The sequence below is a fragment of the Talpa europaea genome, assembly GCF_964194135.1.
Source record: "Talpa europaea genome assembly, chromosome: 8".
Classification (NCBI taxonomy): Eukaryota; Metazoa; Chordata; class Mammalia; order Eulipotyphla; family Talpidae; genus Talpa; species Talpa europaea.
This window is the reverse complement of record NC_140075.1, coordinates 115,151,073-115,222,715: the sequence shown is the minus strand read 5'-3', so window position 1 is coordinate 115,222,715 and position 71,643 is coordinate 115,151,073. Positions and strand designations below refer to the sequence as shown.

Here is a 71,643-nt window from a genome sequence, read left to right as displayed (position 1 = left end):
GTACCCAGTGCTTGTATAAATAAATAAATAAATCTTAAAAAAAAAAAAAGAAAGAAATTATTTGTTCTAGTTTTCCTCCCACTCCTCTCTCCCCCAAATATCTGTAAGGATTCTGACTGGAATTGTATTAAATGTATATTTAATTTCAAATTATTGGCTTTTTAATGATAAATTTTCTTATTATCCAGGAACACTGTCTCTTTGCATTCATCAGTTTATACATTATATATTTCAAAATAGTTTATTCCTATTGTCAATGTGATCATTTTTATTCCATTTTTGTTTATTGTTACTGTCAAGAAAATCTGTTTTGTTGTTGCTTATTTATCCAGTATCCATCCCTCTTAGCTTTTTTGCTGAATTGCCTGAGTTTTCTAGATAATTATATAATCTGCAAACAGAGATAATTGCATCACTTTTTCCACATATTTGGATTGTTTTCATTCTTTTTCTTTTCCAATTATATTAACTAGAACAGCACTGAATGATATTGGTGGTAACAGTCATCCCATTATCGTCCTGGTTTTAATGACAGTGGCTTTGGACTTTTTGTTTGCTGTTCAGTTTGGGTAAAAGGTTTTCACATGTTTAAGTACTTTTCTTATATTTCATTTCACTTAGAGTATAATAATTTAAGGTGTGTTACCTGGAGTCAGACGGTGAAGCCTGAATCACACGTTACATATTAGATCTGTACTGTTATAAAACGTACCCAACCACTCCCTTTTCTCACCTGTGAGGTGAAACTAAAATAAACGTACTGACCTTACAGGGATGTGTGGTGATTACATTATTTCTCTGTCTTCTAGATGGCAAATGAGATGTCTGGTTTTAGTCCAGATTATCTTAGAAAGTTAATTTTTACCTCTTTCTGGAATTTCGAAAAGTTTAAAAAAAAAACTTTCCCTGGAATTTGGGAATTTTGCCAGGCTTATCTCTCCTGAAATGTGACATGCCCTTTGGATCTGAAAATATTGGAGCGTCTGCTGAGGGGGGAAAGGCAGTGACATCAGACTCCAATACTTAGTCATGAGCGTCAAAAATTAATTTTTTTTGAATTCTAGATATGACAATATCAATGACTGACCACGATGTGAAACAATAGGATCTCCATACTGGTGGGATCTAAAAATCACCTAAGTAACTTATTACATTGTATGATAAAGTTGAAGACATGACTAGCTCGTGGCCTAGCAGTTCACCCCAGGGTGTATGCCTTAGAGGATTCTGGCTCAAGAGGACTGGCCTTATTAAAGCAACACTCTTGTGATTTAAAAACAACAACAACAACACCTGGAAACCACCCAAATTTGGCCAACAGAAGAATGAATCCATAAACTTTGGTCTAGTTACAAGACAGAATACTATACAACAATGAAAAAGAATGAACTCCCGTATGCGCAGTGTGGGCAATCTTAGAAAGATAGTGTTGGGCAAAAACAGCATAGAGCAGAAGAACACACACAAATTTCTTCTGCTCTTGAGGTTCAGAACCATGCAAAAATAAGCAGTGTTACATTAGGACCATGTGACTATTGTGAAATAATAAAGACCAGCAAAAGATGTTGATGAATGGGCAAAAATTAGTTAGCGTGCATGATTGACTTTGTAGGAAATTCAACCCTGGGAGTATCTATAGAGGTCTTCAGAGTTGATCTGTTGTCCTGTTTCTTAAGCTGGGTGCTGTGTACATGAGTTTCTATATTGTTACACTTCATGTGTTAGGCGTTTTCACAGACTCTTGCCGGCATCACTATTTAACTAAGCAAGCTTTTATAAAGAATGAGGTTTATTGTTAAAAATAGATCTACCATATATTATCCAGCAATTTCTCTCCTAGTTGTCTATCCAAAGAATACATAAACACTAATTCAAAGGGACACATGCACTCCTATGTTCATTGCAACATTATTTACAATAGCTAAGCTTTGGAAACAACCTAAGTACCCAATGACAGAGGTGTGAAATCAGGAAATGTGGTATGTATAATAGAGTACAACTCAGCAATAAAAAATGATGAATTATTGCCATCTGCAACAACATGGATGGAACTGGAAGGGATTATGTTAAGTGAAATAAATCAGGAGAAAAAAAATACCGGATTATTTCACTTATATGTGGAATATAACAAAGCAAAGGAACAGATAAAAACAAAACTAGTAGCAAAACAGAGGCTACCAGAAGAGGTAGATGGTGGGGTGAGATCAAAGTGGGGAGGTGGTTCAGTGGACTGTAGTGGAAGATTTTTGGTGCTTTGTTGGTAGGCACAGTATGAGAGCCTGCTTGAAGAGCCTGCTTGGTATATATATACAGCAGAGTACTACTCAGCAATAAAAAATGATGAGTTATTGCCATTTGCAACAACATGAATGTACCCCTGATATGTATGCAGTGTTGGAAACCAATGTCCCCTTAGTAAACATAAAAAGATGTGGCCTATGGGCCTCCCCTGATGGCGCAGGCAGTTGAGCAAGCGCTGTGAAGCCGTCTGTAGCCTCTGCAGCACCGGTTCAATCCCAGACGGCCAGCGAGGGTCCACATGGCTTGGCAGACCTCTCCTGTCTCGCCCGCTGCTCCCCTCAGCAGTGTATTTCATCAGCCTGCCTGTTCTGTTCCCCGCTCTGTCTCTGGTGAATCCTCTTACCCTCCTGCACATCTGGCCTGTACCCTGGTTCTTGTATAAATAAATTAATTAATTAAAAAAAAAAGAGATGTGGCCTATATGCACAACAGAATACTACTCAGCATTAAAAAATGATGACCTCTTGCCATTTGTAAAAACACGGATAGAACTGGAGGGGTGATGCTAAGTGAAATAATTCAGACAGAGAAAGACAAAGACCAGATAATCTCACTCGTACGTGGAATATAAAAAACAAAGCAACAGATGAAAAGAAACCAAAGCGAGCCCTTAAAATCTGACTGCAGAGCCGAAGCTACTAGCAGGGCAGGCTGGGAGCAAAGGGGAAGGGGCAGCACAGTGGACTGTGGTGGAGGACCCTGGGTGCCTGCTGCTGACTGTGGTGTGGTCACATACAACTGCCCACAGTTGAACCTGTACCCCCAAAACATCTACAGTGTTGTAAACCAGTGCTACCTGAACACGGAGTTTTTCTTAAAAATGGTGTTTGTGGGGGGGTCTCTCCTAGTGGCACAGGCAGTTGAGCGCTGCACTGTGAAGCTGTCTGCAGCCTCCACAGCGCCGGTTCATTCCTGGCCGGCCGGCGAGGGTCCCACATGGCACGACAGACCTCTCCTGCCGTGCCCGCTGCTCCCATCAGCAGTGTATTTCGTCAGTCTGCCTGTTCTGCTCCCCACTCTGTCTCTGGTGAATCCTCTCACCCTCTGTACCCCGGTTCTTGTATAAATAAATAAATAAATCTTTAAAAAATGGTGTTTGTGGGGAAACAGGGTTTGCTGTGAAAGAAAGGAGGAAGAAGCCGATGGGCATGTGTGGTCAGCGTGATGGGCCACCCCAAGTGTGCCCTTCGTAGAGAACTTCAGACATCATAAAATCAACTGAGAGTCTATGTCTTACCACCACGTGCTGCAATTCTATACAATGTCAGTGATAAATATCCCTCCCTGGGGGAAAAAAAAAAAATCTGCTGCTGCTCTAAGCTAAACAACTGCTGTTAAGTTTTAATGATATACATCCATATGCATAGAAGCTTCCAGGCAGCTTATCTTTTAATACACATTGACCCCGCATAAATCCCATTGGCCCTGGAAGCGCAGTCTCAAATGCCTGTGGTCGGGCTGGCCCACAGGTGTCCTCCAGGTTCCCACCCTCAGGGACACACCCAAGGCCTCCTGCCCCCTGGCACCTATCTGCCCCTCACACAGTGCCCCCTGCCTGGCACACCCCAGCCCAGACAGGCCCTAAGGGGGCCACCTCTCACCTGCCCCTCTCCCCGACTCAGGCCACCCTATCCTCCCACTCCCTGTCCACACCACCTCATCATCCCCATCCTAGCCCCGCAGAGCCACTTCCTGGCGCTGCTGAAATAACCAGCTGTCCCATAAGGCCCCATGGAGCTGACCCCCAAGTAGCAGATCTCATACCCTGCCCCAGAGACAGGTGCCCCTGCCAGGCCCTAGGTCACACCCACACATGGCACCCACTCCCCTACCACAGGGGACCCAGCAGATACTCAGTGGGCATTTGATGAGAGCGAGGGGGCACGGGTGTGCAATCCTTCCTTCTGGGCCAGGGGCCTCCCTTCGGGGGAAGACCTGGCATCCTGCAGACAAGGGCAGGACCCACATGCCACACACGGGGTGCCTGGACCCCCACACAGAGCCAGCCTCAGTGGCCCAGCCGGCCGGCGACCCACCTTCTCACAGTCACAGACACAGCCACTGTTTCCGACACTCAAGATTGCGCCCCCCCTCGGGCCACAGCGCAGGGCCAAGAGTGAGTGTTTCGTTCCATTTGAATCCCTCTGATAAATCTATAAATTCAGCACAATCCCAATCAAAACCTGATCAAGAGTTTAATGGGATTTGACAAGCTGATTCTAGTATTCAGATGGAAGAGTAAATGTTCAAGAATAACCAAGACAGCTTGAGAAAAGAAAAACAAAGAGGGGAATTTTGCCCGACAAGATGTCAAAGCATATTATAAAGTAATTTTAATAAATATAATGTGATATTAGCACATGAATAGATAAATAGATCCTTGGAACAAAAATAGAAGATAAAAAAAACCCAGACCATGGCCACACTAGAATTTAGCGTGTGAATAAAGGTGGCGTTTCAAATCAGCAGGGAAAGTAGGTTATTCAATAAATATTGGGGCAATTCACTACCCAGAAAAAGTAAAAATTAAATTCTCTCTTCATACCATTAATACAAATTAAAGGAATAAAGACATACATTGTTTTACACAGCAAGAGTAATAGAAGAAAACAAAGAGAATATATTTATGAACTTAAGGAATCTTCAACCAGATTTAAAGAAAAGCAAAATTCACCAATTTCGTTATTGAGTTTCAAAGTCTGTATGAAGAACGATAAAAGGCAAGTGGCAGATCAAGAGAAGCTACTGACAACATATACGGCAAACTAAAGATTCGTGTGCAAAACATATAAAGAATTCCTTCAGTAAGAAAACAGGAAGTGATTATGAATAGGCTGGGTGTGGAACAGAAATGATCATCAGGGGTTAACACATGGATGCAAAGATGCTCCTTTATTAGTAAAAAAATTGGGAAATGCACATTAACTGGACATATTTTTCCTATCAGATTGGCAAAAAAGTAAATGTGCCAACCCTGAGTGTTGGGGAGCATTGAGGGAAGTAGGTGTCCCGGGCACTGCTGAAGAAGTTACAGATGGGGAAAGGCGCTTTGGAGGAGAGTTTGGCCATGTCTTTTAAAACGCCATCAGCAGCCTGCCTGCCTTCTTTTCTTCTCGAAAAATCGGTCCAGAAGCCATTAATGAGGGCTGCACAGGTAGATGCCCACACAGGCCAAAGTCAGTTGCTAGGTAGCCTTCCTCTGTGCCAAGCGTTTGCTGTAGTCTGTAAAACAACCCTTGCAGCTGATTCCACTGCTGCCCCACTTTACAGATGAGGAGTCTGAGGCTTGGAGAGGCCAGCTCAGCTGCCCGGGCAGTTGGCTCATTCTGCCCTTGGGGATGGGGTGAGCCCCGCATGGCACTGCAGGGGAACCCCGGCTGCGGCCAGCCTGTCCTCCGGGAGCACAGCTCCGCACTGAGGTGCCAGAGCACCAAGGAGGCCCTGGTGATGGCCCAGAGGCTCTGCTCCCCAGGAGGATTTTCGTTTTTTTATTAGAAATGTCACAGGAAGTCCGCTGGAACATTTGAAGCCACTGCCAAATGCGTTCACATTTGATATTAATTAAAGCGAAAGATGACAGCCCCCAGGAAAAGGAATAATTTCCTTCTCCCGGATAAATGACCTTTCTGGAGAGCGTGTTCTGCAGTTCTGGTTGGTCATTACCAGAACTGAGTATTTCCAATGAAGCCAGGGTGGCCATTTCTGTTTGCAGCTTTCCATTCCTGGCAAGGGGTCCCGGGACCCCGCCTCCGGCTTCCCCCACCGAGCCACGATAGTGTCCTCGGCTCCCAAATGACGAGCATTCACAAGGGTCACGGTCGTTGCCCCCAAGCCCCAGCCACGCCTGACCTTGGTCTCCCCTCCGAAGCGCACCTCCACTGTCCCTCTCTGGCCATCCCTCCTGTGCCCCCAGCATCCTCGTCCTGCAGTTCTGGGCTTCAGAAGCCCCCAGCCCGAAACCCCCTCCTCCCTCCCGCAGGCGCTCCCCAGGCTGGGCACTAAGGGCCGGCCCAGCTAGGTTGGGGCCAGGAGTCCCTGGTTCCAGCCCAGATCACTCTGAGCCTGTTTCCTTGTCCACACAATGGACGTCGGTCTCCACGGCCCCCCGCCGGCCTCGGGGCTGTGCTGAAGGTGGGCTGCCCAGGACGCGCGATGAGGCTCAGGTATGAGCCACAGAGCCCTGGCCCGACCCGTGTACGCCCCTCGCTGCCCCAGCCCGTGCCCACCCGCCGGCCTCATGGGTATGACCCACGAGGGTGCACAGGCTCTGCAGGCGCCCCCTGCACCCCCTCTGCCCAGCTGCTCCCGGGGACCGGAAACTGCTGCGTTGCCCTGGGTCGTCCGGAGGGGCACACTCGCGGGCCCAACTTTCTCGCCTTAAATTTCAGCCTCCTGGACTCACTCGGGCTAACAAGCGCGCGCTGCTTTACTGCAACGAGAGTCAGCGTCTTCGGAATTGCGATTTCTCTTTGCAAGATGAATAGCTGGTGGAATATCACCAAGATGAAAATGCATACATTGTGCAAAAATGAAAAATGATGTAAGAAATATATATTAAAAAAAAAAAAGCTGGTGGAAGGTACTACCGCGTGCCGAGGAAGGGAGCGCTTCAGCCTAGCTGCGTGCAGCGTGCAGGCGGCGACATTAGTCTGGCTTGTTTTTAAATGAGAGCAAAGAGAGGTGAGAGGTCTCTGCACCAGACACGGACACAGCCCTGGAAGAAATTCCCCGCGGGTGGCAGAGGGGGTCAGAGTCCCGGGCTGCCTTCAGATCGAAGCCTCATCATCCTTTCAGATGGGAGGGAAGGACTCTAATCCCTGTGGGCCTCCGTGGCCCTCCTCCAGCAAGTGGGGATCTTGGGCAGGCGGAGAGGGTGTGCAGTCAGAAGGAGGGGTTGTCAAGCGGATGGCAGCAGGAAGGGTGTTCCAGAACATGGCTGGGGCCGTGGGCAAGGCAGGGAGCTGGAGAGGGCCACCAGCCAGGTATCCCAGCATGCCCCGGGTTGCTCAGGGATGCTCGCTGCTCTGAGCTAGGCCCCGGGCACCCCTCCCTGCAGATGAAGCCTCCTGTGGCCAGGAGCTGTGTTTCTGAGATTGCTTGGGAAAGCGTGTCCTTTTTCCATCCTGCGGTCTGCCAGGCTCAGCATTTTATCTGAAAGTCAAAAAGTACCACATGGACCTATGTGCTGCAACAGAGTTGCCTGTGGTTCTCCCTGCACTTTTATTTTTTTTTGTTTTTTTTTTGTTTTTTTTTTTTTTTTTTTTTTTTTGTTTTTTATAGGCATGTTTTATTTTTTTTTATTTATTTATTTGTTTGTTTTTGTTTATACATGCACTGGGTACAGTGAGAAGCTTGGGAGGGTGAGAGAATTCACCAGAGCCAGAGCGGGGAGCAGAGCAGGCAGAAGGACCGAAGTACACTGCTGAGGGGAGCAGCGGGCGGCAGGAGAGGTCTGCGCGCCATGTGGGACCCTCCTCCGGTGGCCGGGGCGCAGCCGGGGATCGAACCGGCGTTGCAGAGGCTGCGGGCAGCTTCGCAACCCAACGCTCAACCGCTGCGCCACCGGGGAGGCCCCTCCCTGCACTTTTAAAAGGAAGATTTTTTAATCTTCAGTCTCTTGGTGCAGCCCGGACGCTGGTGTCCCCTCAGCCCCGGCCCCAGCTGTCCTGGAGCTTCCCCCGGGGCTCTGGCCCACACCCAGTGGGGAGGGCAGGGCGGCCCCAGAACCATGATGAGTGCGAATGGACTGGCGCCCAGATCACTGAGTGCACACAGTGTGTTCCTCTTGGAACTCCTGAGCCTCACAGGAAAGCGATGCTAGTGTGAGATCCCTGCGTCCTTTGGCAGTGTTGCCTCAGGTTAGCACCTCGCGCGACCAAGGGCGGTCAGCAAGCCCGCGGCAATACAAAGTTTCTGAGGTCACCTTCTCCCTCCCATAAAGAGCAGCATAGTATAAAACTCTCTTGCCCTTTGTTTTCTTTTCTTTTTTTTTTTAACTAAACAGTCTTTCTTGGAAATCACTCCTATCAGGTCCAAGAGCTCGACCTCCCTCTTTGTGACAGCTGCGTAGTATTCCCTGGTGGGATGGGCCTGGGTTTATTCCATCCCTCTCCTATTTAGGAACTTTGGGGTGGTTTCCAATATTTTGCAATTACAATTCTGTAATGACTAACCTCGGATCTGTCTATTTTTGTTCTGCTGCAACTGTGTCTTCAAGATGGATTCCTAGAAGTGGGTTGCTGTATTGAAAGGTAAGTACATATGTAGTTTTGCTTGGTATTGCCACACTTGGGTGGCACTAATTTGCATTCCCACCAGTGGTACACGAGAGTGCCTCTTTCCCCACAGCCTCACCCACAGAATATGTGGTCACATTGTAATTTCTGCTAATCTGATAGGGGAGAAATGGTATCTCCGTGTTGCTTGAAATTGCATTTCTCAGTGATGAGTAAGCTTATCTTTCTGCACGTGTGAATTATCTGTTCACGTCGTTTTCCCTTTTTTGCTTTCAAGTTTTTGGTCCTTTGTCCCTCAGTTTTTAAGAGTTCTTTATAGATAACCCTTATCTTTATACAATAGAGATATTAGGCCTTTGTCCTTGGCAGATATCATAAATATTTTCCTCCAGATTATTGGGGGGAAAGTCTTTTGACTTTGTTGATGGTGGGAGTTTTTTCCACACAATTACAAATTTTTTGTGTAGTCAAACCTATCCATCTTTGCTTGCCTTGGGAGAGTGCAAAAGACTTTTCCTGCCCAGGTGCCATTCTTGAGCACAAACCCAGGGGTGAAGAGGCTGGCAGGAGATTGTGGAGTCTCTGCTGGGACAGAGACCCATGTGGTCACTGCAGGTGGCTCCCCAGTTTAGGTCCGGTGCATTTGCCAAAACTGAGCTGAACACCCGTGTTCTGTGAAGACACGGGTTGGCCTCACGGCGAGGTACAGCTGAGCTGAGCGGGGGGGTGGGGGTGCATGGGCAGGGGCAGCCCTGTCTGGGCCGTCCGCGTTGGTGCTGGTACGTCCGTTGATTTGCTCCCACTGCACAGATGGGAGGATGGGCGTTTGGTTAAAGGCCCTGCCAAGGTCAAAGAGACATGGTAGAGCTGCCTGAGTCCACCTTCCCACCAGCTCACACTTGTCCCTGCAGCCTGCAGGCTTTGCAGAGGTGGGGCGGGGTGGGGGCTATTTCTCTCCCAGGAAATCTGCTCCTCATCCTCAGAGCTGCTCCAGATAACAGCATCCCCAGCCCCCAAGATGCAGCCCATATGGTCCTGGACTGGCTCTCCCGCCTGGCACCTCTTTCAAGACCTAACCTTTCTCCTAGAGCTCCCCACATCCCCCAGACACCTGAGTGGCTCCCCAGTGCACTGCGGAAGTGCCCACAGGGATCTCAGAGAAATTCAGAGAGCCCCTCCCTGAGGGAAGCCACGCTTCCCTTGCTGGGTATGGGGAGCTCTGTGACAGGCACTGTCCACTTCTGGGGCAACCCTCCCATTTACCTCCCAGCCCCAGAACAGCCAGGCACTGCCCACCTGCCAGGCCTTAGGGAAACTGCTGCCCTGTGTTGGCCCAGGCCTTTAGGCTGCCCTGCCTCCTGGGGCAGCACTCTCTCTCTGATGTGCCCAGACCGGCCCTGACCCCATCCACTTGGGGAGTCTGCTCTCTACCCCTAGGAACTGGGGTGATGGATACAGCAAATGGTGGCTACAGTAAACTCTGAGAAGCTGTCTAGGGTGGAAAAGGATAGCAGGGTAGCAAAGGGTGACATTGGTGTTGGTGGGAGGGAGGAAGGGCAGGTGAGGAGGAGGGACATGAAGGTGCAGGGAGGACAGGCGCTGGGGGAGGGCGCCGAGGGTGGCAGGTCCTGCAGGAACGGAGGCGGTCACAGGAAGAAACCAGCAAGGTCACTGTCACCTTTTCCAGCTTCCCGGCTAAGACATGACAGCCTATTTTAGCACCACGCCCCGCCAAGGGCTCAAAGCATCCGGTGTGCTCGGAATTAACACAGGTTTTAACACAGGTTTGCAGCCTGCAGGGATATTTCGGGATTGGCAGATGCTGCGCCTCTCCTGCTTTTCCCTCTCTGTGGCGTCCTCGGGCAGGTGGCACTCCCGGCACACGGCGCAGGCTCCGGGGGCTCACTGCGAACAGTTCTGCGATCCGGGTCACATCTAGTCTCCTGCAGATCTTTGGGAAAGTGACGTATGCTTCTGGAAAGCTTGTGAGTTGCTGCCGATAGATAGAGGCATCTGCCCGCACTGTGCACAGGCGTCGTGTGGGCTGGATGGTTGGAACAGAACGTGTGGTCAGAGCCGCCGTCCCAACGCCTTTCCAAATTATATACGTTTCTAGAAGGTTTTTCACTGTGGTTGTTAGTCCCAGTGTCCAGCCCTCAGGCTGAGCTAAATGGCTTGGGCTTCATTTTTTCCAGCATTTTCTGGGACCCTACTATGTGCAAGGAACCGTAGGCACACGTTGCTGGGTAGACACAACCCTGGCTGGAGACAGGATCCGGTGCCATCTGCAAAGATGAACATGGTGAGGGTGCTGGGGTGCAGGGCAGCAACAGGCCTGGCTGCAGAGTTTAAGCAGAGAGGAGTTGGGCGGGAGGATCCCTAGGGCCAGGGGGCCAGAGGCTGGATGCTGGGTGCTGGCTCCCGCACGGGTGGGCACTTGGACAGATGCCATGTGAGCATAATGTTTATATACCGGCCCCTTAAAGGGAGCACATCTGTGCTGAGAAGTCTTCATTTATATGACACAGCAGCAGCAGCCAGCAACCCCAACACCCCAGTGCAAACAAACCCCACTTCTCTGATCAGGTTCTTGGCTGGGTCTGGGAAGGTGCCTGCCCGGGCAGTGGGATGCGGGACCTCGGCTGCATTTCCCTGGGACGGCACTGGCTGGTGTCTTGTCCCGGGGGGCACAAGTGGAGCAGGGAAATAAATGCTCCCATAAAGACAGGGGGCAGGGGAGGGGGGCAGTTGGGACCCCAGGGAAGAGAGAGGCATGTGGTTTATTGGATTTCGATGAGGCTGGGGAGGGAGGTCTGACCCAGCTTGTTCCGGTGGCAGAGGACGTTCTCTGCTGTTTGCTCGCCATGAACAGGTGAGAAAGTCCCTTCCTCACCTGTTCTTGCCCTGGTGCAACCTGGGGGGCGGCTCGTGTGGCAGGGTGGGGAAAGGGCAGCCCAGCGGTGAGTCTCTGCCCTTGTCCTCCGCTCACGGCCACTTAGCCACCTGGATTCTGGATTTTTCTCTCTGTTGGAGGGATGCAGCCGAGTGGGCAACAAGTTTGGTTCTTGACCCACGTTGTACTTTCCTGCAAGTTTGCAGAAATTACTTACTTAAAAATGTGCAGATTCCACAGTTGAAGCCTGAAGTCTACATAATTGAATGACTTGAATTCTGAGATGATTTAACAAGCGCCTATACTCATATTATTCTAACTGTGCACATTATTTGGGCTTAATTTTTCTATTTCCTCTGCTTGTAATCTACTTTCCTTCCCATCAGATACACAGCAATTCTATTCTTCCAGTATCAGCTGTTTTATAATCATCACCCAGACAGCAGAACTACATCCTTGTATTCATTTAATAACTATTTATCATCCTCTATCTTCCCATTTTCAAAAAGGAATAAGTTAAGTGCTCCAGAAATTGGAAAAAATTGAAATTTGACCTTTATTAACTGGGTTAATTGTCAAAATCTCTGCTTGTAAAAAAAAATTAATGACCAAAAAGTGTAACTTTTAGAGTTTCAAAGACTAGGTTAATGTCCAAGGAAGTGTAAACTTTGACCTTTTTGACACATGTCATACGTAACATCTACCCTCATAAATTGCTACCTGTGAGCAATTATAAAATTTCCCCTGCATCCAATCATGCAATTTAATTGCTGCTGGAAATTCTGGCTTCCCTACAGATAGCCTGGAGAGTTATTTGCTGCCTGTGGGGAGTCATTTTCTATTTGTTTCAGGGGATGTCATGTTCACCTGGATCTCTGAGATGCTCGTGGGCAGAGAGCCATAATCAATGAGACTTGTCCCAGGAAGGAAGTGGGACCCAAAACAGGCTTCCAGACCCAGAGGGGCCGCCCCCAGCCGGAACCCCATCATTTCCTTGTCAATTGTCCATTTAAGAAAGACCGAGGTGGGTGTGGCCTGACGTTCCCTGTTACCTGTAGACAGTCCAGCCAGCACCCAATGGGGTGAGCAGGTGTTTTTCCTAATGCTGCCCCGTGGAGATGGACACCTGCAGGCTAGGAATGGGACTGACACTCCCACTCACACCCATCAGCCCGGCTTGAAGACAGATCTCATTGCACTTAAGTCACCCCAAGCTAGGATCCCAGGGCCCCCTGTAATTCTACCATGTATCTGGAAGATCCCAGAATGTTGGAGAATCTGCAATGTAATGTCTATAAACAGGAGGATGATCCTAATTTCCTAGGGCATGTTTTCAAAGCAGTTAAGTGATGGTGTGCAAAGAACGAAATCAGACACTTAAATCCCATATTAGTTGGTAACAATTGAACGTCGGGCGAGTAAAGATTAGACGGGAGCAAACATACAGGTGAGTTATGGTTTTGTATATTGTGGGGCTAGGAGCCCTGCAGTGTGTGGGGGGCGGCATGATGACCCAGTGGGGGACATGGCTGCCCAGGAGGCCTCTAGCCTCCAAGTGGCACTTCTGAGTGGCAGTCCCCACCCCCCGGAAGCTCCAAGCTCTTGGCACCCTGCACCGTGTGAACCGAGTCCTCAGATACTTGATGACCATGGGTGAACCAATGGGGTCACTGATTCAAAGCATCTAAGGAAGAAGACTGACTTGAGGCGCTGTGGCCTAGCGGGTCTCACTTTCCCATCCGCTCCACACGGCAGCAACCAGCCTGCAACGGGTCACCTGTGAAATGGGGTTTTGCCATCGGCCTCTGCCACCTGGGTGGAGTGGAGCCAGGTGCCCAAGTCTGTTATCCTTATGGGAAGACCCGCAAGCTTGAGGGCCTTAACTCCCTGTAGTCACCAGCCTCCAGAAGACAGACTTGGGATAACTGCTGTGTGCAAATAACCTTCGGGGGAACCGGGTCTTGTGTGGATGCCCAGCTCACCCCTCGCCCCACCTGGCCAGGTGATGGTGAATGCCTTTGCCACCCCCGCAAAGAGCTGAGAGTCATCAGTGTTACTTGGTTCCTGACTGTCTCATCAGTTCTCCTAGGCTGCTCAGTCTCGTCAGTTCACGCGGAAGGGCCCTGCCCTTGCACACTCGCACACTCGGCTGAACAGCATGAGTCACCTGCTCACACAGCTTCCTGAGATGGGGAGATGGCGACCTGGCTGCTCTCCACCTTGGCTCCTCCCAGCCTGACTCTGTCGGAAAATAGTGTTGGAAAGGCCCTTCTGTCAAACCCCACCTCTGTGGGAGGAGCTGAGAGTTGGGGTTTTCTAGGATAGCACCTCTTAGGGGAGGCGGCAAGAAGGGAGGGAGCTGGAGCTGGGACAGGAAGGAGAGAGCTGGGAGAAAACCCATTTTCCTGGATGGAACTGTTCAAAGTCCGCCCCCATTCTAGTCCTTTGAAAATGAACCCCGGACCTGAAACGAAGGAGTATCCCGGCTGAATTTACTCATTGTAATTGCACGTGCGTCTAGGCCACCCAGGCTCCGGGCTGGGTATTTTGACAATTGCTGAGGCCCAAGTCAAACAAGTCCTTTCTCATAAATAACCTGTGCATGAAAAAGCAGTAACGTTCTCCAGGTGCATTTCAGCATCGTCTCCAATGGGAGGATCAATCCCAAAAGGAGGTCCGTCCAGGGGGTGCCCGATCAAGGGGGGCACTCCATCTAGGGGAACTGCGGCCTTGTCCTTCCATCACTTCTCTAGTAAACTTAAAGCCAAGAAATTGGTACCACCCAGCATTACCTGGACAGTTCAAGTTTATATGTATAAACCCATATATATAACCCATATATATATATATTTAAAATAAATAAATGAAAGGTTTTCTGCTTGAGCCAGCTGCAAAGACAGCAAAGATATGACCAGCCTCACTGAACGGAGGTCCAGACTGAAGGCAGAGTCTGGTGGGCAGATCCCGCCACCCCAGCAAGGCTGCCCCAGGGTCTTCCTGGGTTCTGTGTCAGTGGAGCATTGAGGCTGGGTTATCCACTCACCAAGGCGGGGGCCTCACCCGCTGTCCCGGCCTCAGGCCAGACTGACAGGCATCCTCACAGCCTCCTCGCCTCCTTATTCCCTTTTGCGGAGAGGAAAACTGAGGCCGGCGCATTAAGGCACCTGCTCTGGGGCACAGCTACAGTGGGACGGCCTGGGTCGGGGCCACAGGTCTTTGGCCGCCCATAGGTTTGGGATGATGTTCCCCTCCCCGAGTATAGGCTCCAAGGCGGTACACCGGGAGGCCCCGAGCTGAGCGAGCGGGTCACCCTCACCGCGGCAGGGGCTGGCCACCAGGTCCTTTTCAGAAAAGTAAGTTTTGCAGGATGGAAAGTGGGGTAGTGCGAGGATGGGGGGGTCTCCTTGGTGGGGGGGGGGCAGGCATACTCTGCAGAAGGAGATGGGCATGTCTCTGCCCCACTCCACTGCCCACAAATGAACCCCATTCCAGTGCCACCTTCTGCGGCGCTTCTCCCCCAGCTCCTCCCCAGGCCAAAGCACAGCACCCCTCTCAGGAGACAGGACGACTCCGCCGGGTGCCTGTCATTTGAAATGTGTGACAGGTCACTACCTGCGGGGCAGCGGGCTGGCTCAGGAACATTACCCTCCGCAGGGACATGGCGGCGGGACAGGCACTGGAGTCTCCGCCTGGGCGGACAAGGGCAGCCTCCTGCTTGCAGGATCGTTTGCCCACCAGCCCCACTAATGCTGTCCGCCTCCCACCCCCCAGTAGTGGCTCGGATGGAAGAAGTAACCAGCACCTGTGAATGCTCAGCACCAGGTGACACTTTATCTCACTGGGGCCTTCAGAAACACCCCAGGGATGGGAAGCACAGGTTGCCCTAAAGGAGGACACGGAAACAGCCAGGCCTGTGCCCTCTCCAGCTAGCAGAGAAGCAGGGCTCTGTGCTCAACTTACATTCTCAGCCGCCATCCTGCCTCCCAGTCCTCTGTAAAATGATGATAAAACCAAAGAGCCCCCGACCTTGACAACACCCTGCTCGTGTCAGTCACCCCTTCTGATGGCAGGTGGCCTGTGCAATCCGGGGAAGCAATGAGGGACCCCTCCCCCCACCCACCACGGGCTCCCAGCTGTTGGAGCAGCTCCTTGGGCTGGGTCTGGCCTGCGCCCCCCTTGCTGTGCCACTGCAGACTGAGCAGGCCCCACCCTCCTTCCCAGCACAGCTCTTCAAACACAGGGCGACAATGACCCGTCCCTCCTGTCCCTGTCACCCAGGACCTGCCCCTCAGCGGCATTTCAATAACAAATTTGCAAGTGCATTTAAATACAATTCAAGTTACTCAAATTCAATTTACATGCAGAAGTTTAGGAATACATTACATAAGGCGCTGCTGATTAAAACAGTGGGGTGACCCTCAGTGAGGTTATTGGATTCTACTCCACCCCCACCTGCGACTGACATTTAAATAAAAGGAGCCAACTTCCTGGGTCAGATTATCAGTTATACCCTATTAAACAGGCTTGTTTTGCCAGATCGATAATAATGCAAACATAACACCAAGATCACATGAAAAATGTCTCACCGTAGTCATGGTTACAGTCAAGTTTAAGATCTAGGCTTTCTCGGAGACTCCCCCCAGACAGTAACGTCAGCTCCCTCATCACAGTCTTGCTATTTGAGTTCTGAGTTCACGTTGCAGGTACTGTCTGGGTTGGTTTTATCTTCTTTAATTTTTGTTTCCACAGGTAGCCACTGGCCACCACCAGAGAGTGAGGATTTGCCAAAGTGAATTCCCTCCTTTCTAAGTGAAGGTTTAATGCAGCATCCCCCTGTTGATGAGGGAATATTGTTGATGTCTTCCCCGATCTCTCTCAAAAAATCAAATACATCTTCTAGTGCACCTGTTCTGATAGCGCCTCGGCGCCCCGTGGGGACGGGCACTGGGACCCACGCCAGCCCGGCCTGGGTGCCATCGGGCTGCAGTCCCCTAGGTCTGAACTGTGCATAGAGAACATATTTTTCTGAAAGACGTAGTTAATACTAGAGAACTTTTAATCCATCAAGAAAACACATCTACAAATTAGCCACGAAAGTTCAAGTATCTGGGGCTTTTACACCAGAGAGGCCCAAGTTTCCCGAGTGGGTGCACCTCCTGGAAGTGCGCGCAGTCACAGACTGGTGATACGCGAGGGGCGGCCTCAGGCTGACATGAGCCAGGTGTCCTCTCAGCGCTGCGTTCCAGGTGTTCTCACGGACAGTCAGGCACAACCGCTGGGGCACTAAGGTAAAGCTGAGACCCCAACCTGTGCGGCGGCACACCCCTGGGCTCCCTGGAGCCAGGCGCGAGCGCATCAGCTCTGCAGGGCCGGGCCTTCCCGGGGCTTCCTGAAGAGGACTCACCTCGGCCACAGGCCTGGCAGAGTGGGTGAGCCCGTTCATGGCAGTTTTCAAAATAAGTGACGTGCTTAGCAGCCAGGACACACCAGAGACGGCGCAAACGTGTGCAGTGAGGAGTGACCCGAGCACTTCTGGGGGGGCCCCCAACCCGGCTCCATCCCGAGCTCGCCCACTGCCGGCAGGCCCCGGCCCGCCCTGGCTCCCACCAGGCTAAGGTTCAAAAAAACACCTGCAAGTCAGGAAGGGGCTGTCTCACACCAAAGAAAAGGATTAGACAAAAAAATTAATCACGTTTTCCTTTTAATAAGGCTTTTACTCAAAAGTGTAGCTTTGAAAATCTCTAGCTTGGCGTGGACTGGAGGGCCCCGCGCCAGCCCCACGGCACCCCCGGCCGGCGCCCCAACAGGGTGGCACACGCCCCTCTCTGATTCACGGGACAGGGAGGTTCTTAGTACAGTAAAACAAACACAAAAGTAAATAAGTCTTTAGAAATCACTAGCTGTGTGTGCGCGGGCGCGCGCGCGCTCGCGCTTATATAATTAGGATTATCAACATTCAAAACTATTAAAAATAAGGTTGCCAGCCTGCCTCTTCTCTTAGTATTGGTATTTTTTTAGGGAAAAAAAAAAGATTTTGCCCAGACTCTTCAGCTCCCCGGACTCTTCAGCTTCGGCTCTGCATCCGCCCCGGCCTGGCCCGTGTGCCCTCGGGTAGGCAGGGGCAGGCAGCCTCGCGGGGCGCCGGAGAGGGGGAATCTCCCCCAGAAGAAAGCGTGTCTGATCGGGGGCCTCTCTAGGCGGCTGCGCTCCTGCTGGGGACGCGCCTGCTCTGCCGGGAAGCAAGGTGGCAACCTTAATCACCAAGGGGAGCTAGATTTCTTAAATAACTTAAAAAAATCATTTCATATAAAGCAGCAAAAACATATCTTCCTCCCGCAGGAGGAGGCGCGGGGCAGGAACTCAGCGGAGTGAAGGGCTGTTCTGGGCTCGGGGCTGCACCCCGCCCGCTCAGAGCCGCCCCATGGCTCCGGCCACGCCGTCGGGAGCAGTTTCTTTGGCGTCCTCAGTCGCTCTTTTTCTTTCTTCTGGACTTAAGTTCTCCTTTTCCGACCTGGGCCCATTGGGGACAGAGTTCTGGCCGTTGACCAGCCGGCTGTCAGCCTCCGTGAGGGCCAGGGCCTCCTGCACGCCGGCCTCCTCCTCCAGGCCGCGCAGCACCAGCGGGAGCCTCGAGTCCGCCCCGCCGCCCTCCAGCAGCCCCAGGCTGCTCTCCTCATACTTGGGGAGCGGCGCCGCGGCATCCATCTGCCGGCGGTAGTGCTCCCGGTTGGCGGCCGCGCTCCGCACGGCCCTCTCCAGGATCTCCTTCTCGCCCAGGCGCAGCTTGACGGCCATGGTCGCGCGCACGGACAGGTCCTGGTTTTTCAGGAAGGCCCTGTCCTCCTGAGGATGAAAAAAGAGCAAAATCAATTCCAGGAAGTTATCTAAAGCAGCAAAACGGGAGTGACAGAAGGCAGATCAGTTGGTGCTGGGGATGGGGGCATGAGGGAGATTGGAGGGGTGACAGAAGGTTCTAGAACTTGGCTGTGTAGGTGGCTGCCTGACTGTATACACTTACATCAAAACGTACACTTGAGAAGTGTGAATTCCTTGTCTGTGAAGCACACCTCGCTAGAACTGTTACGAAACACAAAGACTGAGGGAGGCGGTGCTCCCTGGCTGGCGGGCCGGCGGGCAGGCGCCTGGAACAAACCAGAGACCCCCAGGTGGGACGGGGTGCGAGGCGGACTTTGAAGGCACGAATGGAAACTTACATGTGTTGTGTCATCTGAATCAGAAATGACAGAAACGTATTAAAGTGTCTTCTAGTAAAAGTACCTTCTAATCAACAACAGTGCCTCACTGGGCTGCCCTGGGCCAGTGTAAACGTGTCAAATAGAAAACTATTAATCAGTTGGATGAAATATGTCAAATACATGGTGATTTTGCTGAAGAACAATAGAAATTTGCATTTGGAAATATTTTTTTAAAACATCTTTGGAATAAATCAACTCTAATTACCTCAATGGTGGTTTTGTATGTCTTTAAAAGAAGTGAGGCTCGGTCTTCGAGAAAGGTCCACAGTTTGACCTCATTGTCCCAGCTGACGGGATACTCGGAGTTACCCAGGGTGAAGACTCTGTCGATGGCATTGTCTCCGAGCAAGTGTTCCTTCAGTTCTTCTACGAGGAACACAGAATCATCCCTTAGCGAAACCCCGCCACTTCCCCCGGAGCTGCGAGTCACTTAGGAATCTCTTTTCCAGCAAAGTCATCTTCCTGCCCCCGAAGCCCCCCTCCCCATGCATCGGGCAGGTCATTTCCAGACTCTCCAAAGTGGTGAGAACTCAGCTTCTGGGCAGGCAAAGGGCTGCAGGTTCTTATTTGGAATCAGGCCCAAGCCAGACTCAGTGTGCGGGGCACTTAGTGCCACCAGGTTCGTTTTAAAGGCCTGCCCCTCCTGACTACTCCCTCAAAGGCCCCACGCTCCCCAGCTCAGCCACACCAACTGGGTCAAAAAGACACTCCCAAGGGGCCTCCCCGGTGGCGCAGCGGTTGAGCGCTGGGTTGCGAAGCTGCCTGCAGCCTCTGCAGCGCCGGTTCGATCCCCGGCTGCTCCCCAGCCACTGGAGGAGGGTCCCACATGGCGCGCAGACCTCTCCTGCCGCCCGCTGCTCCCCTCAGCAGTGTACTTCGGTCCTTCTGCCTACTCTGCTCCCCGCTCTGGCTCTGGTGAATTCTCTCACCCTCCCGCGCTTCTGACTGTACCCAGTGCATGTATAAACAAATCAAACAAACAAACAAATAAATAAATAAAACATGCCTCTAAAAAAAAAAAAAAAAAAAAAAAAAAAAAGACACTCCCAAGAACATCACAAACAGGGGGCGCCACCCAGCCCCGCCCAGGGACTGACTGGGGCTTTTTGCAAGGGCCGACCTGACAAAGCTGTGATCTCATCACAAGTCAGCCCCCAACTGAAAGGAACAAGAAAATGGACTATAAAAATCTTACTTAATGAAAAATGTGCCCACAGCCCTCACTTGTCAGGAATTTAAATAAGACTTCAAGTAAACACGAGTGAACATCTCAATTCCCTTCAAATATCCTGAAGAAGAGGGAAGAATTCAGCAACTGCTCTGAGCTTTTTATCTCCTGGCACATTATCTCCCGGAGACCCTATTCACACTCCGAGGCAGGCCTGGCTTCTTATGTAATTACGAGACAGTATCTCTTTCAGAGCAAAATGCCCACAGCTGTCACTATTTACAATTCAAATCGAAGAACTTCTGCTGCCAGCAAACCAAACTTTTATTAGTATTAGTTAGAGTAATTCAGAGAATACATCAAGTGTCTTGCATGACAAATTGCCTCTCTATGACTAAAGAGAAGCCAAAGAGGAGCCATGGACCCAAAATGATTCAAGCAGGGTTTTTTTTTTTAAATAAGAAAACAGAAGTCAATCTAATGTTCAAAAAAAGAAATCTAGTAAGTTATTTGCTAGCAAGAGACCAAGACAAAAATCGGGGCTCTCGGCCACCCGAGCCTCGGGCTGCACGCTGCGCATGAGTGACGCAGACGTGAGCGTGTCACTTCCTTGGCGGCGGGGCCGCCGCTTCTGTTTTCTTCCTCAGCCCACCAAGCTTTACCCTTCCGTGTTGGATGGGTACACAGGACTGGAACACTAGAACCTACACCAGAGAATGAAGACCCGTCCAGAAGGTTCTGGAAACCAGCCAAAGGTTCCGGGAGCAGGACGCTTCCTCCCAGGCTTCCCGCGGGCTGATGAATCCAGGACACGGGCCCTGCACTTGGGAGTCCTCCAGTCACCATGGGGGTCGCTCGGCTCCACCAACCACCCTGGAGTCCCTTCCCCATCGCCTCGGACTGGCCGAGTGGATGGTGCCCATCCTCTGTGGGCTGAGCTCCCGCACCAGCGCAGGCAGGATCCCACCTCCCCAAGGTTACCCCAGAGCCAGCACTGCATTTCGTGTGGTGCCAGGCACCCGTGGGGGCCGCACAGCAGCAAGGTCCGTCCTCACTGTCATACTTAGTTATAAATTCCTTCCGGATGGGGACCGTGACATTCACAGTGTCCCTATGCTACACGCAAGGAAAGCCCACTGTTAACCCTTAATGCATGTTCGCTGAATTGATGACGCCACCAAGGTTACCAGCTGCCCAGAGCCCTCCCTGGAGGGGCAGGGATGTAGCCACTGGTCAGGGACCACAGCCACCCTGCCTTTCATCGGGTGCTGGGCTCAGATAGCGACCGCTCTGTGTTGGAGGCTAAGTTTCTCCTACGTCCATCCTGACGTCAAGCGCTGACCTGGGGCATTTCTGGATTCCAATATGGAGACAGGGAGCCGGGGCCAGGCAAGGTCCCATAGCCTTTCCAGGATGGCAGCCACCCATGCCCTCACCTGATCCTACCCAGGCTGTTAGGCACAGGGTTTGAGGCAGCTTCCAACAGCCATGCATAGGTGTGTGCACATACACACATACACACACACACACACACACACACAGGCCCAGGGAAGCTGGAGAAGCACATCTGCAGGTGAAAGATGGAAAGATGAAAGCAGCCAGGACAGGTAAAATCTCAGGGTAGGAAACCCTACACAACTCAACACAAGCAAAGCTGGAAGGGGGCGGGGCCTCGCCCTATGCAGTTAACACTTTCTGTGCCTGACTTCAGAGGCAAGAACGCTGTGTCCTGAACAGACTGTCACCGGCTGTTGGGGACACCCAGCACCACATGGCCTGCGGGCGGTCACTTCAGGCACCCACGTGACTTGAGTGTCAGGATCATTAGCCTCTGTGGAGCACGGGGTGATAGGTCACCATCAACCCAGCACTCAGCACACCTGCACCTGCCACTTCCTGGGGACATCTGATGCGGTGGACAGTCCCGGATGTGCTAAGTGCCCCTCTAAAGCCGAGAGGCTGCTTCTCACCAGTGCACACTGACCACACACTAGGGTTTGATGAAACATTTGAGGGTAGACAGGTCACTGGCCTCTTCCTCCAGCATCACCCCTGTAGCCCCGCCCTCAGAGCGCTTTGCTTTTAAAGCGATTTTTATGTTTATGCCCCAGGCTTGACATTTGTGTGAACTGAAAGGAAAGACAAAGTCAGCATCTCTTTTTCCCTCGAGCAAGTTACCTTCGGTCATGCAGAATACTCGGAGGAAAGCCAGGAGCTGGGCAGAGATAGGAGGCTCCGTAAAGTGCAAGGCGAAGACGCTGGACCTGACAGGGCAGGAGGCAAGATCAGCAGGGCGGCCGTTCCCCAAGTGAGCGCCCCTCAATCCACAATCTGCAGTGGGTTTTGGGAGCTGAGCCGGCATGTGCCGGTCCAGGTCCCCTTCCAGCCCCGGGGGAACTATCAGCCCAATTTCCAGTCCCTGCCAAATGCGGGGGGCAAGGCCAGCTGGCAGGGCACCGGTCACCACCTCTGCTGGCTTTTCTGAGTCAAAGAGCCTCTTCTGGGGTCGCAAACAACCCGCCCAGGAAATGAAGCTCACCCAGGGTCCTTCAAAAATGTTACCAGTAATTTAGGTTGAGTTCACATTTTAATCATTAATCAAATATTGACAAGTTCAATAAAGAAAGGTCTGGATAATCCATTTTCATTAAGAAGGGTTCCTCCTTTCCCTGGAGAACTAATAAATCATAATTCTTGTCTTCTTTATCATTTTGCCCCTCAGAAGCAAGAAAATCTCACAGAATTTCACCAGAAATTCTTGAAATCACCCAGGATTGTGACTTCATTATGGATACTAATGGTGGCAAAGAATTAAATGCAACAAATTGATCCAGACCATTAACCTTTGCAAGGTGAAAGACATGAATGATACCAAAGTGCGTCCTGGACTTAATGAGGAGCCAGGATATTGCCCCAGAGCTGAGAACGCCCCAGCTACAGATTACGTTGATCTGCAAACACTTAACACACCCATAACACGCTGGGCCCCGGAGGGGCCCCGGAGGGGCCCCGGAGGAGCACCGGGCTGCGCTCACTCACGTGGGGATGCCGGCGCGTGCCAGGACCTCGGCCTTCATGGCGTAGAGCCTGTCGCTTTTGCTCACTCCCAGCTTTATTTTCACTCTGTCGTGTGAATTATTGTCAAAGAAAAAACCACTGTGGATCACAAACTCTGCATTTGACCGGGTGCCATAAAAAATGTAAATCTGAGAGAGGCAGTAGAGAAAAAAACAAAGGGACATGAAGGAAATTTAACATCCGCTCTTGCTCAGAGCCGGCAAGGGTTAGCGCCCGCCTACTTTACATGGATTAGCTGTGAGGGCGACCCCTGTTCTGGAGATGGCATGTACCTGGGGAGCTCAGCAAGGCCTGCGTCTCCCAGTTCCCCAGCTGCCAGGCTGAGGATCGAAGGCCCATTGACAGCTGGGGGCTCGGGCCGCCCTCTGCTCTGTCCAGGGATGGCGAGACTATCACTTTACTGCACTGTAACATCCACCATCGTGTTCCTCTCCTTTTACGACCAGAAAGTCTCTCCCAGGACAAGCTGCCAGCACAGCCTTCCTCCTAGAGCCTGCCCAGCTCAGGGCGGACAGGCTATCCCGCACTAAGGGCAGGGCCTGACGTTGGGGCATGCTCCCTTCATTCCTCTGCAACTGTGGGCCCCTCGCCTGGGTTTCTTTGTGCTGGGCCAGGGGCTGGCAGGGAGGACGGGGCACTCCTAGCTGCCTGTTCTCCAGATCACTGAAAGGCTCAGCCCCCCCCAACAGTTAAACACTCAGGTGAACATCAAAGTACAAGCCTGATTCCTAGTAAAAGGAGATTCCCGCTTAAATAAACTCCCCCGATGGGGAAGGACAGTAAGGGAATGCCAGGCCTTATATCCACCTCGCTCCCTGCAGGCACCAGGGCCTGCGCCAGCCGCTCACTCCCCACCCCCCATCGCTCTGGGCCCAAGCACAGAATGTTTGGGGCCCTCTGGGTGTGAAGCGGGCACCAGAGAACAGTGGACCCCGCGTGACCCCTGTGCTTCACCCGCCTGCCTGAAGCACCTGTCTAGTCCCTGCGACGGGCACCACCCCAGCCACGGCCCAGCCACCCACCTGCTCTCCGGCTCGGAAGTCCCGCAGGGCCACGCACTCGCAGCGGTCGTCCTCCAGGTTGTAGCCGGTGGTGATCTGGACATGGAGAAAGGGCGGGACACAGCCAGCGCGGTCAGTCTCCCCCGCAGCTAGCGGACAGCGCTCTCCCGCGGAGCCTGAGAGGAGGCGTGCTGGGTGCTCCATCAACAGACAGAGAACTGCTCGGCCACCTTCATTCCTCCCATGCACGCCGGGAGTTCTTACGGAAAATTCTACAGCGAGCTAGATCATCACAGGCGGCGCTCACCAAACAGAAGCACCGCACGGTTCAGGGACGCCACCCGCTGCCCCCACGGGGACGCAGGGCGAGCAGCCCCTGCAGGCCGAAGGAAGAGGCGGGGGCTGCGTGGGTCTCCCAATGGCTAAAGCATCAGGGGCCGAGGGCCTCCCTGGTGGCGCAGCAGGTTGAGCGCACTATGAAGCAATCTGCAGCCTCCACGGCACCGGTTCGATTCCGAGTCAGGGAGATTCCCACATGGCGCGGCAGACCTCTCCTGCTGCGCCCGCAGCTCCCCTCAGCAGTGCCTTCCATCTGTCTGCATGTTCTGTGCCCTGCTCTGTCTCTGGTGGATTCTCCCACCCTCCCGTGCCTCTGGCCTGTACCCCGGTGCTTGTATAAATACATAAATCTTAAAAAAAAAAAAAAAAATCAGGGGCCAAGAGAAGCTCTGACTCTGAAATCATGTACACATTTCACCCTGAAACTAGAGAATTAAAACTGTCAGGTAAGCAAAGGACACTAAAATAACTGGGTTACATCCTGTTCACTTTCTTTCTGCAGAGACACTGTGAGTCTCCAAGTCCATCAGAAGGACAGAAGCCCCAGCCCCCATCTGCTGTCCTGGTGGGCAGGCAAGCTCAAGGCCTCCCCACAAGTCACAAAGGTACCCCTGGCGCCCCCAGTGGTCAGCATTTGTCCCTACATGTCCTTGGGGTGACTTCCCTTGGGGCTGAGGCCCTGTGCTTTCTTGCCTAACTAAGCATCTGCAAACCCAGCAGAGGGTCCCACCCAGCGTGCCCCCTGCCAGGGGAGCCTTACAAGGTCTCTCCTGCTTAAAGTCACGCAGGGTGCTGCCGGCACTCAGCAAAGGCCTGGACCAAGGAGCTGCAGCAGAACCACACTGTGGAGCCCTGCTCAGCCCGAGGAAGGTGAAAGGCTGCTGTTTACAGCAAGATGCAGGGAGCTCGAGGGAATGATGGGAGGAAAGCCAGGCAGACGGACAGATTAATGCTGGACATGTGCCTAGCAGACAACTCCCAAAACCCAGTGAGCACTCAGGGGAGGGAGAAAGGGACAAGGCGGGGAAAACACAGTTAGGAAATTACCATTAAAATCACAAAAAAGTTTTTTAAAAAAAGATAATGACATTTTCAAATAAAGACAGTTTTACTTCCAAAAAATAAAATTAAAAAAGGCAGTTCTTTACATTAAATAAAAGTAGGTTTATTAAAAAAAAATAACTTGATGTCTTTGAGAAGAGTGCCTTTTTTTTGAGAGAGCAGAAAAGGTGCCATGGTTTGGGGTGTGGGGGAAGGGACAGCAAGGGTGGCCATTTTTCCCAAGTGTAACTTCTGGCACAATAGTAGGCATCCCCTGCCCCCTGCTCCCCTACCCTTAGGTGCTTAGTAACTGATTGCTATGAATTCTCGTATGCAATTTGCCATTTTTAAAAACAAACAAACAAAAACCTCTCAGTGGTGCTTGCTTTCCGCCTCCAGAAGGAAATCCAAATTCCTGAGCACATTGCAAGGAGAATCAGGCCCCCCCACCTCTTGTCCCTCCAGGGGGCTGCCACTGGGGCCACCATGGTGCTAGCTCCCGTCACCTCAAACCTCTTCTGCTCCCAGTTGGCCTAAGTCTGGCTTTATCAGTGCTGCCTCCCTGTATCCCACCCTCTGGCACTTCCTAAACTCCTCTGGCCAATGTGGGTGACCTGTGTCCTCCTCCTGAGTCAGACCTGGATCCTCCTCCCCCGTGTCCCTGGGTGACAGTACACAGTAGTTGACATGGACAGCCTTCAAGAGTGTCTACTTGATGCCTGAACCCCCAGGGAAAAGAACAGCCCCACCCATATCTCTCACATTCTCCGTAAATGTTTATTAATTGTTTTGACCAGCCCAGCTTATCTCAAAGAATGAAAATTTAAGATGGCCAAGTGCTACTGGCTAATAAAGCCATCAAGCACTTGGAGCCAAAGGATGATTTCTGAGCTCAGGGAATGGACTCTGGGGACAGAAGGCCATGGATGGGGTGCTAATCTTTACACCCAGTGTCCCCAGGACAGTGACTTATGAACCCAGCAGCTAGAAATCCTTCATACTTGTGATCTACAAAGACTAAGGAGGAGGAAGAAAGCAACATGAAATGAGTAAAGCCAAGTCCTGGCACATTTTCATTCACAGAGCTGTTGAACCACTTTTCTAACTCCCAGATGTGACCTTGGTAAGAAAGTGTAGAGAAGGAATTGTGAATCCCAGCCCTAAAAGTCTGGCTCCCAGGTGTTGACACCCAGGGTGCTGCAGGACAGAGGCAGGAGGGAAGTCAGGGGCAGGAGAGAGAACGGGAAGAAAAGGCAGCCAAGCCAACCCTGAACAAGTAACTAGGTAGAAAGACAGGCTATAGACCAGGGTGGGACGCAGGAAGGCAGGAGGGAGCTGAGTGTAGAAGGTGTGGTGCTTTTATATCTGGTGTTTTACAGCTGGTGCTCAAGTGGCTACAGGGTATTTTCATGTCTCAGAGGGAAAAGCAGGTGCAAAGGCCCTGGGGCGACCAAGCACCAGTGTCTGGGGAGCAGCAGAGGGAGTGTCGTGGAGACAGGCTGTCTGCTACTGTAAACCTGCTTTGAGACTGGAAGCCTCAGTGTAAATGTCTTGGATTTCTCCACTCAAACAGAAAGACCCTCACAAAACCCCTCCCTCAGTTCTGCCTGAGCTCTCCAGCAGCCTTTCATCCTGGCCGGTAGAGCCACATATCCAAATGCAAGGGCCGGTTATTCCAACAAGGTTTATCTGCTGGCAGAACAGGGGTCTGCCTCTGCACCCCTGGACGACCTCAAGAGAGGAAGCCTGCTGCTTGTTTCTATTTTGACAGTCATGCAAAATTTAAAAATGTATCATTTCTTCCTATGCTTAACCCATGCATACAAGTTTGGAAGCACTCGGGACTAGGAAATTAGCGACAGCATCTCTGGCTATTGCTCTAGCTCTTTTCTCCTGGCTGCTCTTGGTTTGGAATCACCGCTACAGAATTGATTCATTTCTATTCCCAGACCAGATATGGGGGACACTGTTTGAAGCACACAGCTTGCTGGGTCACAAATTTCTACCTGCTCCCTAAGCAACAGTCATGAGAAACAGTGATCGTCAGGACACACACACACACACACACACACACACACACATGCGTGCCTGCGCCTCCTGCCTAGAAGCCCAGCATGCATCTCTAGGACTTCAGGTTCTAACAGAGGGGTGAACTGCTGGCGCACGCCCTGTACAATTTCACCATGTTTGAGCAGATTCTCAAATCCTAGCAGATAGAATCTCCCATGAAGTCTCACAATTACAACAGGAAACAGTTCAATGCGGGTGTGGGGTGACTGGAGCTGGGAAAGGCCCCCATAAGGAAGCACTCCGGCTGGTACAGACCCTCTCAGGGCCGGGACACTTCTGCCAGGCCCCGGTGGGTCAGGTGCTGGGTGCCATGTTAGGAAAAGCACAGCATAAATGGCTGGCAGTGGTTATTTTTATTTTGAGACAAACTCACTGACTTTTTACTCGAGGGGGAGGTGAGTGGCTTAAACCCACTGACATGCATGCAGCCCACTAGTCAGGCGTCTGCGAGGGCGCGAGGTAGACGTGCAGGCACCGGGGTGTGCGGAGCCCTGGCCAGGCCTGGCATTGTGGGCCGTCCCATCTTACTGCAGGGGCTACCAGCTGCGTAGTGGCCCTGTGGTTTACAGTAAAGCACGCATTTGCTCAAGTTTACACACAGAAAATAAACTCTGATAATCAACCAGGTTTTGGGAACCAATGAGCTAATACGGAAAAAAAAAGCTGAAAAGTATCATCGTCATAGTCATACGGTAAATGCTATTTGAAAAAAATTAACACTGCAATCTTATCAGTTTAAAACAGCTCAGGAGGGGGGGGAAAGGAATGCAAAATTTTATTCATTAATGAAAATAAATGATAGACTGTGCAACTCTTCCTTAACATGGTTAATCAAAATCAAGCATATCTGAATGAAGCCAACGCCACAGTGAGCACGGAGCCGCGCCATCCCCCTCCGAGGGCGCGCGCTGCGAGGCCTCCCCAGTTAGCACCAGGGCTATCTTAAGTGTCGGCACACATGACATGTGTTCTGGCCATTTTGTAGAATTAGATGTGAAATACTCATTCACAGCCTTTTTTCAGTCTATTTATAACACTGCTAATAATAACAAACAAAGCCGAGGGTGAGAAGAGAAACAGAAACCTAAGCAGACCAGTGCACGAATCTCATGCTTGAAAACTCAAAACATTCTGAAGTTGATCATCTTCTACAGTTACTATCAGGAAACCTTTCCCAGGCATCAGCTCAGCACAGAGCGAGGCCCTCGCTGCTGCCTGGGACGCGGAGGGGGGCCGGGGCCGCACCTCCTTCTCTCTCACCGGAATTAACAGCCGTAATAAAATCCCCTATTTTCTTCACATCTCCTGCCCGGTGCTTCTGTGCCTGATGATGCCAATGGACTCCCACGTGCAGGGGCTGGAGCCAAGCGCTCAATGCCAGGGGGCAAAGCCGGGCCGGGCCAAGCCCACGTCAGCCCTGGGGCGGGCGGGAGTGAGGCGAGTGCTTGGCTGCAGAGTCGGCAAAGAAAGCAGAAAGGACCCTAGCGGGGAAAACGAGCACGAAGAAAGGTTTTTCCTAATCAACCGGTATTTTCAAAAGATGAAGAAAAGAAACTTTGGTTCACTCTGTGGCACAATAAGATAAAATGAATGTTTAGGCTGGAATGACAGCTTAGCAAATAAATCCAATTCCCTGTGGTTTCTAAAGGTGGTTTAAGATTCAAGTTCCCGTGTTGATCACTGAGTAAACGCCTCAGGAGAATGGGCGCTGCTGGCGTCTCCTCCTGAGAGAGGCTGGGGCCCCAGCGGGATCTGCAGGGAAGGCCCAGCCGCACCCCACACCCACCTCCGACACTTCGAGTTGGTCCTTACCAGGCCGCTGGTGTGGTTGCACATGTCCCACAGAGGGATCAGCGCCAGGGTCACCCGGGAACCGTCCTCCGTAGGAATCTGGTTTTGCCGAGTCATCACGGAGGAAACAGCCCACCTGCAAGAGCAGGAGAGGTAGCCTGAGCAGGCGGCAGCGTGGCCCACTCCATCCCATGCGTGCGCCTGACACTGCCTCTTCCAAACCTCATTGTCCTAAGACCCCCGGCCATGGCTGGCCTCCTGAGCTGGCATTCAAAATTAAGTCTTGGGGCTAAGGGGAGGAAGGGGGGGCTGGAAGGAAATGGGAGCCTGAAGAACGAGGAGTTAAAGGAGGCGCTCCCTAGAACAAAGGGGACCCCCGGAGGAAGGACGCAGTAAGGGGGGCTTCAGCCTCTCAGGCCTCTGGGGTCTAACACAGAAGTGCAGACCCCTCCATCAGAAGCCCCTCCCCACCCTCAAATGAGGGCTCCACACCTGCAGTCAGCCCCAGGGTCAAGAACACCCCTCCTTTCTAACTGGGAATCTGCTAAGAACGCAGCAAAACGGGGACCGCTCTCTGTTATGATGTTGTGCCAGGAATAAAATCTTTCTGCTCAAAAAAGTTTCATATTCACTTTACACTAAAATCATCTATTTAAAAAGGAAAAAAATCCTGATGACCACCTCACTAATGTTAACCTGGTCGCCTCAATTAGTCACCGGCTCATCTCTCTCAACTTTGGAAAGATGGCCTTGGTTCCCGTGCTCTAAATGGCCACAGCATTTAATCCTGAAGCAATGCTCTCATTTTCAATATCCCAAATGCACTTAGAAACCACCCCCCCAAACCTTACACACAAACAGACACACCCCTAAACCCCACCGCATATCCCGCCACCCCCTACACACACACACACACACACACACACGCACACACGCACGCACGCACGCACGCACCAACCTGTAGTCCTCATAAGTGAAAGAATCCTTCAAGGGCAGTTTGTTGGCATGAGGATGGGTCTGGGAATTAGAAGTTTTAGAAAGCAGAGGTGAAAAGAGAAAAAGGGAAAACAGAAATCAGTCAGCAGAATTTCATTATTTAGCTGCCTAACAGATCCTAACAAGAGCCAAATGAAGCGGGAGGCGTCCAGCCGAGCTACTGAGGGATCATCGTGCTATTATGCTCTCATACATCACTGTCAACTTAATTTGTTGTGCCCAGCAGCCGCCATAAATCTGCTTCTTCATATTTCGATACTAGAACCCACAGACATGGCGCAAAAATAAAATTTAAGGTGGACCGCGTTTGCGAGCAGCGAGCACCCGCCGGCCCCTGCTCGGGCTCGGGGCCAGGGGTCTGCGGCCCGCCTGCCTGCCTTCCTGAGCGACAGGCCTGTCGGGCAGAGGCCTCAGACTCGTCCTTTCTCAATACAAGGAACAATTAAAGGACTCTCAGAAACGGGAGTTTCTTTCCCTGCTTCTGACTTCACGCGCTGGGGTAGGAGCAGCCTGCGAGGAGCAGAGCAATCACGGGCGGCACGGCACAGAAAAATCGAGAAAAATACAGGCCTGGGGATTACAAAGTCAACCCTGCAAATAAACATGCTGAAGATATGTAGAGATCAGCATACTTAAATTCTTTTTTTTTTCCTGGACAGAAAAACAGTTGGTAAAAATATCCAAAACTTCACACTTATGAGAAAATTTTATATATTTCATCCTCTCTCTTCACTACCCCCTCAGCCCCCACCATGACCTTCCAAGCACTTAAAAGCTTGGTCTCTGTTAGGAAATGAAAATCTCTAACAGTCTAATTTGAAGCTTCAGTGTCCATGACAGTCTGACGGCAGACTGCACAAGCGGCCGCGGGAACACAAGGTGGCTCTGAGACTCAGGAAGGGCCGGCCTCTGCATGAGCGGGGCCCCAGCGCCGGCCCGCACAGTTTTTACTCGTGACGCATTAGCATCTCGAGTGCACGGTAATTTATCATCGCTCACTGTAATGTACTCTCTGGCACCGTGTGCTGGACGGTAGGAGATGAGGTAAAAGTGGCTCAGACCGTAAATCAATTAGAAAACAAAAGCTGTGCTCAGTGCAGTTTTAGGCAAATTACATGTTACAAAAGGCTGCCAATCAGTGGGTGTTAGCGCCCAGGTGCCTGGGCCTCCCCTCTCCAAGGCCCAGTTTTAACCCTTTAGAAGAAAAGTCAAGATATAAAAAGATAGCCACATAACTTGCAAATGTTGCAATAATAAAAATGAAATTACAGGTGTAGTTTAACATATAAAAATAACATGCTGCCCAAAGGTATTCATGTACACAGGAAATCCTATTTCTGGGTTTAAAAAAATCCATATTGTGGTCACCCCCAGGGAAGATTCCAGGGTCCCAGAATGAAGTGTCTTCCCCTCTTCTCTGTGACAAATGAAAAGCTGGGTCGCACCCTAGGGTCTGAAGATGCGGCCCATCTCACTACAAAATGTAACCACAACATTGTTTAAGGTTTCCTCAAAAAAAAAAAAAAAAAAAGTGCAAATTCAGCAAATAAGAACTGTCCCTCCACCCCAGAACTAACTGCATCCAAAAAAATACCATACAAAAATTTCAAGAACCTTCAAGAAAGCGAACCCTGTCGCTAAGCTTTCCCCTCTCCGGTAATAGAAGGAAACTTCACTGACCCCGGGAGGCTGCACACCCATCTCCCTTCAAGCCCCAGGAGGGGAAAGCTCTGCTGTTTCTGTTATTTTAAAACACTTTACTTCATTTAAACTGTGGAATACATGCACCATGGTACTTGGGAAACCAAGTAAATACCAATGCAGAGCCCCTAATTATTACAGATCTGACACCCCCACCCCCAAGGCTGATTTTTTTGACCAGGAGAAAAGAGACAATTCCACACCGGGCTGCAGAAGGTCAGTGCGACTCCAGGAAGAAGGCTCTCCCTACCACAGCGTCCTGAAGTGGCAAACACCTTCCAAAATAAGCTCTCCAACATGTTTTCCCTGCTATTAATTTATATGCATTTCTTACCGAAAAGATAAGTTCATGCTCACAGTCCTGACGAAGCCGTAAAGAAAACCCAAGGACAAAAATGTGCAAATGCTTCCCCTCCGATTAATTGTGGAATTGTTTTGACTGTAGGGTTACATAATATTTGCAGAATCTGTTAGAAGTAGTTGTTCTTATCGGCTTTAAAAAACGGGGTGTGCCGACTATACATAATTCTGGTAGAAAAAAAGCTATTCTGCCACAGACACAGGCACTTAACAGTTTCACTGAAGCAAAATCTGACGTTATGGGAAAAAAGGCAAGAAACTTCCTTGACAGGGCTCACTGCTGTGGCACTACCGCCACCTACTGGCAGTGCGGCAGAATGCACCACAACCCCCGCGCGGAATCAGGCAGCTTGTCGCCGATGAAATGAAAATCGGTGTTTTATTTCCTGTGGCTACACTTCCAGCTTTACCCAAGCAAAATCGGGTTTCTGAAAAAAGCTATCCAACCTCTTCAGATTCTCATAGATTAGTTTTGCAAGGATCTTGAAACACTCAAATGTCAAACATGATTTGCAAGTGAATGTTAAACTTCGAAGATAAGTATTTTCATATCTCCTGAAAAAATTAATGAGAATCAGAAAAACACCTATTCTAAATCCTCTTTATTGAACTTCTGGATAGAATGGTTTACAAAAATAACACACCAAATCTTCTCTCCGGTGAAGACCAAATTAAGGTTTTTCCATCTTCCAAAACATAACATTAAACTTAAGGTTACTTGAAAATTCTATTATGTTTAGCTGAAAGTCTTTCGATGTATACTTTACATGGAGGATAACTGAGCATCCACTACTTTATAGAACAAAATCAACAGGGTTTTGTTTATAGGACATGTTTCCGCCAATAAAAGACATTCTTAACCTGTACCTTGAATGTAAATTAGAATAGAAGACTCCTAGGTCTAAGCTGTGAGTTACTTCAAGATCCAGATACACAAGGGCTGCATGAGGAGGCTGCCTGGCGGTGTCAGTGGGTGGTCACAGGGCACAGCGGACCCTGGGGCCCAAGATGGGCAGGTTACAGTGTCCACTGATACACTAGCTCCCCACACCACCCCCTAAATAACAGGCTTAGATAACAGCCACAGATTTTTTGCAGATTTTTTAAATGACTCATGTTTTTACTTTCCTGAGCCTTATAAATATTTGAAGTCAGAGAAATGAACAATTGCTGCAGCTCATAATTGGCTTGCAGCCTTTTAAAAAGCTTATTTTTAAAAGAGGCTTCTTGTTTTCTTGGACCAAGCCAGAACCCAGGAGCGCTCTCCTCCCAGGCCCTCTGTGTGGAAAGGACATATTCCAGATGAGACACAGCAATATCGCACCTAGTACGAAATAATCACTCTGTTTGGGGAAGATTAATATCTAAAATCATTTGTTTGGCTTCAATAAAAAGAAGTAATATTGCTAAATATGTAAGTATGACATTTTGAAGAATTTTCCATATTGCACGGGTCTAGGTAGCTCTGCTTAAGGAAATTAAAAACCACCACCGTCAGCATCTTTGATCCTTATTAAAGTTCTATTACTCACATAAAACAAAAATAAACCAAGAAGAAATTTAAATAAAACCTATGGATTACAAGAGTTTGAAGATGAAAAAATGAACAATATTCGTGCTTTAAAAAATTGATTTAGCATGCAGCTTCTCTTTATAGTCCCTTGATAAAAATGAAATCTCCCTAACAAACACTTAATAAAACCTGTCAATATCTCTGGAAAGGAAAATGACACAAATGCATTAAGTATTAAATACCCTTGGAAAAAGTCACATATTCCATGAATTTTTGATGGACTATCTTGACATCAATGTAAAGCCTTGATATTTATAATTGACAGATATTTAATAAAGTGCAAGAGGAGGCGGCGGCTGCTGGGCGGGCGGCGCAGGCTGGTCGGCATCGAGCGACACGGACGTGGACTTAACTAAATAAACAGTTAATGTGTGTTACACAGGCCGGCTGCAGCCTTGTTTTAAGCTCATACAACAAACGTTTGTGGAGCACCAAAATAAGCAGAATTCATTATGATGTGAATTCCTAGTTCACAGACAACTAGTATGGGAGACCGTTTTGAAAGGGTATTTTTTTTGTTTGTTTTTAACATTTAACAATAAGCATTTTTTAAGTAAAATTAAAAAATGAGCATTCCCCTGAATGCAAAGAAACACATTTAACCTGAAGAAAGCTACAAAACCCTCTATGGAAAAAGAAAAAGGATCAGGACACATAAGTGATTTTTCGGTTATAACCACTTCTCAAGGTCGGAGCTAAAGAAAAGTACCATCTATGCCGATTTTTATAAGGAAACGGAGTGGAATATACCGAATAATCCCCTTCAGTGAGGCATTTAAAGGAAAGTGGCTCAGTTCATGAAAATGACTCATAAATACTCTGTTTTAAAGAAGTTATGGCCTACTTTAATATACAATCAATTGTTAATTTCAAAAATATATATGTTAGCTACGACTTATTCCTGGCTCTATTGTACCAGGCAGGACAAAACATAATTAGAAGTTACACGAGTTCTGATAAAAACAAAAGAACCCTAATACCATGAGATCAAAAATTTCTAATTAAAACAGATCCAAGATTGCTGTCGGCTTTCGTCTTAAGCAGGACGCTAAGAGGACGGTCAAGTGTTGCTTACTGTCGACAGAGACCATATTCTAGGAACAGTTCCATTTCTCTTACTCCAACCCAATAAAATCATCATGGAACCCCAGATCTAACCTCGCTGGGTGGGTGCAATTCAAGTTTTGGAAAAGCAGCCCCATGTCACACAACCAAGGGAGCGTCTGAGCTGGGCGGCCCTGCGCAGCGTGCTCCCGAAGCCCAGTGTGGATCTGCGGTCTCGGCAAATTTAGGGCGCTGGCAAAGCAGGGCAAAAGGAGAGAGGTGGCAGGAAGCCCCCCCGAGCTGGCCACCCTTGCATGCAGCCCCGCACACCTCACGAGGAAAGAAGGCTGAGCCCTGAAGATAGCAGACTGGAGAGGACCTGGGAGAAGGGCCAGAAGCAGCCTGGAGCAGGGCAGGGTGGCAAGGGCCGGCTGGGAGAGGCGCGGAGGCGGCGTGGGGAGGGGCAGGAGGGCCGTCAAAGAGGGTTCCCTGCTCTGGAACAATCGACGGAGCGGCCGTGGTCCACTCTCTAAGAGGATGGAACACGGCCCCGCAGGATGACAAATCGCAAAATATTTATGGAGTCTAGAATTTCGTCTTGATGACCATAAATCAGAATCAAAGTGTGCCTTGTGTATCTGGCTCTTCAGGGAAAAATCAATTTTTAAGACTTTTATTTTTAAACACAGATTACATCCAACTCTTCAGGGAATTTTTCATCATAAAGCTCTTTGAGTTCACTCAATATGGTCAAATAAATACATCAATACACATTAAATTTAAATTGTTTGCTTTTCACTTACATATATTTAATTTTCCTGTAACAAATGTGCACTACCTTGTCATAAAAATTTTCAGATGGGGTGATGACTACTTTCGGATGGAATCACCGGTTTTTTTTACTGGAAGACACTGAAATCTATGACCTACATCTAGTTTAAATTAAAGTGAAATTTGCTGAAACACTTGCAAAGGATATGCCTGTTTAAAAACCTATTGATTAGCATTTGTATTCCCTGGAGACACACAAGCAATGAAGAGCCAAATTCTGCCACAATCAATCAACATTTCTGACTGTCAGTCACTCATTCACTCCACAAACATCTACTGACTCAGAAGAAAAACCGAAAACAGCTTTGGCCTAGGAATCCCCTCATTCTCCAGGCGGGCGGGCGCTGCTGGGCCGTGGGGCAGTAGATCAGCGACTTGGACAAGTTCTTGGAGGTTTGGGTCCAAATGCCCCATTTGGCGGGGAGAGGGGACTGGATGCACATCCCTCTTCCAGGAGCTCAGGCGAGGGGCCCCTGCCAGGGGGGCATGCCCCATAGGCTGCCCTTTCTTCCAACTTCCATGTCATAGTAACAGAGTATTTCCCACCACCAGAGGCCAGAGAACCCCCGATCTTCCCCCCCAGTCTGCCCTTCAATACTGATTGGAGAATGTTCTCCCCTATCCTAAGAATCCACTGAAAAGCAGGATGGGCCGAGCCCACCAACAGCCTCCAAGCGCTGCCCCCACGCTCTAGCTCACCCAGCAGCACGGCTCTACTGAGGCGAGCCGGGCACTTCCTGTGTCATCTCGGCTCCCTAGACCCGCACCTCCGTTTCCTCGTCAGCTAAGGGGGCAGACGAGCTACTTCTACCTTCTTTGAAGTTCTCAAACCTTTGGTTTCTTGCCCTTTGACATCCCCACCCAGCGGGCTTCACTCTGACTGACGGGAGCTGCAGTCAGGCCCCCCGCTCTGTGGAGACAGCCCACCACCCCCGGTCCACACTACTTCCCATGAAAGGAAGCAGAGATAAACAGAACGATAAAAGCAGTGAACGCTTCAGAAACACACGTGCATCCAAAAGCAGGCAAGGGTTATTTGCCAACAGCTTCACGCTCTCTCACGTCTCACTTCAGCTATCTCAGACATCAACAAACCGGGCCAACACTGAGGCCTCGGAACCAACATAGCGAGTGGCCGCAGCAGAGGCCGCGCTTTTGCAAAGGTCGTTCTGACCACGATGAAGCCCATGTCTGACAGGATGACCTGCCTCCAAAGCACACAGCCCTGAGCCAGAAGAATGGCCATGGCGGGGACCAGGAGAGAGGAGGAGGGCAGCCACTACTGGCGAAGCAAGCCGTGCGAGGGACTCTTCTAGAAGACGTGAGAAGTGAGTTTTCGCAAGCCCAGGAAGTGGGTGCCTTGTTAGCTCAGTCTACTGAGCTGGAAACTGAGGGACAGAGAGCAACAGTGTGTCCAAGTCACCCAAGTCACAAGGCCAGGCCGGGCAAATGACCTATGGGGTCTTCTGCAAATTCTAGGAAAACACATGGGAAATATTGCTCTCATTTCAAATTCAGCCTGGGAGCACGCGAAAGGACACTCTGGAGTCAGAGGCGGCAACGTCAGCAGCGCTCAGACTGAATGCACCGCTTCCCAGCCTGCCAGGAGGGTCCCATCCCAGTCACCCGGAGAGCCAGCCCTGGAGCAGCTTCATTCTGGACAAAGCACCAGTATATTCAGCCCCTGGAGGGACGTGCGCTCCTTTCCCTCCTGGCATTTTAAAACAGCAGGGTCCTATCTGGAATTCACTTTCCAGTATTTTCTTCACAAGAATTATACCACACTGGGGTCTCAACAACTCCCAGTATCCCATTATCTGGAACTGCACCTGTGTTCCTGATATCTCCAAACAGCCCTAAGGAGGCCATTGAGTCGGCCCTCCCTCCAAGCCCTTTCCAGCCACCTCCCCTTGCTGTGCCTGCAGGGTCCTTGGAAATGAGCCTTGACCCTGGGGGGCTCTACCGTTCAGCCAAAAGCACGCAGCAGAGGTCTACAGGCAGCTAGTAGGACTAGCGTCGAGGTGCGCCCCAGAGTCTGAGCCCCCGCACATAGCACCTGCAGCTCTATGCAGATGGCCCGACTGATGGAGAAGTCCAGGGAACCAGGGGGGCCGCCACAGCTGAGCACATCCCGGAATTCCACATTGGCAGGCACACCCCAGGATGCCCAAGCCTCCCGGGACCCTGTACCACATGACCCACATACCATACTAGTGACTTTACATGTCCCACGAGCCACCAGCTGCTATGTCTGAACCTTGGCAAACCCCACTGCCAACATCTGGGGCGGTGTACACCTGGCCACACAGTGGCAGCTGGTCCCGGAAGAGGGAGGATGCAGGGCCAGAAGCACGGCTGCCCAGGGGACACTGCCGCCACCCCCTTTTCTCACTTCCCATGCTCAATCTGGGTCCAAAGGCACCAAAGAGCAAACCCCAACACTCTCTGTCTGGGTCAGTGAAGTGAGCAAAATCCCAAACGTTCTGTCGGGAAGGCTGAGTAAGAGGCAATGCGGCAATACAGTCACTCTAAAGGCAACAACTCAGAAAAATAGAGATAACCTACTATGTCTCCTGAGAAGGGAACTTCCACACCCATCACACCCAGAGATTTGACAAATAAAAACAAGTATTTCAGCATTACTGTCAAAAATGAACTTAATTATACAGTCATAACTTACTACCATCAAAACAGGACATCATGAAGCCAAGGCATCACTCAACCACCCAAATGTAACTTGAAAGGCCCATGAATGGACAGAGCACCTCAGGGTTTCCAAGTTGATCAAGCAAAATATCCTTATTCATGGTCAGTGGATGGCCAATACACACCCCTCATCTCACCCAGAGGCCCTGGTAGCGGCACTATTTCCGGATCAGCATTAATGTTTCTCAGTAAAAAGAAATCCTACGGGAGAGGCCTCCTGTAAAGGGATGTCAGGTCCACCTTTGAACTGAACAGAGTGAAAACCCAGCCAAGGAGGAGAGCGAGGCCAGCAGGGAGACCTGGTCACTTCCGGTCCCGTGAAGCCGGCACTTCAAGTCCATCTCCTTAATGAGGTGTCTTCCTGATCAATAGTTAGGAATGGGCTCCGCCTTTTTTTGCAGCAGGACTATGACCTCCTGTTCTTAGAATACCATTTTATTGGAGCAGCCAATTTCTAGAAACCAATTTTCAATGAAAGAGCAGTTTAATAGGGGCCTATCTGTTAAGCATGACCTATAAAATCAATAATTAATAAATTGTTCCTTGGGAACAGAAAGCAAGAAACCCAAGTTAATTATACCTTTTGATATACGCTGACTTGATTACAGTCACAGTGAGAACATGCGGCAGAACCGACTTCTGTAAATCAGGTCTCACTCCAAACTCTGAGCCCCAAACCTTGGGGGCATCTATGTCCAGTGGGGCAGAGATGGCAATGTCAGAGGCCCCAGGAAGAGCAAGCTGGGGCTGGGTAGGAGGACAGCCTTAGAAGAGGGCTCTGGTCCCTGCAGGCCCGTCACTGGCAGGGCAGCAGGGAGGGTCCCGGTAGCAGGGCTTGAGGAACTGAGGGTAGCTGGATCGATTTCATGGGGAGACAGGGAAAAGAGAGGACACTGTCTCAAGGGCAGTGGCTGCTTTTGAGGGGCTGGAGGGAGACAGAAGAAAAGAATAAGGAAGCCAGGAACCCCACAGGCTGCAGGGGCAATGTCAGCGTCCCTGATGCAGGCCGTGGGCTAATCTCGGCCCTGGTGAGGACTCCTTCTCAGCAGGACAAGAAGAGGGGGCGACACTGGGAAACTCAGGTCAGAGAAGTTCCCCACGTGGCTTGCTGAAGCAGTCCCTCAATGAGGTAAGAACAGGGCGCCTCCAGGAGCATCTCAGAAATGGAGACACCCTGACACAGCGTCCCCAGGAAATGCGAGTGAGCCCACAGGGCCAGCCAAGCCACAGAGGTTTCTGCTCTCCGTAGTTCTCTGCTCCGGAGCAGGTCCCGGGCTGAGGAGGGTGGCCAGGAGGCTGCTGGATGGTCACATGTGCAGTCAAGTCCAGAGGAGACATATGAGGGTGCCAGGAGAGTGCCCCATGGGGCGGGAGGGGAATCGGTGCAGGAGCGGGTGACAGCCACCTCCTCAGCATGGCCAGTGTGACTTTAAATGAGTTCTACTTCTTTGAGATGAAACCGTATCAGGCCAGAAGCCACAGGGCCACACAATATTTCTCAGGGCTAGTGTGATGACACGATCCCACCCGGAGTAACACCTGCTGGTCGGCCGACCGCATGGGCTGCTGACACCAGGTACACCTGACAACTGAACTGGGGCAGCAGGGGGCAACAGGAATAGTGGGGGGGGGGGGGGACAGCAAGGAACAGGAGAGGCAGTAGGGAGCAGTGGAGCAGTGAGCAGCAGTGGGACACAGTGGGGAGCAGAGGTGGGTATCAGGGAGCAGTGGGGAGTAGCAGCAGGGAGAAGGGGGCAGCAGGCCCAGTGAAAGAGTTCCAGCCTATCCAGGTGGTCTCCATTCAAAGCCATCATCACTGGCTCTGAACCCGGATGACCTAGAGAAGCACTAAGCTTCTGTGTGGACCCTCAGGGCTCAGTAGGGCGGGCGGGCAGCGTGTGCTCCCACCAGACTCACCGTGTCCCCGCCAGTGGCAGAGAGGGCTGTCCATCCGCCGGAGCTGGCAGATGCCCGGCTAGGGGCCTGGGGATGGCAGGGACCATGTGTTAAAACCAGCGAGCTCCTTCACAAGAGACCAAGTAGGGGAGTTGTGACGTCTCCAGCCACCAGGCTGGGGGAGGTGCCATCGGAGTAAACCTCTTCCGAAGCACTTAATGAAGCGACTGCAAGAGGGAAAAAAATCTGTCCCCCCATCTGCACTCGCAGACAGAAAATAAGCGCCATTTCCAACGCAGGTTTTCCTAGATCATTAGCTTTGTCAATTAAGACTCGATGCTCAGCAAAGTGACCCTTCCTTTCTCCTACCATCCTTTACTGTCTAAAATACGGTTGCAAAGTACAGAAGTAATCTTACTACCAGGAATGGCTTGATGTGGAAACAGGGCCTCCCAACTTCCACAACTAGAATTTGCTATTATTTTCCAAATCAGAACCATTTACCCTCATTCCACTGACTCAGCCCCACCCTATACGGTTCCTCGGAACCTTCAAATGGCCTTGAATTTCTAGCACAAATGGCCTCTACCAGCCAGCTCTTGAGCGGACACCTATCAGAAGGTACCCCCGCGCCCTCACTTCCTGTTGGGCCCACTCGGGACTGAAAGCTGCCCCAGGAAATGCAAGACAAGACATGCAGCTTCTCATGGGGTGCCTGGTGAGTGAGGCAAAGCTGGGAGAGAGCAAGGGCATCAGGAGAAGGGGTCCAGTGCAGGGAGGGCAACAGGGAGCCCTGGGCTCCCCCACCTGTCCATCCAAGGAGCTGAAAATTGGTCTGACCCCAGGTTCACCATTCTGCTTCCTGTTTTCCCCAAAAGTCATGCACTGAGTTTGGAGGAAAGGTCAGAGACTGACCGCCTGGCAGTGATCAGACACTGCAAATATCCTTAATTAGCCCTTGACTAAGGGAATGAGAGCATCTCCACGGCGGAGCCACAGTACAGGACAGTGAGGGTGAGGGTGGCATCGGGAAAGGCGGCTCTCCATGGAGGTCAGGGTTAGGTTGCTCCAGCCACCCACTGGCCCGGGGGGCTGGGGTGCAGCCTCGCTGGCTGGAGATGGGCAGTGGCTGAGCTGTTGGTTTCATGAGCCCCCCTCCAGCTTGCACATAAACATGCCCCAACACACATCAGGCCCAGCACCGGCTGGTGCTGCAGTGAGGCCGGCAGGTGGGAGCGCCAGGCCCCTCCCCAGTCAGGCCCCTCCCCAGTCCCGCCCCTAGTGCATGCTCCCTTCTCCGAGAGTGGTCCTTTGGCAAACTAATCTTTTGGCTTGACAAGTAAAGCAGAATGGTTCAAAGCACTCACTGAAGCTTCATGTGCATATGATGCTCATCAGGAAAACAAAGCTCGAGTCGGAAGGACAGGTGACGGCCCCACGTGACTGAACACCGCCCGCTGAATTTCTGTGAATTGAGATGTGACTCAATCACAGTTGTGTCTCCAGACTGTGATCATAATATGTCACAGAAGAGGCGGGGCAAGCCATGACCTGAGTCTCGCAGTTACGGGCTAGACACCTGCGAGGAGATGGAGGTGGCGAGACACTCTGAAAAAAGGTTTTGATCAAACTCAGAGAAGATAGCAAAGTAGCTGCTACTTCATGGAAAATCATAAAGGAGGGGTCGCACACAGGCACAGTCTTGCCCACCCTGTGCCACCACCGGAGCACAGTCTGTCTCCAATGCCACCTGCAGCACTTTATCAAAGCATCTCTGCAGCCCAGGGAGAGAGTCACCCCCAGAGGCTCCAGGGGACACTGAGTAAGGGGCAGGGGGTGGCCATCCCAGTCTGGGTGGGTTCATTGCTGGTTCGGGCAAACAGACAAGGGAATCTTGGAAGCTTGGGTAGTTTTTATGGGTCTTCAACGCTGAATCAGGGGACAGACCAGCAGGCAGGGAGGCAGCGACTAGCCTCAGTGATGCCACCAGACTGAGAAGCCCCCTTCACCCTCACTTCTGGGCACCGGTGTCTGTACTTACCTGTGTGCACAGCCCATGGTCTCTGGCCCAGATGTCCGTACTCACAGGTGCACATGCTCCACCCCACCTCTTGCCCCAGGCTCTCGCTCCCAGGGCCTTTCGCAATATCATGCGCGTGGGCAACGCACCTTCGGGGAGCACAGGGCCACAGGCACCGGCCAGAGAGGCCAGGGGCGGGAAGGCGAAAGGAGCCTGATTCAACCCCACTTCCCCTCCAGATGGGCTCCGGCTCCCAAGAGGGTAATGATGCTGCAGGGGGAGTCCCGGTGGGCAAAGGGCGACAAGCCGCCCAGGGTACAGACGGGGCGGGAACTACAGGACGAGGCCGCAGACACAGTGGGAGGGGGAGCTGGCAATGACTTGTAGAGGGAGCACGTCAGTCAGGGCACCACAGAGATGGGCAGAGTAGGGTAAATCGTTGTCAGGCTTTTCTGCCCTCTCGCCATTAAGATTAATGCTGGATCCCTGCGGTCCTGAATGCATGCCTGATGGCGGGCACCTGGAGTGGGGTGTGGGCATGCACAGACGGGTTCACCTGGGCTGAGACAGGGCCTATAAGGGTGGTGTCATGAAGACACCAGAGGAACAGAAGGAACGGAACCAGCATAAGAGAGAGAGAGTTCACGAGAGAACGCCAGAGAGTCCAGGAAGAATAAAGATTCGCCGGGGGCTAGGAGGCCTGCCAGCCTCCTGCCACCTGGTACCCCTGCCTGCCATGTACCTGGTAAACTAATAAAAGCCTGAAAAAGCTACCAAGGGCTCCAGGCCTCTCCTCCTTTACCCATCTGCATAGGATCATAGAGATCCTGCCCTGTGCCCTTCCTGCCGCTGTAGCAGGTTCAAAGGAGAAAGGGCCCTGGACAGTGCATTTGGCGAAGCAGAGCATATGAGGTGAGGGCTGTGAGAGCAAAAGGTGCACACAGGGAAGTCGTGGGTAGGAATGTGGGAAGCTGGTGGGAGGCATGGGCACAGGAGGGCCCGCAGAGGATGGTTGGCGAGGGCATGGAGCATGGGGCAGGGGCCCTGAGCAGACTCTGCCCACCTAGTCTGTTTGTGGCCAGGTGAGGGAAGACACCGCCCACCCACCCAGTTTGCTGACACTTAGGTATCAGTAAGCTGGCAGCCTTCCGGGTGAAAGGATGTCAAGTCAGTGGACACTGCAAGTCGGCGGTGGAGGGAGCCTTCTTAAAGGAAAGCGCTGCAGAATGACAAACTGGGAGTGGAGGAAACAGAAAGGGGGAAGGGCTATGACTCTGGGATCAGGGAAAACCTGGTGTGGCAGGAAACTGAGGCTGCCTCTGGCCACACACAGTGAGAGACAGGCAGGCGCCAGGACCCTGCCCTGTGTGTCAGGACACTTGGGAGCAGCCGGCCAGCCGAGCCTCGGAGGAGCCCACAGGTGGGGATAGACCCTGACAAGGAGCACCCAGCGGGGCCATGGCCTGCCCCACAGAAGCCATGAGACAGTAGAGGCAGCTTGTTTCTGAATAAACAGCTACAGTCTGGGCGCACTTCTCAGGAACCCCCACCAGCAGGCAGGGCAGGCTGCGGTGACCAGTGCTTCCGGAAGCTCAGTGGCTTAAAACAACAGTCTTCTCTCCTGTGGTCACCTGGGGTTGCCGAGCCCCTGCCGGGCAGCCGCTTTTCCCCATGACAAGGACACTCAGCAAGAGTCCACAACTCCACCTTTTAGCAAAAAAGAAATGAGCCTTTTTGCAAGAAAAAGAAAAGGGAAGAAGATGCTTGGAGGGGGCTGCAGGTGATGCCCCGAGAAGCAGCAGGTAAAGAGTGGGTCTGACAAGGGGAGAAAAGTGAAGAAACAGGGTAGATGCGGGAAGGGGGCTTTTGAGACGGACGGAAGGAGGCAAGATGGACCTCGATTCTCTTAAAAGCAGAGGTGGGGGGTTGGGTGGAATAAGGGCATTCGCTAATTGTTTCATCATCTGTGGGCAAAAGCTACTTCCTGTCCCTCTGGCCCCACTTTGTTCAGCATTCACTCAGTCACCTGAGAACTAATAGTCGATTCAACCCCAAATTCCAGGCTTCAGAGACACGCACATTCCCACAAATGTAGGCTTCATGCTCAAAGGCACTGGCCAGTTAAATGTGATGGACAGTCGCGTGCAGCTGGCCATCTCAGGGAGCACCAACCTGATCCAGAAGCCCGCCTGAGTCACTTCAGTTCCAAAGTTACTTGTGACAACCAGGCCACTGAAGGCCTCCATAAAGGCCTCCCTTATATGAGTATAGATACCTGTTCAGCCCAGGCCTCCGTGCTGAACAGGTGCCAGGGACCTGTGCTCTCTGGGGTAGAATCCGGGAACTGGGCTGGCCACCAAGGAGGAGAGAGAAAACCTCTGCTCTCTTGCCCAACACCTCCCGCCCCTGCACAGAGGCACCTACAGAGAGGGCGGCCGAAGATAGGCGGGGAGAGACCAAGCCCCAGAGCTTCTGGCTCCAGGTCTACCCCTTGCAGTTCTGGGCAACTGAAACCTGCCGAACAGAGTATGAGAAACACATTCTCCGCCAAGTACGGCTGTGTTTTCTATCACACATGTGTGCCTTAGCATTAAAAAAACAATGTCACTTAAAAGTAAAGGTTTCTGATGCCGAAGACTCCATCCAGCCATGCTACCTCGTCTCAGGATCACTAACTCTGCCCACGTTATACCTCCCCTCTCCTGCTCCCTCTCTCCCTCTCCCGCTCCACACACAGTTCTGGACCTGACCTGCAAATAGTAAAAAGGTACTCACCAGCCATTTATGACACACCAAACATCAGGCCAGGGCCCATGGAAACACGCAAGAAAGTTGTCAGCCCTCCAGGGCTCCAAATGACCCCGCTAAAGAAACCCGTGGAAACAAGCAGGTGCCTGGTTCATGAGATTAAACCTGGAATCCACTGAGGAGAAAGAGGCCTGTGCACGTGGCGCATCTGGCTCCCATGTCCACCCCCGCTGCTCCCACCGCCCCCCCCAACTTTACATGCACAGTGAGCATTTCCAGAACTAATCACACCTGTTTCCAGGATACAGGTCTGCATGCACGCCAAGGGTCCACTGGGTCCGACTGTCACTATTAACCAAATCAACTCTATGAAACAACTTACTGAGCACCTACTATGTGCTAGGTGCTTGCATATAGTTTAAGATATAAGCCTCATTGTAACCCTGTGAGAGAGGTGCTGGCATCACCTCCAGTTCACACATAAAGACACAAGCCTGGGAAAAGACGTGCCCAATCATGGGCTGATGAGTGGGGGGCTTGGGAATCCTCTACCCCTCATTTTAAGTGCTGTCTCTATAGGACACATTAGCACAGTAAGACACTCTTAAAGTCGCTGGGCCTACCTATATTTAGGATTTCTTTAGCTCACTGTTTTCTGTCCTTTGAAACACCGTTACCGTCCCAGCACCAATGGCAGTCGTTAGTTACAGGCGACTCCCCTCCCAGATGGGGAAACCCAGGCTCAGTGACCAGCCACCCCTGAGGGCAGAGGGAGAGCTGTGACTGGCACAGCTGTGTTCCATCTCCAAACTGGCACTCTCTATGGTGCAAAACACAAATTCAGAAAAGGGGGCTACGGCGCCCCAAGAGCACATGTAATTTTAAGGACATAAAGATCTGAGCATTCAGCCTGGATGGACCCATCCCCTGCTGGGTCAGTCCCTTGCTGGCGCGCCCAGGCCGGGTCGCCCCTCCACTCTGCGGGCAGTTCTCCCCCGAGACCATGGTAAGCCCACGTGACCGTGAACGCAGGGGGCAGTTATCTCAGCTCCTCCTCCTGCTGCACATATGCCCCTTCTGGAGGCATCACCTAACTCCTCTAAACCTCACAGCGAATTTCCCAGGATGGCACACCGATGCGGGTCAGGGTTACGGGCCACCTGACGGAGGGGGTATGGCTGATGGGGAAAACCAATTTCCTTCCACCTGGTAGATGTCCTGTTAACCACGATGCTGACATGCCAATGATCTGACAAAGAGCAGCGTGTGTGAGCACCTATTTTATGAACTGAACTTGTGTGGGAGTTTTCAGTGTGGTTGTAACCTGAGGGCAAAAAGGCAACAATAATAACAAGAACTCTAAACCAAGTTCTTATCAGAGATTGGGGGAGAGGGGTCTTCAGTTTCTGCAAATGCCAGGTCATTACAGCCACACCTGGGCAGCTGCTTTTAACCACCAAACACTGACGCTTTGGCTCTGGATGTTAACACGTTCTGTATAAAGCTGCTGGTAACCAATGTACTGAGTTGTGTTTTAAATAAAAGGCACTGGTGTGGAGTCAAGACTTCTCTCACATTCTCCTCATCACATACACAAGGGCTGAGGAGAGTTAGATTGCACAGTTAGATGTGAAAGCAATAAAGCTTCCAGAAGCAAAAACACAAGCTCATCTTCAGGGTCCTGGGAGAGGCCAGGGTTTCCCACGTCAGCACCACTGACTGGTACTTGCCACCAGGTAATTCTCTGTGACAGCCAAAAAGACCTGTACCCCGAGGGGCAAGCGGCTGGAGAACTCCTGGAGTAGGCAGAGTTCTGCAGGACACAAGCCCCATCTTTAAAAACGAAAACCGATAAATTAGACTTCATTAAAGATAAGAACTTCCATTCATCAACTGCTATTAAGAAAGTGAGTAGACAAACCACAGACTGGGAGGTGGTGATCACAAAACGTGTCTTAGAACGGACACATTTCTGGAAAAAAATGCCAAATTAAAAGTGGGCAGTGGAAGAGGGATGGGCCAGGAGTTAATGCTCATTAACATTTCCAGAGTTTCAGTTTGGGGTGATGAAAACGTTTTGGAAATGATGGTGATGGTTACAACACTGAGAATGTAATTAATGCCACTAAATCATACACTCTCAAAAGGTCAAAATGTTATTTTATGTTATATATACTTTACACAATTAAAAACTTAGTAACATAACATAGCTTCCCAATGCACACTCCACTTTGAAGACTCATTATTTTCAAGCTGTAAAATATATCATTAGTAATTTTATGCTGATTGTTAAGTGTAAAGGATAATCTTTTGAAAATACTGAATTAAATAAAAAACGTTTAGTTTTGTTTTAAAAGAATAAAGGACGTGGGCCTCCCCTGGTGGTGCAGGCAGTTGAGCGCCGCACTGTGAAGCTGCCCGCAGCCTCTGCAGCACTGGTTCGATCCCGGCCGGCCGGCGAGGGTCCCACATGGCGCGGCAGACCTCTCCTGTCTCGCCCGCTGCTCCCCTCAGCAGTGTATTTCGTCAGTCTGCCTATTCTGTTCCCCACTCTGTCTCTGGTGAATCCTCTCACCCTCCCGCGCATCTGACCTTTACCCCAATTCTTGTATAAGTAAATAAATAAATCTTAAAAAAAAAAAAGAATAAAGGACCTGACTGGGCATGCACTGAGGAGGACACCCAAACCGCGGATGAGCGGCCGAGACACACCGTGCCCTGGGAGGCAGAGCCAGAAGGCGGTGCCCGCCCACCCCAAGGGCACCCCACAGACCAAGAGTTGGTAAGGGAGGCGAGGAGCCAGAATGTTCTCACATTGCTGCTGGGGTGCAGACAGGTTCAACCAATTTGGAAAGTGGCTTAGCCATGACTGTGGATGCGAAACAGACAGCTCCCACTGCCCTGTCACTCCCAGAGAGACACCCCGCAGGGAGGAATGCTTGTGCACAAGGTCACTCCCAGCCACTCCATTTCTAACAGCTCCAAACCAGAAACACCAAAATGTCCATCCTTAGAAGAATAGATGGACAGATGCAGAAAGTGGAAAACTATATAGCAATAAAGAGTAAGCCACAGCCACGGCCAGCACCATGGAGGAACCTCGCAGACCTGTCACTTGTGAGGGCCAGCAGGTGCCAGGGAACAGAGCAGCACCACCCGCTTCCTGGGCGGGGGGTGGGGGGTCACCTCTTGGGAAGGGAGGTGTCAGCTGGGAAGGAGACTGGCAGCTTGCTAGGGTGCCAGACATGTCCCCTGTCTTGACCATGGTGGTGGCTCCTTAGTATAAAAGCTAATCTGCATGTAATGTATGTGTGCTCTACATGTCTGTCAGTTAAATCTCCGTTAACAAAAAGTCAACAGAAAATGGACTTTCCCAAACCACTCATCTTTACTAACGGGATCACTAAATGACCCCTATCTTTTTTTTCCCATTTTCTATTAAGCTTAGCCATTTTAAAGAACTACTGAAGTAGTCAAAAGCTTACTCATTATTATTACAATATAATTCATCAAAAGAGACATTATTTTTAACTTTCTATTACTTGCCACAAACAATGTCTGGAGAGACTATAGGTCAATCATGAAAAGCCAAGAGCATATACTGTTTAATGTCTGGAAGTTACTCCTGATCATCACGGCCTCAAGGCAGCTGTCATCTTTATGTGGTGAATTCCTAAATCATATGAATCTTGGCAATTTTTGCCTAGAATTTTGGTCACTGCCCCTGCCCCGACAGTGCTTCAAGCTGTCATTTGAATGTTCCTGTTGTCCAGCAGCGTCTCCCTGTCATCACCTCCCCAGCCGGCTTGAGAACCAGGCACTGAGGAGACCCGGCTGAAGCTTGTGCCCTGGCACAGCTACCCATGCCTGTGGTGTCTGGGGGCTCCACCATCCATTCTGCTCACACCTCAGCCCCACACCCCTCCTCTTCAGTGCCTGAGGCCCCTGCTTTTTATGAAATGCACATTTGCAAAACACTGTTTTTAAGTGTCTCTCCTGCCTTTGCTTACCCGGGCTCACACTCTTATGGGGAACACAGGGGTAGCCTCCTCTGTGAGTGTGGACACCAGGGCTTGGAGACCTGAGGGGCCAGGCCACGGCAACAGACGAGTCACTCCAGGGCCCGGTGTCTGCTGTGTCTTCCCAGAGGTCATGTCCCTCCTTCCTTCCTCCCAGTGTCCACCTGTTCTCTGAGTCCAGCGGGGCTTAGTCTACCTAGAAAGTCTCCTCCTCAGCTTTTTACCAACCAGAAACCTGAGGGCCTGCTTAGGGCCTCACCTCCATGCCTACGACAATGGGAGGGAGGGCGGCCACTTAGGCCTCACAGCAGCTGTCCACCCCATAAGCGGCCCCAAGTCAAGCTCAGTCTCCATCACGGTGCCAGGAATGACTGGCTGAGCTGAAACAGCCTTGTGTCAAAAGGGGAGGAAAAGTCAGCAAGGTGGGCCCGGAGACTGTTTCTTTATGCAAACTTGATGTGGCCCTGAGCCCAGGGCGGGGGAGGCTCCTAGTCCTCATATCCTCATCCCACACCTCACTAACTCCAGGATACTGGGTGAACGTGAACTGAAATGCTCCCTTGTCACCACATGGCCCGCACTCAGGTGACAAGGCCTCAGCATCTGGATGCAGCAGCTGCATCGAGGCTCAGTCCTCCGTAAGCCAGACACCCAGCCCTTCGGGACCCAGCCAGCACTGTGCCCGACTCACTGGGGAGGAATGAAAAGACCACACAGGAGCAGGGCATCAGCTGACAGGAGCACGGCTGACGTAAATGCTGTCAAAAACTGGCTTATTAACTTTAGTGACTTCACAGCATTTAAGGAAAAAAACATGAGACTGACACAAAGATTTTAAAACTCATTAGAGTCAGTCTTGGAATCAGTGATCTATGCAAATGGAAGCCGCGCCTGACAGCTCATGTGCAGGAGGGTCGCAATGGGGTGTGAGGAGGTTCGGGCTGGGTGAGCACTTCCATTAAAGCCGCCTCTTTCATGGGTTGATCATCTCACAATAAAAATCTGACTTTTGCATACAAAAGATTTCTGCTTGAAATACATATCCCAAAGTCCAGAATAAACCAGTTTGGCCTGGAAACTCAGACAGAGGATCACTTCTGGTGTGTCTGTTTAAACAAGTTAGAGTAAGTGAAACATTCAGGCTCAAAAGTGCCCTTTCTAGGCCATAAAGGTTAGAAATAGAGAAAGGCAGGAACAGTCAGTTCAGGAGCACTGGGGAGGGGACAGATTACAAGCAATTTATTCCAGGATCATCCTCAACTAATTCCCACACTCTTCACACCACGCTTGCAATCCTGCCCAGAAACACCTCGGTCTGGGGCCTCCTGGCCCAGGCGCCCATCTCCAAGGTGCAATAAACCCAGCACATGCAGCAGATGCACCCCCACAGCCTGCGGAGGGCTGTACTGTGGGGCTCAGGACACAGTATCAGCCTCATCCTCCCTCTCCTCCTCTCCAGACAGCCTCACCCCAGCTCCTGTGAGCAGGTCTTTCTGCTTCCTCCTCTTGCCTTTGGCCTACACAGCAGAAGCTTCCTTGACAGTATTACTGAAGGATGCATAGCTCCAGCTTCTGGTTAATTACATTACTAAAAAGCTTTCCATTTCAAAGACATTTTTTTTTAAATTTTCATGGGAAGGAAAAACTCTTCTTGTCAGCAGGTGATGGATGTTAACCAGACCTGCTGTGGCCACTTCCCAGCGCACAAACAGGGGGCCATGTGCCTGGCACTGAAGTAATGTTATGTGTTGATTATACCTCAATTTAAAGAAATAAAAAATATGAAATCCCCAAATACATTAAAAAAAAATAATGATCAATAAAAACATGCTGCTATCCATTTCCATGTCTGCCACCCTCACCATCTAGAAGTGAGGTGGGGTAGGGTGGAAACAGGCACGGGGAGCTGGAGCCGCTTAGAGCAGCTCATGAGCAGAGAGCTCTAAGGCCACAGCCTCCCCTCCCCACCGGCCGGGCCACAGAAGCAGGAGGCAGCCAGGGAGGTTCATGTCAGACCCGTGGGGGCTGGTCCCGTGGCACATGACACAGATGACCCTTGGTTCCAGGGCCCTGGCCTCTGCTGCGCCTGGGCTGTTGTTTCACATGCCCCGTATGTGCCCTGCTCGCCCCCAACTGCAGGCCTCTGTGGACAGCACAGCCTCAGCCACGCAATCCTACTTTCAAGCCCGAACGCGAGTACCAACGAGCGTCCTGGCATCATGGAGCCCGGCCGTCTGGTTCCTCATTCAGAGCTCGGTCGCCTTTCCTGCCGGCTGTGTCTCTCCTCTCTCTCTATAAATCCCCAGAAGGCCAGACCCCGCTGCTTGGCTTCCTCTGTTGAGCCCCTGCCACGCTGGCGGAGGGGACACAGGGGTCTATAGAACCCTATCGTTACAAGAAGATGTTTAAATCGGTCGTTATTTGGCTTAAAGAAAATGAGTACTATTTTTTTCCTGATGAGGCTGAATGTAAACAAAATAAGCCCAGCCTCCATGCTATGTTTTTGACTCACCTTTCATAACTTCCTATTAAGCCACAAGGATAAAGTTGATTTGTGAAGGGACAATTACCCGAAGTGGCTTGTGACGGAGTGCGAAGTCTAAAGAAGACGGGTGGGCAGTGCTCCATAGAGGGAATTCAGGTTCAAACTGCTGACAAGCAGAGGGGGCTCAAGGCACAATGGGGTGGAGACACCCAGGAATTTCCAGGGGAGAAGCAGGCAGAGCATCCAGAGGAATACATGGTCTCAGAGGTCTCCACAGCAGCACACAGGGCTGGGTGGGCCCTGGAGGTTCAGAGCAGCTGGGGTGCTTGGGCCAGGGAGGACTCCTGCTGGAGCACCACTTGGAGAGCGGGTATCCCCAAAAAGCAGCTCCAGCAAGAGGGAAAGTCAGGGAGCCTTGAATCAGAGCAAGCACCCCGTGAAGAGGAAATGAAAGCAGGAGGGACAATGTTGTAAAAGAAATCTCACATCTCCCCGAGAATACAGAAGGTTCCCTTTTAAAATTATTTAACAGAGAAAATACAATAGCTCAGGAGAACATACAGCAGTTCTCTGGAGAGCTGCTAGACCCAACCCGCTGGCAGCAGAGGCCGGACCCACTTGTCCTTGCTGTGCACTTCATGTGCGGGTGACAGAGGAAAGAAGGACGGGACAGACTCCAAGGCCTGCAGCAGAGGGACGGTGGGTTCCATGGTGCTCAGGACAGTCCTTGATCGAGCTGGCTCCTCTGATGCCACGGTGGGTTGAGGATTTGTCCCGGGGGGACAATCTGGAATTCACTGCCTGTTGTGAGGAGGCCCTGGGGACACAGCTTAGGGAACGTGTCCTGGCCACTCACCCCACAGAGGTCCTGACCCTCATGGAAGACTGGAAAACAACCAGACCTCCACTCAACAGAACACTGCAGCCTCTTGTGTGCCAGCGTGGCTGGCAGCGGCGCCACAGCGGTGCCCGGGAGAGAAAGGCCCCTGCCCATCAAGTTCAGGCTCCAGAGGAGATGGGTGACAAAAATATGCACAAATAAAAAACAACTGCAGACAGTGGTCAGGGCTGGGAAGGAAACAACCTGTTAATTGCTACGGTTAATTCTGGATATCAACTTGAATGGGTCACAGTACCCAGATATTTGATCCAACACCATTCTGGAGATTCCTGTGAGGTTATTTATAGATGACATACCATTTAAAGTGCTGGACCATAAGGGAGATTGACCCCCTGACCGGGGTGGGCCTCATCCAATCAGTTGAAGGCCTGACAAGCACAAAAGTCCGAGTTCTCCGGAGAAGGAGGGAATTCTGCAGCTGGACTGGAACAGTTTCCTAGGCCTTTAGCCTGCTGGCCCCTCCAGTTAATTCTGGGCTTGCCAGCCATTCTTTAAATCCCTACACACATACTCCCTATTGGTCCTGTTCCTCTGAAGGGCCCTGACTAATCTCTGAACATAGAAGTGCTTTGTGGGGAAGAGAGGCCTGCCCAGGAAGTGACATTTGTGCAGAAACCAGAAGCTGAGGAGTCACGTGTTCACAGAACTGGGGGACACTGGTGAAGGGCACCTGGACACGGGGATGACGGAGGGGAGCAGCCCTGCCCCGCGAGGCCATCCTTGCTGCTGGCACCCAAGCTCCTGTCTACAATGAAGGAACTCAGGCTTGGCTTGACCTAGCCAGCCTGACCTTGCAGGCAGCATGCTCAGATCTGCCTCTCTGCTACAGCACACGGCCTCCTGGGAAACATGGGCGGAAAAGGTAACCCGCACACTGGGTAGAGGATGGACGCGGGCAGAGGTGGAAGAACCTGCAAGACCACTTTTAACATGATCGTATTGCCTGGGCTAGTTTCTGATAATCCACCCTGCAGAAACCTACCACGGAAATGCATCTCCACAATGGCAAAGGTGAAGGCCACCTGCACGGGCGCGAGCCCACCGGGGCCAGAATGAAGCACCAAATACTGGGCACAGGCAGCAGCGGCCTCAGTCTATAGCAGGGCCGACTGCCGCAAGCGCGGACCAGACGCCCAGAAGGCCGCAACAGCCATGCTCCCAAGCCAGGCTTGGGGACCCACCGCCGCGGTGGGAGCCCCTTCTGACCCATGCGCCGTCACAGCCAGTCCCCCACACTCACCTCTGATGGGCAAGTGCACCCCATGACCCACCTGTCGTGGCGCCTGCAGGTGAATGTACAGATGCGCTTCCACACCCAGCACGAAGCCACCCAGCCCCAGCTCGATGGGAACTGATCTGTTAATAATCTAATCGTGAAAGTCAGGGTGCTCCCTCGTGGCCCCACCATGCTCTTCATGCTTTCATGGGCAAATGATTTCTTCCAAGGAGGAGATGAAGGACGCTGAGAATGTAGGGTTGTAGCCGCATCCCTGGAAGCACAATGACCCCAGCTGCACCCCCCCACCTCCCCCACCCCCCCATGCAGCTCTGCAGCCGACCATATGAGCTCAGGTAACTCAGCGTCAGGCGCTTATCCTCAGCTTCAGAGAATGAGAGCAGGTTCCCTCTTTACCACACATTCAAAACAAAACAGAAGATAAAACCCCAACATCCTGTCCCAGCAGAGACGGAATTTATTCACCATATATAGACCTCAGAGGGGCTAAAAAAAAAAAAAAAAACAGGTTTCAAGGTATCTTTTTGTTTTGAATTTGTGGGGAATTTCACAAAAAATTCTATTGATCAGACTGGTGGGAAAGACCCAGGATTGGAGCAAGGAGAAGGTGCGGGGGGAGGGCCTGGGGTGCAAAACCGCTTGGCGGGCTCTGGCACCCCAGCCTGTCACCTGCGAATGGTGACGGCCGCCTCGGAGTCACCGAGGATTGGAGGGCCAGGCCCAGCCCTCTGCACACCAGGCGTGGGCAGCCACCACGCTGCAGTACACAGTCTCACCAGCAGAGTGTCTTAAGTGGGGGGTGTGCTCTCAAAAGGCCTGGAGCTTAATTACATACTAGTATCGGGATTGCCTGAGGACACAATGTATACTGAACATCATCAAGAGGAATGCAGTGTAGGTACAAAGTAAAATTAAAGAGCCCTTGAGCCACACTGTGAAGCAAGGGAAAGCAAGCAAGTAACCTGCACAGGTAAGCGGGCAGGAAAGGTGCTGGAGGGAAGAGCATGGTCCAGGGGGGCTGGCAATGCCTGGGACACGTGGGTCTTCACAGTTTTACCTCACAGCTCAGGAGACAAGAGCCCATTTCCAGCCTGCGTCTGCACAGCTGGGGAGAGCTGGACTCGGCCGTCACCCCAGTGTGGGAGTTCTCTCTGTGCGGGCAGGGGTCCCCGCTCTCAGGGGCCGTGGCCACGGCTGGCCCCTCCCTGCCTTAAGCCACACTCAGAACACTGGCCTAGCCACAGTCTCCCACACCCAGCATTCTGGTGCCCCCTTCCTGGTGAAACCCCCTCCCCACCACGGAGCGTTCCCGTCCCGTGCAGTTCCAAGAGTCTCGCCTGGGCTCCCAAACCCATGCAGTCAGTCAAGAGTCATCTGCACTCCATGCCTCTTTTGTTTGTTTAATGTCTGTCCTGTTTTTACGTCCCTCACAAGTCAAAGGTCTCGAAACCTGGTCTTATATTTGAAGGTTATTAAATGACAGTTGCCAGTGGGTACTTTGGAAGAGTTTCAACATAGAGCCGCAGTCAAGAGGGCCTGGAATTGGCTCACGAGACCACCTGGCACCCGCAGCTCCCAGCAGCCAGGGGCCAGCCCTCAACTTCCAGTCACTAGGCAGGAAAGACGCAATGGGGACTATTTGAGGTGCTTTGTGCACCAAATGTCAGCACTATTGACGTTTTGGGCTGGGAGGCTGCCCTGTACATCATGCAAGTTTAGCAGCATGCCCTGCCTGCTCTCCAGTCTAAAGCTGTCTCCAAACATGGGCAGAGCCTCGTGTGAAGGAGGAGCCTACCTCACTGTGCGTGACACATTTCGTCATACTTTTAACAGTCAATAATCATGGCCTTTTTTGCCCCAATAGATTGACTTACTTGTGCAAAAAAGCCAATATTTGATTATCTTTTAATTTCACATTTGGATATATATACTGTAGCTTCCACATTCATTAAAGTTTTCAACAAAAAGGAAAATAAATTAAAGAGTAATGGGTAGGCCCATTAATGCTTTAAAAAGAATTTTGGGGCCTCCCCGGTGGCGCAGCGGTTGAGCGCTGGGTTGCGAAGCTGCCCACAGCCTCTGCAGCGCCGGTTTGATCCCCGGCTGCTCCCCGGCCACCAGAGGAGGGTCCCACATGGCGCGCAGACCTCTCCTGCCGCCCGCTGCTCCCTTCAGCAGTGTCCTTCGGTCCTTCTGCCTGCTCTGCTCCCCGCTCTGGCTCTGGTGAATTCTCTCACCCTCCCGCGCTTCTGACTGTACCCAGTGCTTGTATAAATAATTAAATAAATAAATAAATAAATCTTTAAAAAAAATAAAAAGAATTTTGTTTTGTTTTAGCATTTTTTAAATTTTATATATTTTTTACATCACTTTTCATTTCTGCACAATGTATGTATTTTCATCTTGGTTATAGTCCCCATATAATTCCTACCTCTCTTGTTTTGATCCTACTCCCTCCTCACCCCCGTAGTGAGTCTCTGGTTTTTTTTCCCAAGGATATCACATTTGTTATAATTTGCACAAATTGATCTTATTAGTCATGTGTGAATTTTATTACGTTTTGAACAACTTCTGACTGAACGCTGACTTTCAGAATGTGTTCTGGCCCCTAATAAGCTCACAATAATACTATTTACTGGGCATACCCTGGTGGCGCAGCGGTTGAGCGCTGGGCTGCAAAGCTGCCCGCAGCCTTTGCAGCACCAGTTCGATCCCCAGCCACCGGCGAGGGTCCCACATGGCACGGCAGACCTCTCCTGCCGCCCGCTGCTCCCCTCGGCAGTGTACTTCGGTCCTTCTTCTGCCTGCTCTGCTCCCCACTCTGGCTCTGGTGAATTCTCTCACCCTCCCGCACTTCTGACTATACCCAGTGCCTGTATAAATAAATAAATAAATCTTTAAAAAATAATAATAATACTATTTACTACACAGATGTGGGGCAGTTTCGTCTCCTTGACATCATCATCTAAAAGGCTTTTCTTCAGGAGGTTATGAAGAGACCTGGCTCTTAAATAGACTGACATCACAAGTTCCATATAAAGGAAGAGAGTATTTTAATGACTCAGTCATTTAAAATCTTCACATTCCAGTGCAGTTCCAAAGAATAAAGTCCAATTAGTTCATACTGAGAAAAACAGACCAGAGGCTTTAACAGGCTACCCAAGAGCCCTCATGCCCAGCCAGTCATCGGGAGACCTGCCGTCATTCCAGAATACTCCACCAGACAACAGAGAGGGCCTCCTCTCAAGACAGGTTACAGGCGTGGACAACCATGACGGGCCAGATTTAAGAAACACACAGTGAACAGAGTTAATCTCCAGTTTGCCAACAACAGGAATTGGCAAAGACTGGAGCTGCTGACGTCGGCTCCAAGGTCACTCATTAAAAACCCAGAATTAAGAACCAGAAATAAAAGCACAGCCCTGTCAGGTCACAGAGTCAGAGGGAACGTCAGACCCCGGGTGTGTAGATGCACACTGAATGAGAAATTCTAGTTTTGATTTGGCTCAATAGGTATTTTATGGAGCAAACTTGAATAAAAACTACATACTAATGTGTGATCAGTCTTAATAATTTTTCTAAAGTTTAGAAAAACAAATTCGATTTTGACTTGAGGACAAGACTCATATTTTTTATGTATTTGAGTGTTTGCTTGGGGAGGATACCACTTGAGTATAAAGTTCCTTTGCAGTAAGAATGCTGTAAAGTTATGTGACTGATAGAAAAACAGCATTCCCTGTAGCGATGAAATGAGATGACATGTTCTGCTTTTCTCCACCCTCCTGCCCCCTGGGCCCCCTTGGCAGCTGCACCCAAGGCAGGAAGATGTGGCCTCAAAGACCATAAAGTCACTGGAGCTGATCCGCTCTGAGCTCCAGCTTATCATGAAACGTGGAAGGCACATGCTGGGGAGAAGCAGACTCTGAAAATGGCCAGACGGGGCAAGCGAAGCTGGTCAGGCTCGCCAACTGCTGCCCAGCCCTGAGGAAATCTGAGACGGTCACTCGCCATGGCAGTCCCGACAGGCGTCCGTCAGGGCAGCAGCGAGAGTCCTGCCCTGGGCACCGCGTGTGGAATATACTGGAGTCTGTGCTCTGCCTGCCTCTGGTCCTGGCAGTCTGAGAGTATTAGAGGCACCAAATAGATGGCAAGAAGGAAATCATGCAAAATTTTTTCTTAATAAAACTGGCCAGAGCTTGTTAAAAAAAAAAAAAAAAAAAAAACACAGCAGGGACAGACCACAGGAAGAACAGCCAAATGGAGCCTCATTCAGGTTGTCGAATTGCCCACAGGGAAGGGAAAGGGAGCAGCTCTTTTCCCACTTATCACACACCAGGTCCAGCAGCTCAGGAGCTGACACTTGCACAACTGAGAGTGGACATCCAGGCGGCAAACACACCCCACACACAGCTCTGGAGGGACCTCGAGACACCCATTCAGAACCACAGCCACTGTCCCTGGCGTAGACACTGAGGCTGAACTGGAAAGGTGTCTGGGGCGAATCTAATGCCTCTGGCTTATAAGGGCTGTTCCATGATACTTGTAATTACAACTCCCAGAGTGCCCAGTGCTCTGGGAAACATGAAGAGGTCGGTGCTGAAGTTTAACTGCCAAATTAACTGCCAACATTGTACTACAGATATAGCTATGCCAAGCCCACTGATGAGGTTGTCATACTCACACTATACACACACTTTTACTCCACACACACAGACTGTAAATAGTGTGTAAGGCACTAAGGGTCACACGTACAGACATCATAAATATGAAAAACCCACCAATGGACTTTCGTTTTCTTGGAAAATTTATACACAGAGCACCTTTTTGTATCAGGTACATTCTAGAGCTTTTACAGTCTCATTGTAATCTTGTTTTTGGCAAAATGCAGTGGTTTTCCTAATTTAGGAAGGCCGACGGCTTTACTCTGGCCACCATTGAGGGCAGATCCAGACAAACCCCACTTCAGTGACATTTCTGTAAAAGTGGAAACAAAGCTTTTCCACTGAGAGGAAGAGGTTCCAGGAGCCTCCCGAGAAGGCACAGAGTGGGATGCAGGCGTGCAAGGCCCCCCCACCTCCACTCCACTGCGGACACAGTTCCGGAGTGCAGCCACTTACCTGGATGACCTTGTAGAAGTAGGCGTACTGGCGAGCCGTGTTCTTGTACTGGCTGAAGACATCGTGGATGGCTTGGGTCGACTGGAGATACCGGACTTCGTCTTCCTCGAAGTAGAGTGGGGTGTCGTACTCACTGGGGAGGGTCTGGATGTAGGGCTGCCAGAAGGAGTTGGGGTCGGCCCGCTCACACAGCAGGTGGAAGGCCAGGGTGATGTTGCCCATGGCTTGAAGAATTCGGTCTTGAGAATACAAGGGCCCTGGATCAACCAGAATGAACAGCGTTAAGTCACACAAACTTCTTTTAAAGGGATTTATTCAACCTGTATGTTAAAGTTAAATAACCCAAATGTCTTGCCATAGCTAAAGCAACGTGCGCCTTTCCTCTGATGTCTGACTGTGTCAGGACCCGTATCATGGACTGGGGGGAATACTGCCCTAGTGGAGAAAACCACCAAGTATGACCCTTAATGCCAAAAAAAAGTATATATTCTTCTCATTTGTGCTTTGAACAGTCAGAAATTATTCTCACCCAACACTGAATTTTTAGCAGATTCCACAGTCATTAGCAATTTTCGTGGCACCCATAAAAATAATTCTTCTGCCTGGGGGAAAAAAGAAAATATTAGAATCACCAAAACATGGTACAACTTTCAACTACTGTGATCAGAAACCCAATCCTGCCGACACGAACACATCAGACACTTCCATTTCTAATAGCAACACTCTTAAATATTTGAAAATCTAAGCATTTATGCTATAGTTGGGTGAGCAGAAGCATGGCTTGAAATCTAAAAGCAAAACAAAACGAACTGGATAGACTCAGAAGACAAATAATCAAAAGCACTTTTGGAAACTTGAATGGGAAGCAAATACAATGATTTGGGGGAGAGAACAAAAGTTTTCTTATCCTTTGCTGTATTTACATTTTTAAAGTTCTAAAAACAAAACACAACAACTTCCTGCGAGCGAAACCTCAGCCTGCTACTGTTTCTGAAAGTAGAGTAACATTCCTTCCTCTCCAGTCTTGTCTTTGAGGCACAGTAATTACCAGCAAAAGCCCAAGTTCGAGAAACACGTTCCCCCTTACTCATTTTTTGCTCCAGTGTTCTCTCATTTGGGGGAGATGTGAGAAGCTGCTTTTGGGCTGTCTGCAGCAGCTATACTCCCTAAAACACCTGTGGGAGTGCCTTGCATGTGGCACGGTCATGCAGTAGACCTCTGTATAAGAACTCAGAATGCATGTTACACATGTGATGTTCTATGTATCAATTAGAATTAAGTTTTTTTAAAAAAACACATAGAGAAGAGAAGCCACAGCTAGATTATTTGGGGACAGCGACCACCCGGATACTGTGATGTTGTCAGTCTCATTTGACACAAGAGTTGCCTCAGGACACCTTGCTCCTCTTCCCTTTCTCAGCAGCTACCATGCGAATTACTTCGCATGTCTTGCCCCTTACCACAGATTACAGGCATCATGAAGGAAGATTCCGGGATTTGGGGGGGTTTTGGAAGCCTGGCGTGATAACCACCGAGGCACCTCTCATGTGCCACACTTAACAGTGCAGCTAAGCCCACGCACGTTTATCCACGCACAGTGGCGAGGCTGACTGCAGCCTTTCAGTGCAGCTGGAGGTTGGAGGGCCCAAGCAGATAATACCCTTTTCCTCCACCCAAATCCTGAACCAACTGACAGAGACACAAGAATACAACAGATGGTCACCCAAAATATCACCCACTGAATCCCACAATTAGACAGACTCCCCCACCTAGTTACAGGCAGACTGGCGCTGCCCTGCCAATTCACCAGGGGAGCGCACAGCAGCAGAAAGGCACGTGGGCAGCCAGCGCCTGCCGAGGAAAAGGCCAAGCCCTGCTTCTTCTCCCAAACAGGTCAGACAGACACAGTCACGCCTCCTCGCGAGCAGAGACCCATGGGTGGGGCAGAGTGGGCCGGTCTGCCAGGGCGCTGCCGCGGTCCCCTCTGCTGGAAGGACACGCGGGGTGAGGATGCCGCGCAGCCCTGTATGGAGGGCCACATGTGCCTCTCTTCCCGTGGCCTCTGGCGTTGCTGTTTTGGTAGGTCCCTCCAACAGCTCAGTGACCCACTCTGCAAGGTCAGTAAGTGTCCTTGCCAGGGCCCGTTGCTGCCGCACCCCACACACACGCCTGCGTGCTGCACGGCCTCCCTCCGAGCCACCCGAGCCCACAGCCTTCTCTTGATTGAAATCTCAGGATTCTGCTCCACAGTCCAGCAGAGACCAAGGAATATGAACAGGTGCCCAGGTCACTGGCTGACAGCATGGCTCTCAGGAGGGATGCACTGGAAGGGACCACCTGAGACACATGCCCCACTGTCAATTAGGAGGCACCAGGGGTGCCCAGGAGCAGGGGTGTTGATAGCGAGCTTCCTGCTTCCCCACAAGACTCAGAACAAGCTCAAGGTGTCTATCTCCTTGCCTGGCACCTCTGCACAGCACCACAACCCAGACCCGGGGACTCCAGGCCCAGGGGGCCCCCAGACCCCGCTCACGCACTCACCTTGATATCTCTGGTTGCCCTCAAACCGAAGCTCTCTTCTTTGAAGTTAACCATTTCGAAACCCTCCACGGAGGCTCCATTTTCAGAGGCCCATTTCATCAGATCAGGAAAGTAATCTTCTCTTTTCCCATCAAAAGTAACAGACAGACCTAAACCAAGCCATTTCAAAGAACAAGAGGCACTTTTAGGGCCCGTGGCCTTCACACTCGGTCTCAGGAGAGGAAAACAGGCCTTATCTAGCTCTAGGAGAGAGTCATAACGCGCCAAACTTGAAACAAAAATCAGACCTAACAGAGAGTCATGGAACATTTCTTAACTCAGGACAGGAAAGGGGAATCAAAATCCTAGGCCCGTTGGCTAGAGAAGAGTGGCTGACACTGGGTGAGACGCTGTGGGCCTGTGTGGCGGGAGGGGCGCCTCGTTGACTGCAGGTGCAGAGCGGCGCACCCCACGGCCCCATGGGACCCCATGAGACATGTCAGCAGCGCACACCTGCACACAGGAAGCCCTGGTGCGAATGAGCGCTGGTTCCGAGCGCCAGCGGAGGCCCTACGTACCCATGTACAGCAACTGATGCAAAAATGACCATTTCTTAAAAAATCAAAAAGTATGGTGCCACCGATGTGGAATGTGCTGATGCATGTGTGTGCAGGGTCCTGGGGAGGGGCAGAAACACCGCCACGGCAAGACAGACGCCCGAGGCGGAGGGCGGGTGATGGGTGGAGGCCTGGGCTTGGGCTCTGTCTTCGAGGTCTCAGATCTTAAACACAAAGGACACGGGAAACATGGGAGAAGGGGCAGTGGATGAGCAGGTGGGAGAGCAGGAAAGGACGGAGAACCCGAACCTCAACTCCGTGGGAGGTGCATGCTTGGTGTTAGACTATTCTCTGGACTTTCCATCATGTTTGAGAGGGTCACAAAGATGAGAAGCAATGCAAGGGGAAAACATGCTTCAGAAGAACGTGAGACACAGGGACTTGCTGAGGTGAGGAGCGGGGTGTGGGAGGCAGCCCAGGTGCTGTGGCCACGGTGCCAGGTAACTAACGTCCACCCAGCATGTGCCATGGGGCTGCCCAGCACTGTGTCTGCCAGAGGTGAGAACTGGCTGGCCAGGGAGATGCAAGTTCACTGTCACTGCAGGAAGCAGCACCTGCATGACCTCAGTGCCCACTGCGACTAACGGTCTGTGACATGTGACACCCAGGACACACAAAACCTTCTCGCTATCACAGAGCAGGGGTTAGCAGAGTCGACCACTCAGTGCCAACACATCACATCATGGGGCACCGGCCCATCAGGGTTTGAGGCCCCCACCTTTGTGAAGGATGACCACGTGAGGCAGTGAAGAAAGGGAGTGTCTGAGAAGCTCCCCTCTCCTCCACACGCAGGCTCTCGGCTCCGCACCCCTTCTGCGTGGGCCTGTACACCAATCTTTACTTTTGTGCTTTGTAGAACAAAACCAAAGTACTGAATAAGCTTTTTCAAGCTGACACTTGTCCACATCACCAGCTTGGCCGGGAATCGTCACACTGCTGAATACACCCCACAAGGACACAATTCGGGGGCTCAGGCACCTCTCTTAATCAGGACACGCAGGCGTCCACCCTATCCACTGGCTGGCACGCGGCCCTAAGGCGCAGAGCTGGGCATGGACCACACACGCCACTCTGGGCTGACCTCAAAGCCCAAAGGAAACAGATTTGAACACACATTTCAAAAGATAAAATAAATAACAGTTGTGTCATTTCAGCCCCCAGAGACAAACTTTATTTCTCTCCCAATGCTCAGCAGTTTTACCCTTGGCCAAGCAGTAGCTCGGGAACGGGAGGCGAGCCAGCGGCTGGCGCCATCACCCCGCTGGCTCTCCTGGGCGTCAGAGCTCCCAGCCTTACTCGCCAGTCCGATGACACTGTCTCCACCTGACCGGCTAAAACAGGAGTTCCATTCTAGAACACTTACCTTTCTGTTTTTTCCGTATCTTCTCCACCAGAGAGCGGATCTGCACATACTCCTCCCATTCCTTCCCCGGGCCGGGCGCGGGGCTGCTGCATTCTGAAACACAAGGTGACGGTCAGTGTTCGTCCACTTTAACGTTAGTGTCCAGGAGAAAGAGGCCCTGTTTGTTGCTGCTGCTGGTTGACTTTAAAGGACAGTGACCACCACAGTCCCAGTGACAAACGAGAGGAGGATGAGTTAGGACCTCTGAAAGCGTGTACAATACCCTGCAGCCACTCAAACACCACTGATTCCGTGAGACCCCAGGACCCACGTGCAGGTGCCAGGTTTGTGAGGACCTTGTTCTTGCTGCTTCTGATCTAGTTTGCTCAGAACACACTTGTGAACTGGAAAATCTAAAAAGCTGAGCTAAAATGTAAACTCGTTTCCCTTAAAACTCTTCTTGAGAGTAAAAGAAGGGAGTGTAAAAAGGCAACAATTGTTTCTAGTTAAGCCCTAACAATGGCTCCCTGAGGGAACCGGGAAGTTGGACAGAAGGCCAGTCAGTCAGCACTGCTCCCAGCCATGTGTAAGGCACTATATTAAGTGCTCCGGGGGAGTGACAAAGGGGGTAGCACCACCACTGCTAAAAGGGAGGCTCAGAGTCTACCGTAGGCCCTAGCGGAAAGACCCACACCCGTGTGGGGGTGGGTGGCTGTGGAATGCAGCCCGCTGGGCACCCTGCCCACCAGGCTCTGTGCTCTGGAAGCCAGAGGACCAGTTCAAAGCTCTTGCTGAAGTGCCTGGCCCTCTGCTCTCTGAGGAAAAGGGCACACGCGGCAAATAATTCACAGTAACTGGTTAAGTGTTGACTCAAAACCATTAAGGTTAACCGCCCAGCTTCACCCTTCCGTTTACAAAGACTGACCAAGGGAGGGAAGCCCAGCAAGGGGAGCCTGCCCTTAGGGTGCCCTCAGTCTCAGGGGGAGAGAGGTGGGGTTCCTCGTGCTCTGGGGGGGACCACTGAATTAGGGGGAAGAGGTGGAGGTACATCATGCTCTGGGGGGACCAGGAAACTGGGGGAGGCAGGTAGAAGTGCATTGTGCTCTGGGGGGAACATGGAGTTGGGGGAAGGAGGTGGGGATGCATCGTGCTCTGGGGAGGGATGGCACTGAGCTGGGCAGGGGACACAGGGAGCACTCGGGGAGGGACCTGACCACTTTGGAGTACTGCCTGCGTCTGTAAGGAGGGAAAGCTGGGAAAGATTAGCCTGTCACCTCATTCTAAACATTGAGAAAGAAAATGAGGTCAATGCTGTTAGTTAATAGAGTGACCACAGCTAAATTTGAGACTTACAATTATAATTACAATTCACAATTAAAAAGGAAAAGGAAGCTACCATTTTAGACTTAGGAAAGCGAGCACAGGTATTTAATTGCCATTCAATCTCCCTAAAGCGAGAACTCACAAACGTCAGCATGTAGCCCGGGACACTAAGTGGCAGCGAGTCTTTCCAGAACAGGGCGAGTCCCAAAGGCCGGCTCTCCAGGTGACCCTGGCTCCCAGGGGCCTCACCGTCCCGAGACAGTCCTGACTGAGGATTGAGGGGATCAGCCACTATTGCTGGCCACACTGTTGAAGGGGCCGGGCTGGGCCTAGAGCCCAGAGTCCAGGGAGGCCATGTCAGGTGGCCCCGGAAGCTTGACACCCATATTCCTCTGGGCCCCCTAAGCAGCATGCAGAGTCAAGGGGTGCTGGTAACCCCATTTCACAGATGGGATAAATGCAGTTACAGTTTTCTCTAAATATCTGGGTCACGAGCTATGGTGTTAACACACATTTGTTTCACTTCATGTACCAGTGGCCACCCCCCACCTCCCAGGCACTGGGGGTGCACAGGAGCTGCACCCCCATGGGCTCGGAAAGGCCGGGCAGCACTTACTCTGCAGCAGCTCGCTGGTCAGGTTCAAGGTCTCCTTTGGGGACACACTTGCCGATGCACCAGTGCCTGATTTTTGTGTTTTCACTCGACTCTTCTTCCCCATTTTCTGGCTGCAGAGAAAAGAAAAGACAGAGAGGAGAACTTTACACTTCCAGAGAACGAAATCAAGCCATAAAATGTCTCAGCAATAGCTTAGTCTTATGGAGCGAAGATCTTACCATATCCTGAAGTTTCCTTCCAGAAAGAGAAACGTGTTACAAATATTAGTGTTTGGAAGTTCTCAAAGGCAAACACAAGTCTGCTTCATAGTTTCTGGAAGAAAAGCTCACTCCTTTTCACCTACAGAAACTACAGCAGAAGAAACTTTTACCCTGCAAGTTTTTCAGGTTACACAGGTTTTCTGTGTGACCAAAACGTTTAGTCCACGACACTACAGAGTTGGAGGACGCAGGCCATAGGCTCGGGGTGCATGAACCCATGTACCTCACCCAACACACTTGACTTTGAGAGAAGCATTTTCCTGTATCACAGGCAATGGAGTGAGACTTCCGGAATAAATACCGAGACACTCTGAAATGCAGACTCAACAGAGTTAATCCAATTCCTTCACTTTATTCTGTGGAATGGCCCAGGGTTCCACAGGACATTGATGGCAGACACTGGGCTTGACCAAGGTCTCCTACAGCTTCCCAACCTGGCACTCCAACCACCCGAAGTCTGGGATGGTCTCACATGTAAGAAGTGTCTAGAACATCCCACCAGCAGGTGAGACGGTAGGATGGAGGCATCAATGTGGTAGGATGGAGGCGTCAATGCCTCCCAGGAGGTAATATTGGTCTGAAATCCTCTGGTATGGAGATGTGTCAGGGAGGTTGCCATGTGCAGACAGGGCAGGCCCAGTCTGAGGCATGAGAGGAGACAGCAGCTCACCTGCGCATCTCAGGCCACCTGTTTCCTCGCCCTCGTGAATTCACCAGTGGCACCATTTCTTGCCTCCTCCCTGGTTGCACCACCCCCACTGCTTGAATCTGCCCTCACCCTGCCACCCACCCTAGTGCCTCTTGCTCAGCCACTGTGCCCACCAGCCCCCAATGTCCTGGGCACTGGCTCACGTGTCCATTGCCTTCCCCACCACAAGCCCCAGGAGGCCCACTCTGCTCCTGTCTGGGCCGTCCCAGTGTCCAGCCCAAGCTCAGCGCAGACTGCGCTGCAGGGAAACTGCTGCCACTCCCTGGGGATGCTCGCTGGTATGTCAACTCAAACTGTCTTCCCCAAGTTGCTTCTACACTGGAGCCGAGTTTCTAGCTTCCTGGAACACAGAGGAACTGTCTAATTCCTGCTCCCCAAGAGAGATGAGTAAATATTTGGTCACTGATTTGAAAGCACAATAGATTCCTTTGGCGGTAAGGTTCCGCAGTCAGATGCTGATTCTTGCATTGTTCAGCTTGTATGGAACAACTGGCATTGTCCTCAAGATTTCTTTCTTTTAGCCAGAAAACTGTTGGCTCTTTTAGAAAGGAGTGGTATAGATGCAGAAGTACAGCAGGTGGCACTTCAGAATCCTCGGGCAACGAGCACCCTCCTGGGAGCAGATCTGTGAAATGGCAGGGACCAAAGCCTGGGCGGCTGTTTACATCCAAACAGCCACTGAAGTCAGGCGACCCTCACCTCCAGGCCATTTCCCCACTGTGCTCGCCACAGCAGCCTCTATTCACTGAGGTGGACATGCAAACTGTCAAATGCAGCCATGCGGCATTTCTCCGAGAGTGCACGGTCACCTCCTCAAGTCTGGTACAAAGGCATCCAGCTTGGGGACCCCAAGTACCTTCCCCAGGACACAGCCATCACTCCGCGACCGCTCTCTGACTTCTACCACCGTCGCTCGCTTTCGCCTGCTCGGGGCTGCAGACAAATGGAATCAGGCGCTGCCTCTGCTCCTTCTGCTCCACTCTCCTCCTTTCCATAGCAGGTGGGGTGACCCTCAACCTCCCCAACAAAGCCCCTCAGGCCCTTCACTGCCTCACCCCTGTCCAGCGTCATTCTGCGCATCACCCCCTGGTACAACTCAGCCCCAGTGGTTTGCTCAAGTTCTCCCCTTTTTTGGTAATGAAGAGACCCCATGCTACCCCTTGGTCCTAAAAGGTCTTGATGAACTCCTGGCCACCTCCAGGCAGCCCTCACTCTCAGGGACATCCGTAAGAATCAATCAGGTTCAAGGTGATTATCTGATGCTTCTTTGCGATTCAGTCTTCTGGAATTCTCTTTGGGCAGTTTCCCTTTACAGGGATGCAGTTCCCACGGGAGAGAAGGCAGGGCCCAGGTGAGGCAGTGGGAATCTTCCAGTAGGCCTTAACTCACTTCATCCTAATTCAGGAGGGGGAGGGGCTGGCCGCTCCCCTGTGATTGATTGCCCCCCTGGGGTAAGGGAGCCCAGGTCCAGGCCAGCTCTGAATCTGTCCCATGGAGAAACAGGACTGACAGCGAGCTCTTCTGGGAAGCTTCGCAGGCTGGGTTCTGTCCAGAGCTCCCTATACCCACTCTCCAAAGCAGTCAACGGCTGCCTCAGTCACAGTAAACCTGAGTTTACTTAAGCACTCAGGTTCAGGGAGGGCTGGGTTCCCTGGACCTGGGTCTATAGCCCGGCAGAGCTCTCCGAACTTCCACAGCCATTAACGTGTTACGATTCTCTTGCCTCTGGATTTGAGATGGTTTGCACCAATTCTCCCAGGATTTGTGGGACACCCCTAACAGAAAGTCCCTGCAAGGCAGTAGCCTGCATTTACCTCTGTTTACCCCACAAAACGTCACCACCGGCATGGTCACTACTCTGCCTTCCACAGCCCCTGGGCCAGGCTCTTCCTCCATTACCATGGTCCATGAGTCTTTGCCCTTTGGTGGCAAGTGTCCTGCTTGCACCCACACACTGACAGTGACAGTCCACGCCCCTCACTTCAGAGCCCCACTCTGGAGCCTCGTTTCCCTCCCTCCCCCCCCCCCCCAGTTCACATCATCCATGTGCCTGTTTCACCCACAATCTCCTGGCAGAAAGAAATCAAAGCTTCCACCTCCGTGCCATCTGGGGGCCTGGTACAGGGCTGCAGACAGTCGCACACCATTTGTTGAATGAAGAAAGATCTTTAGATGTTGTTTTTATATATTTGTGTTACTTGTGGGTAAGATTTACTTCCCGTGAGGAAAGGGAAAGTAAGGTTTTGGTGGCAAGAAAGCATTTTGATCTATTCTCCCATCAGGGAATAATAGAACAGTAGTCAAATGAAACAGTTACCATTAATTTCTACTGAACAACACGTCCATATAAAATATGTAAAATTCACTTAAAAGATGATTTCTTTTGGGAATCCATAGTTAACTGCTCAAAAAGCTTTAGGATATAAATTTCATAGAGAAACTCTGACAAACACAAACCTGAATTTTCAAAGGAAGCAACAAAGCAAGACTAAGTCCACTTCTAGTAGAAAAGGAGGTTCCCCAAGCACAGCTTGAGGCTCCATGGTGGACCTGCCTCAGCACTGGTCAGCTACACATGTCCAGCCCAGGACTTTCCGGCTTCCAGTCACAGGCCAGAGACCACGCCCACAGGGCCACACCCTTGGAAGCCATGCCCACAGAGGCCAGCAGAGACCACAGCCTGAGGTCAGGAGGCTTTGACTTGGCCAAGTGCCCACTGCACCAGCAGCTGACTAGGCTTCCAACCTGAAAGCCTGTATTATTTCCAGCACACGGGCAAACCCTAAACATGGGTGCGCTCCATTCCACAAGCCTGCCCAGGGCACTGCTAGCTGCCACAGGAGACAACACAACAGGTTTGTGGTCCTCAGGGGTGAATGTGAGGGGAGCAAAGACACACAGTACGGGCTACCCCTGAAATAAGTGAGAAAAGAGAGAGGGGCAGGGAATAACAAAAAATTAAACAGGGATGACAAAATTTTAAGATTCTGTTTGAGAAAGTGGTAGGATCTAGTATGAGTGGTTTCCTAAATTCAACCCCTTCTGCCTTTTTTTAAGCTAGAAAAGAGATCGCCAATATCATGGATTTGAAATAATGACCTATCCTTTGCATTCATCACTCAAAACTTTGTCATACACCATGAGCAATTTTAACTGTGATGCCAGCAGCATCTGCAGCGAGATTCCAACGTAGGGCACAGCCAAGCAGGCCCCTGAGCATGCGTGATGCAGCAGTGGGAATGGCCTCCCTGAAATTCATCAAGGTCCTACAAAGACCAAAGACCTACCTTGGATATTTATTCCAAACATCAGTATTAGAAAAATATAAAGATGTGTTAAGTTAAAAATGTGCAGATACATGCATATACTCACGCTAACTTCCAAATATTAACCAGAAGACAAAATGCTCAATGAACGATTTTCCTCTCAAAAGTTGAGCTTGAAATCTTTTTACAAATGCTTATTGAATTATGTTGGGAGAAACAAAAGTACATGGAAAAAAAGGATTCAGCCCCTTTTTTACTTAAGACAGAAAAAAAGAAAAGAAAGGCAATACAGGACTGACAGGCAAATGGATCCTACCAACTACTACTGCTAGTTATTCAAAGGAACAGCAGGAAGAGCCGCTACGTTTCTTCGCCATCAAGATATTTTGAAAATCTACAGAATGCTCAAAATCGCTCTTTAAAAGTACCACAAACTATTTATCAGGTACATCAACAACCTCCCCACCTACAAAGATAAAACAGGATTTCAAAGATAGTGAAATAAAAAGTATCCTCAATTATTATTTAAACTGCCAACTACTGTGCAATCAGTTAACATGTAATCAACGATGAGTTTTGGCTAATCGAGTGATTCCTGACATATATGTATATCATCTGCACAGTGGAATAAAGTAAGGAGATAAGGAAAAATAAGATAAACCACACCTAGGGACTGTGGCTGATGGGTGGAGAGGGGAGATAAGGGAAGGCACTGGATACTTGGCCCTTTTTCACAGAGTTCGCACATACTGAACAGAGCTGGAACTCATCTGCATGGGGCTTTCCCCCCTCAAAAATTCCAAATGGAAAAGATGTGTATTTGTATTTTTCCTGGGTTGCTTTCAACTAAATACAACTAGAATAAACATTTTTGATTACCCTCATTTGGCAGTTTATCTTGAAAACCTTAGCTCAAAACCCAGCATCTGCTTTTCAATGTTGCCTGCATTTCCCCCACTTCACAGCTGGACTGGAGAAAGGAGAGAAGGGCCTGTGGTTTCCTCCTCCCTCGGCACCCAGCTGTAAAGGGACCTGCAGGCGGTGAGACAGCCTGCCTAATCTTTGTGTAGCAGAATAAAAGCACGCCTTCTCAAGCTCACTGGCATGCTTTGCAGGCCACTAGGATCCAATTACTACATTCTGCATTAAATACACAAATTATAGGATGATGGGATCCGAAAAGGAAAACGATTTAACTGTGTGATGTTTTCTCTCCTAGGGAACCTGATGCAGCACAGGCAGGCGCTCTCCGCAAGGCTCCGTGTTAACCGGACGAGTGTGTTTGGGAAGGGCCCAGGGCACCGCTGCTAGCAGGGTGAGGCCACACCGACTGATACAGTCGGAGCGGCTAACTAGCGACCCCCCATTCCAATCGCGAATCAAAGAAGGTGTCGCTATGCCACAACTCAAACAGTACCAAGAAGTCAAAGCAAACAGGCAGGCATTCCCACTTACTTCATAGGCATGTAGACCTATCGGCTGCATGCCAGGAAAACCTCAATCTCCACACAGAACAATTTGGGCTGTTATATGTGTATGTATGCATGTGTGTATGTATATACATACATGTGTGTATTTATACATTAAATTTTTAAAAATATACATTTCTAGCTTTCAACACTATTTTTGCTATTTTCCCACTAATTTACATGATCATTTTAGAGATGCTTATACCATTTCTGATTGACTTTCCAAATACATAATAGTTTCAGCTTTAAACTGTGGTTGAATTATGTTGTAAATACACTTACATGAAAATGAGGCTCCTATTTAAAGAAAGTTGAAAAAAAAAAAAACTTTCATAAACCAAAGAATCATTTGGTGCCATGAATAATCATTTCCTATTGTATCTTCCTAAAAGAAAAATGTTACGTGTGAAGGAACAGCTGTAATCTGTCGAGAAATTACCTTCAGACCACCCACATTCCTCATGTAAGGGTTCTGAATTCTAGAATTGGGCCATGTCAGCATTGAGAGAGACCTTTGGGGTTGCCTGGGTTAATTCTCCACTTTGAACAGGTTGAAAGTCACGTTACGGAGCAGTGATGCGGTCAACGTGCCTTGCTATCCCCTGCCAAAGCCAAGGCTGCAGACCCCGTGAAGCAGCCAGGCAGGAGCATGCCACCCCGGGAGGTTTGCTGCCTCTGATGGGCACAGGGCAGGGACCTAAGGCAGAGGCCTG

The 71,643-nt window shown here is 50.8% G+C and overlaps 1 protein-coding gene across 1 annotated transcript; it reads right to left on the bottom strand.

Annotated features, from left to right (window-relative positions):
• Window positions 1-17,838: 17,838 nt before the first annotated feature.
• SETD3 (SET domain containing 3, actin N3(tau)-histidine methyltransferase) lies at window positions 17,839-65,329 on the bottom strand (the record flags this gene model as incomplete). Its single annotated transcript, XM_084240322.1, has 12 exons — window positions 17,839-18,273; window positions 18,892-19,052; window positions 22,033-22,118; window positions 22,894-23,060; window positions 23,955-24,029; window positions 29,196-29,310; window positions 30,133-30,191; window positions 58,809-59,065; window positions 59,338-59,410; window positions 61,350-61,498; window positions 63,309-63,401; window positions 65,227-65,329. The coding sequence occupies 12 exons, from the start codon at window positions 65,327-65,329 to the stop codon at window positions 17,839-17,841; spliced, it is 1,773 nt and encodes a 590-aa protein (XP_084096448.1).
• Between the last annotated feature and the right edge of the window lie 6,314 nt (window positions 65,330-71,643).